Raw genomic sequence first — 72089 nt, 5'->3', positions numbered from 1 at the left:
TCGGATTGTGCTTGCGATAGCAGTATATTTAGATTATGAGATCTGGCAGATAGATGTAAAAACCGCATTTCTAAATGGAAATTTAGAAGAAGAGGTGTATATGATACAACCAGAAGGTTTTATATCTACAGATGAATCTAAAGTGTGCAAGCTTCAGAAATCCATTTATGGATTAAAGCAAGCTTCTTGGAGTTGGAACATACGTTTTGATAAGGTGATCAGAACGCATGGCTTCATTAAGAATGAAGAAGAACCTTGCATTTATAAATGGGCAAATAGTTCAGTGATTGTATTTCTTGTTTTGTATGTGGATGATATTCTCTTAATCGAGAATGACATCTCTACATTACAGGAAATAAAAGTTTGGCTTTCACCTCAATTTTTCATGAAGAATTTGGGAGAAGCATCTTACATCCTAGGGATGAAGATCTATAGAGATAGATCTAAAAGATTGCTTAGATTGTCTCGATCCATGTACATTGATACTATGCTGAAAAGGTTCAGCATGATTAATTCCAAGAAAGGATATCTTTCGATGGGCCATGGAATTAACCTCTCTAAAAAGGATTATTCGACAACTCCTTAAGAAAGAGAGAGTATGGATAGAATTTCATATGCTTGGGCAGTGGGATGTATAATGTACGCGATGACATGCACTAAACTAGACGTGGCATATTTACTAGGGGTAGTGAGTAGATACCAGTCTGATTCAGGTAGCAACCACTGGAAGGTTGTAAAAACCATCCTTAAGTATTTGAGAAATACTAAGAACCAGTAGCTTGTCTAGGTGATACTAACTTGAAACTAGTAGGATACACTGATTTCAGTTTTCAGTCAGATCGAGATGATAGCAAGAGCGTGTCGGGTTATATATTTACCCTGAAAGGTGGTGTTGTCTGCTGGAAGAGTTCCAAGCAGCATACAGTGGTAGATTCAACATGCGAAGCAGAATACATCGCAACATCTGATGCCGCTAAGAAAGCTGTACGGATGCGGAAGTTCATCACAGAGCTTGGAGTGGCACCCTCCATTGATGGTCCAGTTCCTATATTCTGTGATAGCACTGGAGTCATAGCTCAAGCGAAGGAACCTAAAGCACATCAATGGACGAAACATATTCTACGACGCTATCACCTGGTTTGTGAGATTGTTGAACGAGGTGACATTGATCTCCAGAAGATTAATACAAAAGAAAATCTGGTTGACCTATTTACTAAAGTCCTCGGCATCAAAGAGTTCAACGACTACAAGTCAAAGATGGGTATACGATACTGTACCGATTGGTTTTAGTCTAAGTGGGAGTTGTTGGAAATTGTATCATAAAAGTCAATCATCATCCTATTGATGATTGAATTTGTATATGAATTGATTAATTAATAAAATATTATTTGACATTATTCATCATTTTATTTATACATCTTCAAATGAACTCTTGTTATAAGATGAAGTCCTTAGGACTTCTTTATGATAAAGGAGGATTTCTCTACGAGTCCTTAAAATAATTCGTGACCGAATGATGTGTTGTTACTAGGACAACAACATTATCAAGATTAGGCCGTTGTGCGCCGTATACGTTGGTTGTCCTTGATGAGAGCACAAAAGTGCGACCTACATGTCACTAAAATTAGTGTTATTGCTAACCGATAATGATAAATTCACTGGATTAATATTATATTTGGGTTTGATACAGATTATCATAAATTAGAGATAAAATGTACATTGAGTACAAATTGACTTCAGAAGGATCTCTTCCCAAGCCGAGCCATCTATCTTCCACGAAGCACCCCTGATCCAGCATCCCGTGCGTCCATTTGAACGAGTTCATCACAACATTTTGGAGTCTTCCCACGTGCAGTCCATACACCCGTATATCCTACTTTCCATGGACCCGTATATCCACATCCTTTCATTTATGCGAAAACAGGGGAGAAGGAATGATCCCATGCGTCCGCCACATCGATCCCAAGCGCCCGTTCGAATGCATCCGCCCGTGATGCAGCAACAGCCCCTCTTCGGCTCTTCCGTGATCCCAGCGCCTCACAGCCGTCTCCCCCTTCCGGATTCAAGACCCCCCCTCCTCCGCCTCAGCCCGTGCCTCCTTCCTTCCGCCCGTCGATCCCGCGGCATCAACCTCCTTCTCGGAGTCACAGCAGCCTCCTCCGCCTCAGCCCGCGTCTCCTTCCGTCCGTGATCAAGGAACCGCAGCCAACGTCCTTCCCGAATCAGCATCCACCGCGTCCTCCTCCTCCGCGTTGTAGCTAGGGGTGGCAATCGGGTCGGGTCAGGCATAAACAGGTCGGGTCAAATACAGGTCGGGTCAGAAAACTATAAATCTGAACCCGACCTGTTTATTAAACGGGTCAGGAATTACAAACCTGAACCTGACCTGTTTATTAAACAGGTAACCCGACCCGACCCGTTTAACCTGTTTAATAAACAGGTAACCTGTTTACCCAATCCGACCCGACCTGTTTAACCTGTTTGCCCAACCTGACCCGTTTAACCTGTTTAGACCTGTTTAATCTGTCCAACCCAACCTGTTTAACCTGCCCAACCCGACCTGTTTAGACCTGTTTAGACCCGTTTAACCTATTTAGACCCGTTTAACCTGTTTAACCCGTTTAACCTGTTTAGACCTGTTTAACCTGCCCAACAGTTAAACGGGTTAAACGGTTTAAACGGGTCAGACATCTAAAACCCGTATCCGACCCAATTAATAAACAGGTTAAATGGGTCGACCTGTTTACGACCCGAACCTGTTTAGGCCAAACCCAAACCTGTTTATGGCGGGTCGAACACGGGTCGGGTTGGCGGGTCGGGTCATATTTTGCCACCCCTAGTTGTAGCAGCATCCCCTTCCGGCCACAGCAGCGAATTAGTAGGGGATTTTCTTCAGCTCATCTTCTTCCGCTCGACCCAACACATCCAGCCATCCGTTCGCGCGCCCAGTTCCTTCCATTTTCGCATCCAAGCAAAATCTCAGCCTCCACCGCATCCGTGGTCAATCTCCTCCACGATCCGCCCAGCCACGACATCCTCGCATCCGGATCAGCGCCTCCATCTCGTGATCCAAGCCCTTCCGTCGATCCCGCAGCACCCTCCCAGCATCCCGGATGACATGCATTCCTCCCCTAATTTCAGCACCCCGCGACCGTTTTGATCCATCCTCTTCCGGTCCAGGCGAAATGGTCGCTGTAGGTCGGGACGAGTCTCCGGCTTCAAGGCTCGGGCGATCTATAAGAAGGGGAGGACGAGAGGAGGGTGGTGAGCTCGGTTGGGGCCAAAGCTCTCGGCTGAAGGAGGTGGTTGGCAGGTCCAAGGAGGAAGAAGAAACAGGGGAAGGGTGTGTTCGGTTTGGGAGAGAAGAAAGAAAGAAAAAAAAGAAACAGAGCCATGCTCTGTTTCGTTTGAAAAGAAGTTTAAAAAATTAGGGAAAAAAAAGAAAGGAGAGATTTCTATTTGATTTTCTTTTAGTCCTTGTTTTCTTTTTTTATTTGTAGAAGAAAAGAAGCATTAGGCTTCATCTTCAATTTTTTTACTTCTGTAATCATTTCTTGTTATAAAATTTTTAATTATTATTTTATGAAATCCGTGTCTAAGTTTCAGTTCAATTTCTGCAATTTATTTTATGCATTTTGAAATTCTTAGTTTTGAGATAACTCTAAAATTTTTTTTTGCCATTCGATCTGCAGTTTTTATTTATATTATGTTTTCAGGAATCGATCCCTACTCTGCATTGGAATTCAATTGCAAGTTTTCTTTCTCTCCTTTGTTTATTTTCAAATAGAAAATATTCTCTGATAGACTAGAGAATCATTCCACATTCCCTAAGTAATGTTTTTTTTCTTTTATCATTCAAAAATCGATTTCAAATCCGAGTGAACGTTTTTATTTTTATGCAAGTCCAATCGCCTCCCTGTGGATCGACCTCTTACGACTACTATTCTTCGAGTAGAACAGGTAAGAGTAAAAATAATTTAAACTTTGTTTGTCGGTTCTAACAACGATCTGTTTAGCATATTTTTAAGTAAACAGAAAGTGGACAACAAAAATTTGGCGCCATTGCCGGGAAGGCAAATCGAGAAGCAAGAACGATCACGAAGATCAAATCGAATTTTGGATGTCCGGAGTGAACGCACTCTGGTAGTAAGTTTTTATTTTTATTTTTATTAATTTTTCTTATTTTAATAATTTCTAGTTAATAATTTCGTAGTTATTAAATTCTGAAATTTGAAATTCGAAATTTAAAATTCAAAAAAAATTAAAAATTAAAAATTGAAAAAAAAATAATTCCAAAATTCTAAAATTCAAACAAATTTTAAATTAAAAATTTGAATTCTGAAATTCGAAATTTGAAATTTAAAATGTTAAAGAAAAAAGAAAAGTTAAAAAAAATTAATTAAATTAAAAATTAAAAAAATATATTATTTTTGCTAGTAATTGATAAGGTGCAATCTTCCGAGGTTATCATACCTCTATTGGGACTCCTCACGGAGTAATCTCCAGAGCTTATTCAACGGGCATTCGGAGATTGACTGACGCATAAGGATTGTGTTTAGTTTACATTCAAGTTATTGCTATATAAAAATTTAAATAAAAAAATAATAAAAAATAGTAAATATAAAAAAAAATTTTGCTTGCTCTTTTAATCAGTACAACCTAATGACATTGCATAAACTTTAAAAAAAAATCATTGATTATTTGCTGCATTTAGTATTAAGCATTTGCATAAAATAATTTAAGGGCAAAATTCATTAAAAAGATAAGGTCGGAAAGTCATTACCTGTCCTTAATCCAAAAATCACCACCTTGCATATATATCCTAAGCCAATTTAAATTAAAATCAATTAGACGTTGGCCTTAGGGTTTTCGAACTTAATTAGGCTCTTGAAAAGAAGCGGCTGAAAGCCACTCTAGTGAGGATTTAGAAATTGGTGATGTCTGGGAAAGTTTTACAACAGTGAGAACTGTTACGGGTATTGTGGTATCGGTGTATCCCTTCTGGCACCACCACACATCCCAGGACTTTCCTGGTCACTGGTTACTGGATCGCTTAACTGGTAAGCTCAAGCTTAATCTGAAAGGGAGATTATGAGCTATCTAATCTAGGAGAGAATTTTGGAAACTTTTTAACCTGATAAATCTCTGTGCAACTAGATTTAAGAAGCTACTAAACCTCACTTAATTCTAAGACTAATAGAGTCAAATTGTTATGTGGTGTTGGTTGTGGTCATCTGTGTCTAGCCCTTCTCTTCTCTTAGGATTTCGTTCATTTTAGGAGTCAAATCTAATGAATTGTTGATAATGTATGCATGGTAGAAGGTCATTAAGGGATAAGTTAACCCCATTTGATCCTAAGATTGACAGAACTTTTCATCACAACTTGCGAACTGTAAACCAACCGTCAATCTCTACAATGGGTGAATATATTAGAACTTTGAATGAGTTGTTTGCACCCGCATTCGCTAGTCCCCCTACTTGCATAGTATTACCAATTAATAATGCAGCCCAATTCGAGATTCGGGCTGCAACAATAAACATGTTGCCCAAGTTTCATGGGTTCGAGAGCGAACAACCCTACATTCATCTAAACAAATTTTTGACAATCTATCAAACGTTTAGAAATCAAAACTTAGATGAAGAGGGTATTAAATTAAGGTTGTTTTCCATGACTTTAGAGGATCGTGCCGCTGCATAGCTGTATTCTCTTGCTTCTAATTCCATCACATCATGGGAACAACTATCTAGGAAGTTCATGGCTAAGTTCTATCTGTCACGACCCCTGCCCCGTTTCCGGCGGGCCGCCACGACGGTCCTAGGGTGCGGGTAGGCATAAGGCCACCAGCCACCACGTAAAACCCTACTACCTATCAATCATCAATAAATTCTGAAAATTTTGGCATGATGCATGCACAAAATGATCACCTTTCCTATGGTGACCTGTCAGGATTATCTCATTACATGCAACAACGCTACCTGTCAGAGCAGCAATCACATAATCTGTCACATAATGAACCTGGACAATATATATCAATACATCATCTCAGGCATATAACTCATCTGTATAAAAATCTGGTTCCCATTCCATCCATGGTCAAACCCATGTCCACAACAGGATCTATGACTGTAACTATACACTAAATACAACAGAAGGTTTATAATACACCAAAAGGGGATAAACCTCTATCTACATTATACTATACTATGGAGCGGCACAGCTAGCAGGCAACCACTAATCCTGCTCCTCTCTATACAATACCTGCCCTGCAATAAAAAATACCAGACTGGGGAGTGAGTATATAAATACTCAGTGAGTGGAGTAGAGAGTACTATGCATATGAGACCAGATATAATCATGGTTCGAGGTGAAATCTCAAGAGCATATGAGCAGTCATCAAGAACAGGATACGCATAACTCAACATAAGAAATATGGAGTAAATCATCACAATCCCAATCAACTCATCTGGAGCATATATAGAATAATCAAATAAGTATGTATGATAACATGAATATGCTCAACAGGTCATAGTACTGAATCATATAAATCAGGTGTCAATAGGTTGAATCATCAACAAGACAGCTATCGGAAGGTGGGTTTTACGCCCCAGGCGAACCAGCAACAACTCCCTACTGTCACATGCATATGCAGGATAAGATACCATACCGATAATGCAAATGCTAGACAGCTGTCGGGAGGTGGGTTTTACGCCCCAGGCGAACCAGCAACAACTCCCTACTGTCACATGCATATACAGGATAAGACACCAATGCATATACAGGATAAGACACCATACTGATCATGTAAATGCTGACCAGTATCCAAAACAGAAATCCATCTCACATCATATACTAAACGGTACCTCGCGGGAATTCTACATCCACGGAAAGTCGTACTGCACCTCGCGGGGTCTTACTATGCCCGGCGGCAAGCAGAATATAAGTCGTAGGATCGGCCGATCCTACGCCTAGGGCCGTGTCCCCCCTAGGAAGGGACTGGGCTCCGCCCACCCAGAAGGCTACTATGTGCACACAGGCCGATGTTCAACCCCATCGACTATAGGTGTCCTGTAGATACTGCCAAGCCATGCATAAATGCCATAATGCACCCTTCCAATACTCTACTAAAAAGGAGTATAATTAAGACTACCACTCACTCGATCATGACCCAATCATAAACTAACATCAGGGTTAGGAGTGAGGGTCAAGGAAGTGCAATACAACTCAATATACCACTAAAAAGGCTCTACAAATCTTTGAAATAGAGGAAATGAAATCAATTTACAAAAAAAATCATTTCACAATTCGGAATCAATTTGATTACTCATCAACCCCTCGTAATTCCTCTCAATGTTCCCTCAAATGCATGTACAGAATAATCAAGCATGGAGAATCAAGATTATAGAGAAATCTACTACAACAATTAATCAATAAGCTCAGGTGGAATCAAGTCACACTTGGCAACATTCATGAAAATGAATAAGGAATGTGCTCATGGTGCAAAGTACAAACTCCCACTCACCTGTCAATCCGGCACAGCCCTGATACGCCTCCAAAAGTCTACAGCAGGCAGTGGAAAACTTCCTCCTCTTGTTTCCTAGCTTCTTGCCCAACTGTGACATGCATTTACAATACATTTAGTCTTATATCAAGGGCTATAATCTATGTGTCAATTATAATATAGGAAATTTTAATTGATTCAACTCCTCCGTTCTCTAAATCTTTTCTTTTCTTTCTCTTTTTCTTTTTCTATTAATTAACTCATCATTTATGTGTATTAGGGACTCCCTTGCACGAGTACAAGGTTTCCCTTAGCCTAATCTTGGCTTAATACCCTATTATGGCATGAAATTTCTTTTTTTCCACCCGGATGAACAGTAACCTGGACCGACAGCGAGTTATTTCATCCTGATCTTGGTCCACTTTCTAAACTCCAAATCTTATGAAATTTATACCCAATGTTCTACACTCATAGGAATTTCCAGAATGTAACATGCATCTCCATCGGAGGCCGATTGACCCTCGAAATAATTCACCGAAGTTGGGACTTCGACACGGTTTTTCCGTAGTGCCAGAAAAATTTGTCGAAATCTGATTCTTCCTCTTTTAACACCCTTTTCAACTGTCATCAACCCTTTTTATAGCATAAATTCTTTAGAATACTAGGTAGGGACGGGTATTTACCTTTTTCTTCTTGTGAAACTTGGGTCCTTGCTAGAGGAGAAGAAGACCTACGTTTTTTCCTTCAGCTGGGAGCGCAACCGGGATCCCTCTCCTCCTCGAATCCCCTTCCTCTTCTTCTTTTTTCTTCTTCTTCTTCTTCTCTTTTTCCTTCTTTCTTTCCTCTCTGCGTCTCTGACTCTCCCTCTTTGTTACTCTCTCTCGGTTTCCATCCAAAAGCCACAGCAAACCCCCTTAATTAAGTCACATCAAAACACTATTCACCCTTTGTTTAATATTACTAAATTCCCATATTGCCCCTAACACTTCAACATATCTACTGTTATGCCATTAACTTTTGATTCCTTCTAATTTTATCCCTTATATCAATTTTAAAGGACTATTCTATCCCTTTTTATATAAAAAAAAATTATTTTGGGGTTATTACACTGTCCCATGGTAAAAACTGAAAAATTAAGGATGCCATCAGAACTTTTAGAGAAAAATCTGAGGAGAAATTTTTCCAACTTTGGAAAAGATTTCATGATTTTTTGGTCAAGTGCCCGCATCATGGGCTTGACAAGGCTGATCTAGTCTACTTCTTTTATAAAGGACTAACTCCGGCACATAGAAACATGATTGAGTCCATGCACAAGGGTAGGTTCATGAACCAAACCCCGGATCAAGCCTGTGAATTTCTTGTTGACTTAGCCGAGAACGCCCAAAATTGGAGTAGCTATGGTGAGGAAGTAAATAGAGATGAGTTCGGATCTAGAAAACCGGGTAATTATGAAATGAAAGCAGACCCAGATCTCAAAAATGTCAAGTCCAATCTGGTGATTGGAATGAACAACTTAAGTAAAAAGTTTGATGCTTTCACTGTTTCTACTAGCTCGAGTTCATATAAAGAGTTAAATCCCATCATGAAAGTGGAACACGAGTCACATAGTTTATGTGTCTTGTGTAACAGTCCGGAACATCTAGTGGAGTGCTACCCTAATCTGCCCACCATAAAGGCCGAGCAAGCAAATGCTCTAAATTCATATAGTGCCCTCAAGAAGCCCACTCCCAATTCATTCATTCCAGTCTACCATCCTGATAATAGGTTCCACCCAAATTTCTCATACAAGCAAAATGAACCTATTCAGCATCAAGGTGGTCCACCAGGTTTTTAGAGGAACTTCTCCAGGATAGGTCCATCACAAATCAACCAACCTTTGGTTCCATCTGTCCCTCCTTATAGTGCCCCTATCCCTTAACAAACTACATCATTGGAAGCCATGATGGCTAACATGATGAAGCAGCAACAAGACTTCATCCAACAGCAACAACAGACCAACATGGCTCAAACCCAGACTAACCAATTCCATGCGCAAGCGATTGCAAAACTTGAGGTTAGTCTGAGCCAAATAGCTAACTCTCTAGGGGATAGGAAGAGAGGTAAATTGCCCAGTCAGCCAGTGCCTAACCCTAGTAGACAACAAAATCAAGGTCAGAGAGATCATTATCAAATTGATTCTAATGGAAATCCGACCTATGAAGTCCAGGCAATTACCACTTTAAGGTCTGGTAAGCAAGTGGACAATAAAGTCCAACTTCCTGAACATGAAAAAGAAAATAAAAATGAATCCAATAAGAACCCTATTTAGAAGAGGGGTCAAGAACAGGATAAATCAGACAAAAAGGAAGAACCCATAGAAACATACAAACCTAAGGTTCCCTTTTACAGTAGACTTCAGGACTCCAAGAAACAATCTAACTTTGATGAAATAATGGAAGTCTTTAAAACTGTTCAAATAATTATACCTTTTCTCGACGTCATAAGACAAATTTTCTCTTATACAAAATTCTTGAAAGACCTCACCACGGTCAAAAGAAAAACCAGTATTCCTAGGCAAGCTGTTATGGCTGCACAAGCCTCATCTCTCATTCAACAACAGATTGCCCCAAAATTTAAAGACCCTGATTGCCCCACCATTGAAATAAAAATAGGAGGACGATCATCCAGAGAGCCCTATTAGATTTAGGAGCCAGTGTAAACCTATTTTCCTACAATATGTACCAAAAGTTAGGTTTCGGAGAATTAAAGCCCACAAATATTACCCTTTTCTTAGCAGATAGGACGGTGAAGTATCCCAAGGGGATTGTAGAGGATGTAATAGTGAAGGTAAACGAGTTTTACTATCCTGTGGACTTCGTTATCCTTGAGACCGAACCTATAATACATCCAGACAATCACACACCTATAATTTTAGGTAGACCCTTCTTAGCCACAGCAAATGTTGTGATCAATTATCGAAATGGGATGCTGAAGTTATCTTTTGGCAACATAAAAGTCGAGCTTAATGTCTTCAACATAAGTAAACAACCACCAGACGACAAAGAAATCAATGAAGTTGACATGATTGAAAGTCTGGTTCAGGAGACTTTCTTACAAACTTATAATAAAGACCCTTTAGAGGCTTACCTTGCCCATTCCGAGGAAGGGGTCGAGCATGCGCTCCCTAATTCTGTTTTCCTCGTGAGCATAGATCGTCATCAGCCAACTGTTCTTCCTCGGACTCTTCCAAAACCATTCTTAGATAATGGTTGAAAAAAATGAATCCATATTTTGTCTGGCTGAAGACATAAAACTTAGCGCTCTTGGAAGGCAACCCAACATGTAAATATTTAAAAATAATAATAATAATAATATATCAATAAATTACTAACATGTAGGTTTGGGAGATTTTGATCCAATTTTTAATTTACCCACCCATATCAGGTAACTTCTCCTCCGTCGTTTTACTGCTTTAAATTTTCTTTAACATTGAGGACAATGTTAGATTTAGGTATGGGGGTGAGAATATTTTTGATTTTTTATGCAATTAAAAAAAAATTAATTAAAATTTAAAAAAGAATTTCAAATTTTTAACTCAAACTCTAATCTTTTTGGTTGTACAAACTAGGAATTGCTTTGACAATAGCTTTGAGTTAAGAAATATGATAGCAGTTCTAGCTTGAGTTTTCATCCCACCTATCTTCTGCTAACATGATACAAGATGATTTAGCACCTATACGTAAGCACATGAATAGTGGGGTATGTATACTTGCAACTAATATGAATACTTTTAATCTTCGGGATAATTTAAAGTTATATGTGTGATGAACACCCTAATAAAAAAAAAGATAAAATAAAATAAAATAATGAGTTTATTTTAAGTCTTCTCACTGAGTAACTGGGCTTCTTGCCGGGCAAGCAGCGAGTGTTCGCGTAAAAAGGTGAGGATGATTGAGATTAAACTCTGAGTGACTAATTTGGCCTTGAAGCCTAGTTAACTTGAGTTATTAAGCCTGTTAGGGTGTCTCTACACCTAGTGCCCTGAGCTATCTGGATCGGGAGTCATTGGCCTAACACTCGCTATATGGGTTAGCTAGAAAGCTTAATAATGCTAGATATTGCACAAGTCATTCTTTTTAGCTAGACTTGGGCACTGGGCTGGGCCGCCCACGGTCCGGCACGGCCCGCTAGCTACAGTACCGGGCCATGCCTGGCACGGCCCATTCAAGGGGGCCGTGCTGGGTCACGGGTTTCTGGCCCGCGGGCCGAGCCCGGCACGGCCCGCTTCGGGCCTGGGCCGGCACGGCCTGCTCTTGGCCCGCGGGCCAAGCACGGCACGGCCCGTCTCCATTAAAATAAATGCTTCATAATTTTTTTTAATAAATTAATAAATATTGAAAACTAAGAATTTATTAATATAAAGCCACCTTAATGGTGGGGGGTTTGGCATAGACCCCTACCAGTTTATTAATTTAAATCAAAATGGTACATGAAGGAAGGTTTGGACCTTGGTCTGACCTCCCGAATACAATAAGAAAGGAGAAAAAATAGAGATGACTCACTTTAACAATTAAAAAAATAAAAATGTACAATTATAAAAAATTAAGAAATCTTACTAATCATCAGTGATTCAGTGAATCAGTATTCACTCTTCAGTAGTGTTTGTATCATCATCATCAGAGGATGTTGTATTATGTCCACCTTTATCTTGAAGTCTTGCCTCAGCATCCAACCAATCTTTGAAGCAGAGAAGCATCTCAACCATTTCGCCCGTCATCCTACTTCTCTTTTCGTCAAGAACACGCCGACCTGCACTAAAAGCGGATTCCGATGCTACCGTGGACATCGGCACAGCTAAAATATCACGTGCAATTGCAGACATAACAGGATATTGATTTTTAACACTCTTCCACCAAGATAATACATCTAGATTCTCTATTTGATTTTCATCATATGCAGACTGAAGATCATTTCGTAAATAAAATTCTAGTTCACTGCTTAAATATGAAGAAGATGAAGATAAACTTGAAGCATGTGTGTGTTTTCTCTGTGCAATGAATGAAAAAATAGATGACGAACGAGAACAACTAGAAGAAGAAATAGAGCTTTGTACGGAGAATCTAGATCCACGAATTTTTTCATCATATATAGCATAAATATCATAAAAAAGTTGTTTTACCTCATTTTTAGCACGTTCCGGATCTTGAATCATATTTTCACAGTATGCATCAAGTAAAATTAGCACGCCATTCAATTTAACTCTTGGATCAAATACAGCAGCTAAGTTATGCATAGGACATATCTTGTCCCAATACTCATTCCATTTAGATTCCATTTGGTCAATAATAGGCATTAAAACATCATCATATCTATGTTCTGCAAATTTTTGACTAATTATATATGCTTGTTGTAAAAATGAACATGAAGTTGGATAATAAATACCAGAAAGAACATTGGTAGCATTATAAAAACTAAGCAAAAAATCTTCCAAAATTTTTCCTTTATTCCAATCAGTTTCATTCAATGTAAAGCCTAATCCACGATCATTAATATATGCACTTAATAAGTTTTTATATAGGTATGCATCATGTATCATGCTATATGTTGAGTTCCAACGAGTAATTACATCAAGTTTAAATTTTTTAAAATGTTTACCATGATTTATACATAGTTCCTTAAATTCTTGAAGTCTTGATCTTGAAGCATGAATAAAAGAAACTGTATTTCTAATTTTTGAAATCACATCTTGAATCATGCCCATGCCAGCTTGAACAGAAAGATTTAAGATATGACATGCACATCTAATATGCAATAAATTTCCATCTAATATGGGATGCAATGAGTCTTTTAATAATGTAACAGTAGAATTATTATTAGATGCATTATCAAAAGTAATAGACATAATTTTATCATTAATATTATATGAACATGCAGTTTGATAAATGACATTTGAAATTTGTTGCCCAGAATGTGGAAAATCAAAAGCACGAAAAGCAAGAATACGTTTATTTAATTGCCAATCATTATCAATATAATGAGCAGTAATGGCAATAAAACAATTACTACCTACAGATGCTGACCAAATATCAGAAGTTAATAAAATTTTTACATTTAAAGTAGAAAGTGTTTCAATTAAACTTTGTCTCATTGCTAAAAAGTTAGTCATAGCTACTCTTCTATGTACGCCTACTAGTTCTTTTGTAAGCAGGTTGTAGGTTTAATTGAACATATTCTTCAAAATTAAAAGATTCACATAAACTAAAAGGTAATTCATCCTTAACTATCCATTTTACAAGTGCTTTTCTTTGATTTTCTTGATTATATGCAAAATTACCTACAAGTAATCCCCCTTGTATATTAAGGGTACTTTGAGTTTGAGCATGAGAATCATGCATCCTATGACTCTCTTGATGTCCTTTTAAATGCCATGTTCCCCCACTACTACTACAACTATTAAGTTTGGCACATTTTTTACATTTAGCTTTCCAGACTCCATCAACCATAACTCTATCAAATTCATTCCATACAGCACTAGTCCTCTTACAAGAAGAGGTTTGATCTTAACTCGGTTCACTAGTTCTAGAGGAACTAGGAACATGGGGTTGGGGATTAGTTTTTTCTCCCTCAGAAACAGGAGGAATGCCAAAATGACTTTCCTCAAAAGATGACATATCTAAATTGATGAATTCAAAAAATAAAAACTAACCACAAGGAGGAATTGAGTAGAGGGTCGGAGGGCAGAGGCAGAGCCGAGATTCTGAGCTTCCTCTTGTGCTCTCAACAGGAGTGACCTTCTCTTCTCAACAGGAACCTCCTCTTGTGTAGCACTTGAACACTTGCTAAATGCAAACTAAAAATTAAATTGCTAAAAGAGCACTTTAGAAGAGAGAAATAATAGTAGTAGAGAAGGAGAGAATAGTTGGTTTGGTGTGGTGAGAATGAGGGAGGAAAGGGGTATTTATAGAAGCCCAAATTTTTTTTCCCAAAATACCCCTCAATTTAGCTGTTTTTGGACTGTTGGGAGGGGCATTTTTGGAAAAATCCCAAAATAGCCGTTGGAAACGGCTATTTTTCTCCCCCTCTCTCCAGACGGGCCGTGCCAGGCACGACCCGTTTGCGCCCGAGAGCCACTCATTTATATGATACTATCAAGCACCTCACTACATTCTTGACTTGTTAGCAGATAGATGGAGAGTAATGAAACTTGAGTTAGAGTCTGCTTAAATATGATAGCAATAAGTTTCTATTGTCCTTGCAATTCTAGTTTCATACAGTAATACTTATTCAAATTTCAAGTTAAAAATTGAAAATCCCTGACTGATGAAGTTTGTAGTGAAAGTGAATCCTAGGTTCTTCGTTGTTAAGCATGCTGATTTTTTTTTTTAAAAAAACTATGGCTGAACCTGATCGGGTTGCCTACGTACCCCTTCATAAGGGAGATCAAGCCATACGTAGTTCTTTTTAAGTTTTAAAACGCAGTAAAAAAATCGAATCAAACAATTTAATTCATGCATGCTTACAAGATCAAATCTAGAAATCAGCACCTTAAGAACAAATAGGATTATGCCGGAATCGTTTAAACAATTATGCTAAAACTTTCATACATGATTAACTATCAGATCTGAAACTTAAGAACTCTATTCCGATTAATCTCCGAATATCCATCGAATGGATTCTGAAGATAACTCTGTGAGGAGCCCCAAAGGAGGGTAAAACCTTGGGAAATCAGACCTAGACCCTGACTCCAAAATAAAATATTGATGTGGGATTAATACCTTTTATGATGGAAGAAACTTATGGATCTGATCCTTGACTTCGCAGCCACGCACACGAATGGCCTCTATGAGAAGTACACGCAAAGCCCTAGGTAGATCGTCTTCCGCGGGAGTGCTAGCTCGCGCAGGAACGCAGCAATGGCTAAAGCTTTCTCCTTCTAAACACTCAACCTTTGATTGTTCTTCAAGGAGATGGAGGATGGACGTGAGAAAGAAGGAGAAGAAGAGATGGAGGCCCTCAGAGAATTTTTTTAGAATTTTTTGAAACCTCTAAATATGGTATATCTTGAACCCAAGGCATGGGGGTCTTTTATAGCCAAAAGACCACCCCACGCCTCACACCTATTTTAGCCAACTAATTTGGCTGATAAAATTTTCAAAAAATTCTGGTGGTTTGGCAGCTAAGAGGAGATAAACATATCCAAATTTCGTGCATTTTGAATCCCTAAAAGATAGGAATTCATGCGTCCAAAGTTCAGCCATAGACCACCCTATTTCATGCACCATGCAATCCCTACAAATTAGAAAATTCATCTAAATCTTTCTAGAAAGATTTAAGGTGCCATTTTTATAGAAAATGTAGCCCAACGCCTCCTCTCTTCTCATGCCAATTTTTGGCAAAAATAAAGAGGATAGGCGTAGAAAATATTGGGGATAAATTAAGGTGTCATTCTTCTCCAAGAAGATAAGGATGGGTTCCTAAAATTTAGGAATTCTTCTCTTTATCCAATTCTGATTATTTGGACTCATAATCCTCATCAAATAAGGTCTTCTAATTGATTTGGATCAAGCCCAATCCAATTGGGTCAAGTTCCATCAATTGGGTCAAGCTCAATCTACTTGGATTGAACCCAATCCAATTAGGTCAAACCCTGATGCAGCCCAAATTGAATCCTATTCAATTTGGCTCAACCTAAGCTTAATTACTCAATCAAATTGAGTTCATTAGCAATTTAATTGCTAATTAATCCTCAAATAATTCAATAATTATTTTAATGTAACTTTTGCTTAGGATAATTTGTCAATCGAATTGACCAAATTACCCCTGAATGATTCTTAATCATCAATTAGCCATTTGATCAACCTAGAAACTTCTATGCGTGTGACCTCATAGGTTCGAACCTAAGCCGGTAGTATAGGAACGTCTTCCTATACTAATCGATGTGACCATCTAGCAATGGTACCCGACGTCCGGATAGGCCGAATATATGCGAAGCAAATATTCTGGAACCCTGGACTATGGTTACTGTATAATTCAATCCCTTTGACTTCTAATGCCAATGACTTAGAGCTCACTGTCAACCCTATAATTAGTACATCCATTATGTGATTAACTTTAGATATCCCGTGACTTCTCACTGGGATTACCCTGGCCAAGATTTTGCTAAATTAATCACAAGACATTATCTTCTGTTTCCAGGAGGCGTCAATTCCATCTCAACTCACAACTGAGTACGCAAGTACTTGACTGCACCCAGTGACCTTCCGTCACTGAATTAGAAATTCAGGTAGTCCGGTACCAAAGTACAGTAAGTTGCTTGCTAGTCACAGGTTGCGAGCTCATGTCAGAGGGCCAAACTTATACCCATATCCACTCAGAACATCTCTCGACAGTAGAGCATTCCGGAATTGGTCACGTTCAGTGAAATGTACTCCTACACTTCACCTGTATGGCATACCAGTGTCTCCACACTCCTTGGTTAAGAGGACAACCAAAGTATATGTCACACAACGACCTAATCTCGATAATGTTGTCGTCCTAGTAACAACATATCATTTGGTCGCGAATAAGTTTAAAGACTCAAAGATAAATCCTCCTTTATCATAACATAAGTCCTAAGGACTTCATCATATAAGAGTTTATTTGAAGATGAAATGATGAATAATGTCAAATAATACTTTATTAATTTGTCAATTCATTTAATCATCAACATGCTGACGATTGATATTTAGGATACAATTCGCAACAACTCCCACTTAGCCTAAAGCCAATTGGCACAGTATCTAATACCCATCTTCGACTTGTGTTCGTTGAACTCTTTAATGCCAAGGACTTTGGTAAATGAGTCAGCCAGATTTTTTTTTGTGTCAATCTTCTGAAGATCAATATCACCTCGTTCTATAATCTCTCGAACCAGGTGATAGCGTCGCAGAATATGCTTGGTCAGCTGATGTGCTTTAGGTTCCTTTGTCTGAGCTATGGCTCCAGTGTTATCACAAAATATAGGAACTGGACCATCAATGGAAGGTGCCACTTCCAGCTCGGTGATGAACTTGCGCAACCATACGGCTTCCTCGGCTGCATCAGATGTTGCGATGTATTCTGCTTCACATGTAGAATCTGCCACTGTATGCTGCTTGGAACTCTTCCAGCAGATGGCTCCACCCTTAAGAGTGAAGATATATCCCGACACGCTCTTGCTATCATCTTGATCTGACTGAAAACTTGAATCGGTATATCCCTCAAGTTTTAAGTCAGAATCACCGTAGACAAGCCACTGATCTTTAGTATTTCTCAAATACTTAAGGATGGTTTTTACAACCTTCCAGTGGTTGCTATCTGGATCAGACTGGTATCTGCTCACTACTCCTAGTGAGTATGCCACGTCTGGTCTAGTACATGTCATGGCATACATTATAGATCCCACTACCGAAGCATATGGAATTCTATCCATACTCTCTCTTTCTTGAGAGGTTGTCGGACAATCCCTTTTAGAGAGGTTAATTCCATGGCCCATTGGAAGATAGCCTTTCTTGGAATTAATCATACTGAACCTCTTTAGTATAGTATCAATGTATGTGGATTGGGATAATCCAAGCAATCTTTTAGATCTATCTCTATAGATCTTCATCCCTAGGATGTAAGATGCTTCTTCCAAATCCTTCATGGCAAATTGAGATGATAGCCAAACCTTTATTCCTTGTAATGCAGGAATGTCATTCCCGATTAAAAGAATGTCATCCACATATAAAGCAAGAAATATGATAACTGAACCATTTGCCCATTTATAAATGCAAGGTTCCTCTTCATTCTTAATGAAGCCATATGATTTGATCACCTTATCAAATCGTATGTTTCAACTCCGTGAAGCTTGCTTTAATCCATAAATGGACCTTTGTAGCTTGCACACCTTAGACTCATCTGTAGATGTAAAACCTTCATGTTGTATCATATATACCTCCTCTTCTAAATCTCCATTTAGAAATGCGGTCTTTACATCCATTTGCCAGATTTCATAGTCTAAATGTGCTGCTATCGCAAGCACAATCCGAATGGACTTGAGCATTGCCACAGGAGAAAATGTCTCGTCATAGTCAATACCATAACGTTGACGATATCCCTTGGCAACCAGACGGGCTTTATAGGTCTCTACCTTTCCGTCTGCACCCCGTTTCCTTTTGAATATCCACTTACATCCCATGGGTTTAATCCCTTCGGGTGGGTCAACTAATGTCCATACATCATTGACCTTCATGGATTCCATTTCGGATTGCATGGCTCCAAGCCATTTATCAGAGTCATACCTCTGCATTGCATCCATATATGTGATCGGATCCTCATCGTTTTTATCAAGTTCGATAGGATCATTATTCCGGACCAAAAAACCGTAGTATCTATCCGGCTGACGTGGTACTCTACCCGATCGCCTTAATGGTGCATCTAATATGGATCTGGATCTGATCTAATCAAATCCGACTCAACTAGTTCAGTAGATGGTGTCGAATCTTCTACATGTTGAACTTCCCTAAGCTCAACATTAGAGCTTTTAGTTCCTTCACTAAGGAATTCTTTCTCTAAGAAAACAGCTCTATTGCTTACGAACAACTTTTATTCTTTAGCAAAGTAGAAGTAATATCCTTTAGTTTCTTTAGGATAACCAACAAAGAAACATTTGTCAGACTTGGGTTCAAGTTTGTCTGTCTTCAAACGTTTGACGTATGCTGGACAACCCCAAACCCTAAGGTGAGAGAGTATCGGCTTACGTCCAGTCCACATCTCATGTGGTGTTTTATTTACAGACTTACTTGGAACCTTATTTAGAATGTAGCAGGATGACTCAAGAGCATATCCCCAAAAGAATATGGGCAGATCAGCAAACCCCATCATGAATCGAACCATGTCTAATAGAGTTCGATTTCTTCTTTCTGATACACATTATACTGTGGTGTACCAGGAGGAGTCCATTGAGAGAGAATCCCATTTTCTTCTAGATATGTCAAAAACTCACTGGTGAGGTATTCACCTCCTCGATCTGATCGAAGAGTTTTAATACTCTTTCCAGTTTGTTTTTCTACTTCATTACGATATAATTTGAACATTTCAAATGATTCAGATTTATGTCTCATTAAATAGACATAACCATACCTAGAAAGGTCGTCTGTAAACGTAATGAAATATGAATACCCACCTCTAGCATTTGTGCTCATTGGCCCACATACATCAGAATGTGCAAGGGTCAATAAGTCACTGGCTCGTTCACCTTTTTCGGTAAAAGGTGATTTGGTCATTTTACCAAGAAGGCATGATTCACAGGTTGTCAATGATTCATAATCATTAACATCGAAGATTCCCTCTTTACTTAACCTGTTCATCCTGTTCTTGTTAATATGTCCTAGCCTATGATGCCAAAGGTAGACATCCGTGACATTATCTATTCTAGGGCGCTTATTGGACTTGTACATTACATGAACAGGCTGTGACAAAATGTAAATGCCATTACTCAGAGTTCCATTCATTACAGCAGCACCATTCCAAATGATATTGCAATAATCCTTTTTTATTGATATTTCATAACCATTTTTGGCCAAAAGGCCTACAAAAATGACATTCAATAAAAAACTTGGACAATAGTGACAATCACTAAGGACGTTTACATGAGAGCTAAATTCAAGTTTAAGAATTTCTAAAGCTAGAACTGGAACTGATCTTCCATCTCCAACATTCAGGAACCTTTCTCCTTCTTCAAACCTCTCACTAACTTGTAGCCCCTGCAACGAATTGCAAATATTAAAAGGACTACCGGTATCCAATACCCAGGTCGAATTATCACAAATAGAAAAATTGCAAGGTGCTATCATATAAGTACCTTGATTGGCAACTGATTGCCCACTTTTCTTAAGCCGGTTCGGATCGAGAGATGCAATATAAAGAGGACAGTTCCTCTTCTAATGTCCTTGCTTCTTGCAGAAGAAGCACTCTGCCTTGCTCTGATCAGCCTTTTTATTCTTTTTCTGACTAGGCTGAGCATGGTGCACTTGTTTCTTTTGGATTTTATTTTTCTTTTTCCCTTTCTTAAAGGGATGATCCTTGGATGAACCTCCCACAAAGTTCACCGTCTTCTTAAGAAGTTGGTGATCATTCTCAAACGTCTGTAGTAACCCCAATAATTGGTGATAATTCACTACAGGTTTCGTCATACGAAAATGAGTAAGAAAAGGACAGTATGATCCAGGCAATGAGTTTAGTATGGCATCCTTCCCCAATTGATCATGAAGGGGAAAACCAAGAGAGCTTAGATGCTCGATCAACTCAATCATGTACAGTACATGATCAGTTACCGAGGTCTCATCTTTCATTCGGGCACTGAAGATGGCACAACTAGTTTTGTGCCTCTCAACGTCGTCAGGAACACCGAATGATTCATTCAACACTTGAATAATATCTTCCGGCTGCGTATTCTCAAAATGCCTACTAAACTCATCACTCATTGCTGCCAACATGATGCATCGAACAGTGATCCGATCACTAAGCCACTTCTGATAAGTGTCTCTGGCCGATCTTGATGCATTAGCAGCGGGCTGCTCAGGTGCTGGATCCGTTATCACATAAAGGATCCTTTCATGCTCTAGCACTATTTTCAGTTTTCTATGCCAATTATTAAAATTTGGACCAGTCAACTTGTCATTGTCCAACAATGAGCGAAGTGACAAATTAGTGGCCATTTCTGCATAAAAAGAAAATTTGGCTATTAGTATATGAATTGACTAAACTCAATAGACTTGGACTTTAGTCTAAAAGTACTCTCACTATTTTATAAAAATTGGTAGCCCTACCTTCAATTCGAAAAATTACTCTTAATTTTTTAGTGAGCACTAGAACCCAATAGATCGCATATAGGCCTGAGTGTGGCTCGGCTAACCCATATGCACCTATTGGTAGGTTCTTAACCAATTGCTTTACCAAGCAACTTCTAGTGATAATTTTGCCCTAGGTTCTTCGGCAGGCGTGTGGCGCCTCCACCGAATACCCTAGTCAGGTCCAACCATTAAATGATAGGGTTAAGTCTAATCAACTAATAGACGACCAAGCCCGAGTGTGGCTCGGCTCACCTGACTGCCTATTGAAGGTACACTTAACTCATCATATGTTGAATGACAATTCCAATGCTTGATAAGTACCAGGCGTGTCGCGCCTCCAATAATTGTCAAAACATTGGACCCATTATCACCTAACTTAATGGGAGGCTATGACTTAGTTATCCCCATAACTATTTCATTTTAAGGACCTAATAATTTTAGAGAATTTTTTAATTAGGATAGATAAAAAGATCCGGTTAGTCTAATTTCTCCCACTGACTTCACCAAATCAGATTAGACTCAAACCGGTTAAGGAGGCACCTAAATCAGTCAAACTGATTTTTCTTATAGGCATGGGCTAACTCGAATCATTAAGTGATCCAATCAAAATGTGATTGACCATGTCGGCCAGGTAAGTGAGATCGGTGGAAGGGATATGCCATTAACTCGACAAAGACAAATCAGTGCGAGTAGCTCCCAATTAAAAACTACCGGTCAAAACTGTCAAACTTACCTTAGACACTGACTGGTTAATCAATTTCGATTTGATTACTCAAATGACTCGGGCTACACCTCTGAGCCTAAATCAAGTTCCATCTTGGTCTAATCAAAGACATGGACTTGATCCATCTACAACTATTGTAAATTGACCTAGAATTTTCTTGACCTAATCTAGTTACTACTTAATTAGATTTGATCAATTAATTCTATTTGTCCATGTATAATTCTAACCTTAGGTCTAACCCAATCCTAGGAACTTGATTCAAGCTAACCCATATGCCCAAATAATTATGCAATGTCAATTAATTGAGTTACAATTCTATTCCATAACACTTAATTCTCAATTAAGTTTAGACTTATGAAAGTTTTGATCATTGCATATTTCTTTTTAATTACATATTAATTATAATCTTTCAGTTCTTAAAACATATTTTTAGATCGGAGTTTTTGTAATTAATCACATGTAATCAGATTTAATTCATGTTTAAGTCATTATGTTTTATGTTCATGCATCACATATACACAATAACATGAATTAATTCAAACAACATACATCTTATGTATTTATTTTTTCACTTTTATTTTCAGATCTGATTTGTTCATTAAAATCAGAGATCATATAAATCATAAACTTTATTTAGATCTAATCTAAATAATATTATAATTTCAGATTTATTCATGTTACTAATCCTAATACAAACATGCATCATATGCATCCAAAATTTCAGATCTACTTAATCATGCATAATCAGCAATTAAATCAATCATAAAAAATACTTTAGATCTAATCTAAATATGTTAATGATTTCAGATTTAATTACAAGAATTAAAACATAAAAGTTTAAACATGAACCTGGCTCTGATACCACTGAAAGTGAATCCTAGGTTCTTCGTTGTTAAGCATGTTGATTTTTTTTTTTAAAAACCATGGCTGAACCTGATCGGGTTGCCTATGTACCCCTTCATAAGGGGGATCAAGCCATACGTAGTTTTTTTTAAGTTTTAAAATGCAGCGGATAAATCGAATCAAACAATTTAATTCATGCATGCTTACAAGATCAAATCTAGAAATCAGCACCTTAAGAATACATAGGATTATGCCGGAATCGTTTAAACAATTATGCTAAAACTTTCATGCATGATTAACTATCAGATCTGAAACTTAAGAACTCTATTCCGATTAATTTCCAAATATCCATCGAATGGATTCTGGAGATAACTCCGTGAGGAGCCCCAAAGGAGGGTAAAACCTCGGGGAATCAGACCTAGACCCTGACTCCAAAATAAAATATTGATGTGGGATTAATACCTTTTATGATGGAAGAAACTTGTGGATTTGATCCTTGACTTCGCAGCCACGCACACGAATGGCCTCTATAAGAAGTACACGCAAAGCCCTAGGTAGATCGTCTTCCGCGGAAGTGCTAGCTCGCACAGGAACGCAGCAATGGCTGAAGCTTTCTCTTTCTAAACACTCAACCTTTGATTGTTCTTCAAGGAGATGGAGGATGGACGTGAGGAAGAAGGAGAAGAAGGGATGGAGGCCCTCAGAGATTTTTTTCAGAATTTTTTGAAATCTCTAAATATGGTATATCTTGAACCCAAGGCATGGGGGTCTTTTATAGCCAAAAGACCACCCCACGCCTCACACCTATTTTAGCCAACTAATTTGGCTGATAAAATTCCCAAAAACTTCTGGTGGTTTGGCACCTAAGATGAGATAAACATATCCAAAATTCGTGCATTTTGAATTCCTAAAAGATAGGAATTCATGCGTCCAAAGTTCAGTCGCAGACCACCCTATTTCATGCACCATGCAATCCCTACAAATTAGGAAATTCATCTAAATTTTTTTAGAAAGATTTAAGGCTCCATTTTTATAGAAAATGTAGCCCCACGCCTCCTCTCTTCTCACGCCAATTTTTGGCCAAAAATAAAGAGGATAGGCATAGAAAATATTGAGGATAAATTAAGGTGTCATTCTTCTCCAAGAAGATAAGGATGGGTTCCTAAAATTTAGGAATTCTTCTCCTTATCCAATTCTGATTATTTGGACTCATAATCCTCATCAAATAAGGTCTTCTAATTGATTTGGATCAAGCCCAATCCAATTGGGTCAAGTCCCATCAATTGGGTCAAGCTCAATATACTTGGGTTGAACCCAATCCAATTAGGTCAAACCCTGATGCAGCCCAAATTGAATCCTATTCAATTTGGCTCAACCTAAGCTTAATTACTCAATCAAATTGAGTTCATTAGCAATCTAATTGCTAATTAATCCTCAAATAATTCAATAATTATTTTAATGCAACTTTTGCTTAGGATAATTTGTCAATCGAATTGACCAAATTACCCCTGAATGATTCTTAATCATCAATCAGCCATTTGATCAACCTAGAAACTTCTATGCGTGTGACCTCATAGGTTCGAACCTAAGCCGGTAGTATAGGAACGTCTTCCTATACTAATCGATGTGACCATCTAGCAATGGTACCCGACGTTCGGATAGGCCGAATATATGCGAAGCAAATATTCTGGAACCCTGGACTATGGTTACTGTATAATTCAATCCCTTTGACTCCTAATGCCAGGATGACTTAGAGCTCACTGTCAACCCTATAATTAGTACATCCATTATGTGATTAACTTTAGATATCCCGTAACTCCTCACTGGGATTACCCTGGCCAAGGTTTTGCTAAATTAATCACAAGACATTATCTTCTGTTTCCAGGAGGCGTCAATTTCATCTCGACTCACAACTGACTACGCAAGTACTTGACTGCACCCAGTGACCTTCCGTCACTGAATTAGAAATTCAGGTAGTCTGGTACCAAAGTACAGTGAGTTGCTTGCTAGTCACAGGTTGCGATCTCAGGTCAGAGGGCCAAACTTATACCCATATCCACTCGGAACATCTCTCGACAGTAGAGCATTCCGGAATTGGTCACGTTCAGTGAAATGTACTCCTACACTTCACCTGTATGGCATACCAGTGTCTCCACACTCCTTGGTTAAGAGGACAACCAACGTATATGTCAGACAACGACCTAATCTCGATAATGTTGTCGTCCTAGTAACAACATATCATTTGGTCGCGAACAAGTTTAAGGACTCAAAGATAAATCCTCCTTTATCATAACATAAGTCCTAAGGACTTCATATATAAGAGTTCATTTGAAGATGAAATGATGAATAATGCCAAATAATACTTTATTAATTTGTCAATTCATTTAATCATCAATATGCTGACGATTGACATTTAGGATACAATTCCCAACATGTGGGTAACTTTACTGTAAACCCTCATGAGACAACACTCGTCCACTAGGATAACCTAGGGGTTTAAAGACTTGTTGCACGTGCTAAGTGCAATCGTGACTCCCTACGAAAATGGGTACATATCATAGTTTTGTGTATTTAGCTTCAATTTTAAAAAAAAATGATGAAAAAGTCATAAGTTAGACTACATCTTTTTGTGCCCTCTTTTATCGTTTGCTTGTTAATTGCTAGAGACTAGCAATAAGCTAGTTGGGGGTTGTGATGAGAGCACAAAAGTACGACCTACATGTCACTAAAATTAGTGTTATTGCTAACCAATAATGATAAATTCACTGGATTAATATTATATTTGGATTTGACACAGATTATCATAAATTAGAGATAAAATGTACATTGAGTACAAATTGACTTCAGAAGGATCCCTTCCCAAGCCGAGCCATCTATCTTCCACGAAGCACCCCTGATCTAGCATCCCGTGCGTCCATTTGAACGAGTTCATCACAACATTTCGGAGTCTTCCCACGTGCAGTCCATACACCCGTATATCCTACTTTCCATGGATCAGTAATTCAGCATCCACATCCTTCCATATTAGCCTATCTCCCCCAACCGCAATCTCCAGCTTCATCCATGCGAAAATAGGGGAGAAGGAATGATCCCACGCATCCGCCACATCGATCCCAAGCACCCGTTCGAACGCATCCGCTCGTGATGCAGCAACAGCCCCTCTTTGGCTCTTCCGTGATCCCAGCACCTCACAGCCGTCTCCCCGTTTCGGATTCAAGACCCCCCTCCTCCGCCCCAGCCCGCGCCTCCTTCCTTCCGCCTGTCGATCCTGCGGCATCAGCCTCCTTCTCGGAATCACAGCAGCCTCCTCCGCCTCAGCCCGCGTCTCCTTCCGTCCGTGATCAAGGAACCGCAGCCAACGTCCTTCCCGAATCAGCATCCACCGCGTCCTCCTCCTCCGCGTTGTAGCAGCATCCCCTTCCGGCCACAGCAGCAGATCAGCAGGGGATTTTCTTCAGCTCATCTTCTTCCGCTCGACCCAACACATCCAGCCATCCGTCCGCGCGCCCAGCTCCTTCCATTTTTGCATCCAAGCAAAATCCCAGGCTCCACCGCGTCCGTGGTCAATCTCCTCCACGATCCGCCCAGCCACGGCATCCTCGCATCCAGATCAGCGCCTCCATCCCATGATCCAAGCCCTTCCGTCGATTCCGCAGCACCCTTCCAGCATCCCGGATGACATGCACTCCTCCCCTAATTTTAGCACCCCGCGACCGTTTTGATCCATCACCGGCTTCAAGGCTTGGGCGATCTATAAGAAGGGGAGGACGAGAGGAGGGCGGTGAGCTCGGTTGGGGCCAAAGCTCTCGGCTGAAGGAGGTGGCCGGCGGGTCCAAGGAGGAAGAAGAAACAGGGGAAGGGTGTGTTCGGTTTGGGAGAGAAGAAAGAAAGAAAAAAAAGAAACAGAGCCATGCTCTGTTACGTTTGAAAAGAAGATTAAAAAATTAGGGAAAAAAAGAAAGAAGAGATTTCTATTTGATTTTCTTTCAGTCCTTGTTTTCTTTTTTTTATTTGTAGAAGAAAAGAAGCATTAGGCTTCATCTTCAATTTTTTTACTTCTGTAATCATTTCTTGTTATGAAATTTTTAATTGTTATTTTATGAAATCCGTGTCTAAGTTTCAATTCAATTTCTGTAATTTATTTTATGCATTTTGGAATTCTTAGTTTTAAAATAACTCTAAAATTTTTGTTTGCCATTCGATCTGTAGTTTTTATTTATATTATGTTTTCAGGAATCGATCCCTACTCTGCATTAGAATTCAATTGCAAGTTTTCTTTCTCTTCTTTGTTTATTTTTAAATAGAAAACATTCTCTGATAGACTAGAGAATCATTCCACATCCCCTAAGTAATGTTTTTCTCTTTTATCATTCAAAAATCGATTTCAAATCCGAGTGAACATTTTTATTTTTATGCAACTCCAATCGCCTTCCTGTGGATAGACCTCTTACGACCACTATTCTTCGAGTAGAACAGGTAAGAGTAAAATTAATTTAAACTTTGTTTGTCGGTTCTAACAATGATCTGTTTAGCATATTTTTAAGTAAACAAGAAGTGGACAACAGTCCTCTTAACCAAGGAGTGTGGAGACACTGATATGTCACACAGATGAAGTATAGGAGTACACTTCACTAAACGTGATCATTCCGGAACGCTCTGCTGTCGAGAGATGTTCCGAGTGGATATGGGTATATATGTCCCTTGGACCTGCGATCACCACGGTGATTAGAAGCAACTCACTATACTTTGGTACCGAACCAGCTGAATTTCTAATTCAAGGACGGAAGGTTACTGGGTGCGTCAAGTACTTGCGAAGTCGGTGTGTGAGTCAAGATGGAATTGACCCCTCCTAATGACATGAGATAATGCCCTTGTGTTCAATTTAGCAAAACCTTGGCCAGGATAATTTTTGTGAGGAGTCACAGAATTTCTAAGGTTGAATCACATTTTTGGATGCACTGATTAAAGGGTTGACAGAAATCTGAAATCATCCTAGGTATTTGGTGTCATAGGGATGAATTATACGGTAACCATAGTCCAAGGGTCCCAGAATATTGCTTTGCAATTATTCGGCCTATCCGGACGTCAGGTACCATTGCTAGATGGTCACTTCGATTAGTACAGAAAGTCGTTCTTGTGCTCCGGCTTAGGTTTGAACCTATGTGGTCACACGTATAGAACTTTCTAGGTTGATCAAATGGCTGATCGACGATTAAGAATCGTCCAGGGGTACATCGATCAATTCGATTGATAAATTATCCTAAGTAAAAGTTACAGTAAAATAATTATTGAATTGTTGAAGAATTAATTAGCAATTAGATTGCTAATGAACTCAATTGATTGAATGATTGAACTTAGGTTAAGCCAAATTGAATAAAATTCAATTTGGGCTCCATCAGGATTTGACCTAATTGGATTAGGTTTGATCCGAGTTGATTAGGCTCGACCCAATTAATCGGACTTGATCCAATTGGATTGGGCTTGACCCGAGCCTACTAAAAGTCCTTATTTGATAAGGATTCTAAGTTTAAAAATTCAGAAATTGATAAGAAGAAGAATTCCTAAATTTTAGGACCCTAGCTTTCTTTCTTGGAGAAGAAAGACACCTCATCCTTATCCCTAAAAGCAGTGGTGCCTATCCTCTTTATTTTTGGCCAATTTTTAGTGTGAGGAAAGAGGAGGCGTGGGGCTATTTTTCAAAAAAATATGGCGCCTCAAATCTTCCTAAAAAGATAGGAATCAAATCCCTAATTTGTAGGGACTGCATGGCGCATCAAGCAAGGTGGCATGTAGCTGAAGTTTGGGGCGCAATAAACCCCTAATTTTAGGAATTCATGGCATAAGATTGAAAGAGAATTTGTTCATTTCTTAGCTTCTGATTCATCAAAATTTTTTGAAAATTTTATCAGCCAAATTCGTTGGTCAAAAGAGGTGTGAGGCGTGGGGGGTCTTTTAGATATAAAAAGACCCCATGCCTAGGGTTTGCAATGAGATGGTCTTTAGAAAGGATTCTAAATTCTGAAAAAATTCTGAGAGCCAGCCGCCCTCTCTCCTCCTTCTTCTGCTTCATCTCCATCCTTCATCCTCTTGAAGAAGAATCAAAAGTTGAGTGCTTCGAGGGAGAAAAGTTCAGCCACTACGGCACCTCTGCATGAGCTAGCACTCCTACAGTTGTGGATCTTCTTAGAGCTTCGCGTGGACTATCCGTAGAGGCCAGATGCATGTGCGGCTACACAAGGTGATCAAGGCATCATCAAAGTCCTCAAAGCAAAAAAGTATGAGATTTGATCTCATTAGAAATTAGGATTAGGAATCAATTAGGTTGCTGAAATTCTGCATGACTACATGTTAGACATAGAATCATGCATACTTGTTTAGGATAAATGTTTAAAGTTCTGGATCTATTTTTGTTGTAGAGATATGATCTCTAGCATGCATAGAAATTAAATAGTTTAATTCATGCTTCTGCTGTAAAATCTTTAAAAATACATGCATGCGACCACTAGGGTTCCCAACAAAGATGGGACCTAATAGGCAAAGGTTAGAGGCTTTTGAATTAGTACTTGAGGATTTATCGATTGTAGAACCCCAAAGCACTTTTAAATATTCCCGTTCTCACAGACAAGAGCATCAAGGAAGGTAATATCTTGGCTCATTTTATCGCAAAAGGTGAAAGAGCTTGAGGAAGGCAAAGGGAGCACGAAATGTTAGGAGCAGAGATGGAAGATAATCCCCTTTTTTAAAAAGACTCTAGCACTATACAATGTTGTGTCCTAAAAGGACTCTAATTCATTGTGGTGCTTTGGAAAGTGATTTAATCGGGGGGGGGTGAGTTATCTTGTTAAGCTATGTGGACAATCCTCAAAGGGAGTGAATACATATCGACCGCAGTTATGCTAAAAGCACAAAAATTCTGAAAGGTGTAAGTGTTTTGAACTCTTGAACACCATACTTATTGTAGCAGATTGATGTCTAGTACATCTTATCACCCACATGATTGACGGCTAACGGGACTGTAAGAGATATTATTTATACCACATCCTAACACTCGAGGATCACTGCACATGTGATGTCTTTGAAGTGGAGTTAGATGGGATTTCCAAGCTTTGAGCCAAGACCTAAAGCTAATGTGGTCTTCTAGATGGTTGATAAAAAGAGTGTGTAGTAGATCGAGGTGAATGAGTGTTGCATCCGAAGAGCTGAATGAGTCTATCCCAAAGATACTTCCAAGTGCAAAAGACCATGCTATAGGTTGATTAAAGGGAGATTACTAACATAAGCCATCTTGGGATAAGCCAAATAAAGGCTTATGATTATCAGCCTGACACTTGGCGTGGAGTGACCATTTTGGCGAACGTGCATAGTGGGAGGGCAACCAACATCAGTTATCGGAACTGATAGAGGTAGAGGCTAGACATGGACTTCCAAGTGCAAAAGACCATGCTATAGGTTGATTAAAGGGAGATTACTAACATAAGCCATCTTGGGATAAGCCAAATAAAGGCTTATGATTATCAGCCTGACACTTGGCGTGGAGTGACCATTTTGGCGAACGTGCATAGTGGGAGGGCAACCAACATCAGTTATCGGAACTGATAGAGGTAGAGGCTAGACATGGACTGTTATTAAGTGTGAGTAGTTACTATATTTCTGGTACAGCTAAGTGAAATTGTACTCTGTGAAAGGACCTTCGACCTTCGACATATCAAGCAATTCTATCTTATCTTTAGTTATCTTTACATTAGTTTTAATTTACCTTGTACTTCATTTACTAGTAGAAATCTATCTTTGAAGTAGTGTTAATTTAAATCTCTCCTACTGTAGCCCAGGCTATACCTTATTCCTTTCCAAATTCATCTTTTTCGAACGAAAGTGTGATGGTGATGAAAATTCTCGAAAGCCAAGGCATGTAGACCCATGCTACTTTCACATCCTCCCTTCTACATCTTCTTTCTAGCTGCTTTAATGCTGCTAGCACACCCGCGCATCTATCTGTGTCTTGCTGTTAGACTTGTCCTGCAACTTCTCTAGCTAGCAAGCCGAAAAATAAGTTTCTTCATCACATTCAGAGAGACAACAGGAAAACAATAATATAAAATGGTAAGAACCTTAATTGCTGTCTCTCTCATAAATAGGAGGAAAAGGTATAATTGAGTGTAGCGATGCATAGGACTAGCCATTAGTATGCGTTCATCAAAAAGTGATGCTATGATAGGCCATTGGTATGCGTTCATCAAAAAGCGATGCTATGATAGCATCATAAATGGGCTAAAAGAAGACTCAACTAGCTATGGTAACATAAAAATTTAGATAAGGTTGGCTTTGAATTGGAGCCGGGCCCAAAGAGATTCAAGTCAGACTCAGGCCTTGAATCCAAAGTCGGAAGAGTTTTAAGCTAGGTTCGGGTAGTCTTGATCTGCATTGAACTTGACTCAGAGAGAGAATCTAAAGCTTGCACCCAAAGCTAAAACCCAATGCCAAACTCAACCTATATTTAAGGCCGAATCCCTAACCCTATCTCCAACCCGTCAACAAGCAACACCCATGGAAGAATTTTATTACATGAATCATGATCTAATACCTAGCTTTTCTTCATATATACAAAATTATATATATTTTATTTTATACATAGGTATATATTTAATTGTTTAGTTACTGAATTTTTTTAAATTTCAAAATTTTTCTTTAAAATTGCTGAATTGCTTCTGAACGTCGTACTTTTAACTATGTTCAAATGAAAGATACACATCATATCTCCCTGTTTATGATGGTTGTAACAGGGATCTACTAACCTTTCTTTTTCATGTGGGGTTTAAAAACCCCATCTCGTACACCACGTGCGCCCCTATATGTGGGGATTAAAAATCCTTTTGTACTAACCTTCATATTCGTCAAGCATTCATCTCGGTGATTAGCCTATAGGAATGAGTGCCCGTGACTAGCATGGTGCATTATCACATGGTGCACATGGTATATACTTGAGAAATTATATCCTACACCACGTGCATCACATGATGGTGCACTAAACTAATTATATGTGCTTGTTGTTGTGGGCCAATCACCAAGGTGAGTGCTTGATGAATAGGAAGGTTTGTACGAGAGGAACAAAAAACATATGAGGTAGCACCAAAGAAGAAAATATTGGGCATGCTTTCTTTTTTGCCATGTTTCCCTAGTGTCCATCTCAAAGAAGAGACTCAAAAGTGAAAAACTCCTTCTACCAACAAAGTTGCCAGTCTCGTGATTAAAAAAAAAAAAATCACATGCGACATCCTCTTTCTTCCTCGTTTCTAGAACATCCTTTTTATTGATAGACACTATATAGCCAGGTAATACACATCAAGCAAATTAGTCATTTAATAAACTAATATATATCTTTATATAAATCAATATATAAATTTTAAAATATAATATTCATCAATATATAGTACACAGTTAGGTGATATATACTTAGCAAATTAGTTATTTAGCAACTCACTACACACCTCCAAGCAAATTTATATATAGTTTTTAAAACATTATATTCACTAGTACATACTATATAGCCAATTTATATACACTCATCGACTTCTTGATATATACTACAAGATTTTTGATACACACCCAACAGTGATCCAGTACACACCTCCATATAAATTAATATACATTTTTTAAAATATGTTTACAATATAGACTTCATGGCTAGGTGCTATGAACCACACAAATTAGTCATCTAGAAAGCCAATGCCCACTTCTAGGCAAATCAAAATATAATTTTTAAGATATGATGTTCACCAATACACAATATATGGCTAAATGAAACATACTTAGCAAATTAGTTATTTAGCAACTCAATACACATCTCCACACAAATTGATATATAGTTTTCAGAATATCATGCTTATTAGTATACACTATATGGCCAAATAATATACACTCATCGACTTTCTGATACATATTATAAGTTCCTTTGATACACACCTAATAGTAATCTAGTAGACATATCTAGTTAAATCGATGCACAATTTTCAAAATATACTTTTTATAAAACATATTATGGCTAAATAATATACACCAAGTAAATTAGTCTTCTAGACAATACACAGTTCTAGATAAATCGATATAAAATTTTTAGGATATGATGTTCACCAGTACACAGTATACGACTAGGTTATATATACTTAGCAAATTAGTCATTTAGCAACCTGATACCGAGAGAGAGCCCGCTATAAGCCCGTGATCGGACCTTCTTACCAAGAGGGAGAGCCCACCTTTTCGCTTACTGCCACAATTCTTCAAATAAATTGATATATAATTTTCAAAACACCATGGTCACCAATACACAGTATATGGCCAAGTAATACACACTCATCAATTTCGTAATACATACTATAAGCTTCTTTAGTATACACCCAGTAATGATCTAGTACATATCTCTAAATAAATCGATCCATAGTTTTTAAATCATAATATTCATTAGTACCAGTACACAGTGCACAGTGTGAGGTCTAACATAAAAAAATTATATACATATCATTCCATGGATTCTATAAATTCTTAGGTGAAAGATCCTTGGAAGAAAAGAGAGATTTGGAGGAAAAAAAGAAACTTGGCAAAGAGAAGGAAGATCTCACGAATGGGAGAGATGGCTTGATAGGAAAGAGGATGGCTGGAGAGGCTTGATGAGAAAAAAAGAGGATGCCGCGCATGATTTCGTTCTTTAATTTGTTTAATCACGGAAGTGATGATTCTATTAGTAGGAAGTGTTCCTGGCTTTTGATTTTTTTCTTTAAGACAGTAGATCATGCTCAACAAATTGAAATAGTAGATCATGCTTAATAATTGCAAATGTTACCAATTCACAAAATTTCTTCGGATCAAATTTAGTAGAAAGCATTGATATAGACCCTTGAGATTGTGATAAGATCATATGTCCTCTACCATGATTCTTTGTATAACTCTCTAAATGACATTTCAGATTTCTGGTCCCAATCTTATCACCATATGGATATTCTGCACCCCACTTTATGCACTTGCATCTTTGGGATATTTCATTTATATGAAAAAATTGATAAACAAGTGAAGTTAGCTTTCTTTTACGTTTGCTGTGTGTGGAGTCACCTATTACAACTTTATTTGAACCTAAAGGCGTCGGTTCATTTTCCATATCACCATCACTCTCCTACTCTACATTCATAGTGAATTGTTTATCAATCTTTATCATACAATTTAAAATTATATTAGAAAACTAATCTAGAAAGAAAATGATGGGCTTTGAAATGGAAAATTATATAAGTAACTCTTCTATTAGAATCACAAAATGTTAGATCTAAAAAAAAAAAATAAATCATGCTAAAGAAATTAAAGAAACAATTAAGAAACCAACATATATAATCATCAAATATTTAAAAAGCAACGAAGGTAAGAGGACGAGGAGGCTTAGATCCATCATTTAATTTGCAGCTAAATTAAAATGGCTATAATCGGTTTCCTGCAGAAGCAGGCCATCCAAGATTGGTTGCCATCAAAAATAGATGATTTTTGCTTCACAAATCAGCAAAATCTCATCCAAGAATCATTCCCACCTATTCATACAAACCTCAAAGCAATTTCATTTATGGCCGAAGGCTAGCCCCATTATAACAAGCTCTAATAACTTAATATAACAACAAACTATCCCATGGAGTTGTCCTAGATCTAGTAGAAAACAACACCAAATATAATAGACAATCAGAACTCCAGAATAATCTTACAACAATAATTTATACAAAGATTAGAATTTTACAACAGTAAAATGAAGAAGCTGCAGACCTGTAGTTACATATAAGGGCCTAAAATATTAGTGCAACTACTACATTTCTCTTCTAGCCTGATACAAAATTCAGAAGCTATATATGAATGGATAAATGAGATTACAATGATAAACATAATTGACTCTTATGATACCATTGACATGGATACTATGGCATGAATAAGGAAATGTTATAGGGGTAAGTAAAAGGACATCTAACGAATACTTCAATAATAAGGTAAGTAAAAGGGCATCTAACAAATACTTCAATAATAAATTGAATATATCATAAAACTGAAAATTTCGGTGCACTTCAATGCAAATTTTATGGTTATGTTATCTCTAGAGACTTGAAACTAAAAGGATAATGCACCTCAAATGGTAGGCCATTCTGACTGCACTGCATCAATTTTTATTATTCATGTTTTTGAGTCAAAAAAATGATATCCAAGAACCATGATCCAAGCTGCATGTGACACAGCTGCATATCATCTATATACCGCTACTTGGCATGTTTTGGTGCTACTGCATGCTAAACACTAGCATGTCATGTTATGTAAAGTGCGAATGCCAGGCTACCAAATAGCAATGTATGAATGCTTCAATACTTAATTTAAGATTTAGGAATCATATTTAAAATAGAATATTGATTCAGAAAGCTGAAATATATCACTCTTGACATTTGTGCAAAACAAGAACCTTTCTTATGTTTAGATTATTACTAGTCTAGATTATTATTAGTTAAGATTGGTTAAGAGCCTTTCTTATTTGTTCAAAATAACAACCTTTTTTGAAAATGGTGTATGAAATCAAATGCTAGAAATCAACATAGATCTAACAGAAGACAATGTATTAAAACTGTTCTTTTGCACAACCAACAGTCCAACATAGATCTAAGAGAACAAAATTTTAAGAACAAAATAAAAACATAAAAAGAAGAGTAAATTATAAAAACCTCTTTGAGATTAGGGGTAAATTATATTTACACCCAATAGTATAAAAAAACTATATTTACCTTTTTGAGGTTTATTTTTATCCAATACTTTAACCCATAAGTTAATAGAATGTTAATCAAATCGTTAACTTTTTAATGGGACCCAAATGTCACATCAAAAAAAGTTTTTAAAATAACCAAAATAATTTTACAAAAAAAACTCCTTAAGATTTATATTTATTACATTACATCCAATATTTTGTAAAACCTATAGTTATACCTAGTTAAATTGACAACGTCAGTAAAACTATTTATCTATTATAAAAGTCAAAATTATCTCTATAAGAAAATAAAGCTCCTTTTTTACTTTTCTGACTTCCTGATCTCTTCGAAGTCTTCCATCTTTAAGAGTTTTTTTTCTCTTAGAGATTAAGTGGCCAAGGTTTCTTTCTGACTTCGCCACCCCCCCACTATGAGCGTCCCTTCCCAACGAGCGACCGACGATAAGCTTCCTTCCTAACCAGCATTCGGCGGTGAAGATTCTTAATTTTCGACTAGCATTCGACAACGAGTATCCTTCTTATTTAGTTTTTGTTCTCGCTTCCTCACCCACCATATCACAAAGATTGGAGATGCCGATGTATCATTTGCTGATTCTGAGTTTTACTTGTCTACTATCGTAGATATGATTTCTTAATATTATCATCATAGATGAGGATTTCTATGTCTGCATACAGAATTATGATAGCTCTGGCAGCCTGTAATTAAAAAGATCTAAATCAGTGCATGCGTGAGAACTCTTTTTTTTGGAGGATGCATTAGTTGCAGTTCATAGTATGACTTGGGCCATGAACAGGGTGGCTCAAATGACAAAACTTCTGATACTAGTTCCATATAGTAGAAAATTTTAGAAACAACCACTTGTTTGAAAAATCTAGATTACTTTTTTCTTGGCACATAGCTCTTTTCTACTGATTTATCAAGATCAAGCTTTCGATAAATGGTGCCTCGCGACTGTTCTTCTTCTTGAGTGGATGTTATATCACATAAAACTAATTTTGTCATTTTCTAAATTTTTTCTGATGTGGTATTTAGGTTCCATTTAAGTTAACAATTTAGCTAATATTCTATTAAGTTATGGGTTAAAGAATTGGATCAAAATAAACCTCAAGAGGATAAATGTAGATTTTTCAAGTTATTGGATGCAAGCATAATTTAGACCTAATCTCAGAGAGTTTTTATAATTCACTCATCACTGAAGAGCAATTTTAACTTTTCACATTAGGTAAACAGATTTACTAATACCGTTAATTTAACTGAGTGTAAGTGTAATAAATGCAAACCTCAAAGAGATTTTTGTAATTTACTCAAAAAAATAACAAAAATAGGAAAGCTGGCCTCATGCTGAAGATAAGCAATGATCCAGACTGTCCAGTGTTTCTCACATTGAAGATTGAGGGTACTTTGATCTCGTAGTTGTACAAGTACTACTTCACAAATGGATGACACTATAATAGATTAAGCAAACTCTAAGTACATAACTAAGCGATGAAAGAGGAAAATAAGAAGGGAGTTGAGATTTGAGGAATATGATGGAGGTTTTGAAAGTGTTAGATTTTGAGATGGAAGATTAGATCTAGATTCTAGAGGAAGAATAGTTCTAATCCTCTAGAAGCAAGATCGTAGGAGGAAAGGGGTCGCTCGCTGGCCAAATAGGGGAGAGAAAACCTAAACCCTAAATAAGATTACGACAAACATTAAACAGCTAGATGTAAGGTGGGAGGGGGCTTTGGCACTCCGCTTAGGAATTAGCCCAATTGGGAATCGGGATAGACTGAGAGGCGAGAGAAATCGCCGGCTCGCCACCCAATCGATGAGGGAAGGGGGTTGTGCAACTGCGCAAGGCACTCAGTTGGCCAAAAGCAAGAGAATGGAAGAGAACTAGGAACTGAAAGTCTGAAACGCTAAGTCCGTAAGTCCCTAAGTCCCTAAGTCCTCACTCTCAATTCATCAATCGCGATGGGTGGGTAGTAAAAGGGTGACGTGGCATCAGTCATGAGTGGGATAGGGGAGTGGAGGAGTGCCATGCGCCCATGCTGGACTTTGGAATTCGAAACTCGGCCATTCGGGATCGACGAATAGCTGAGAGCATCAGAGCATCCATGGCTTAGGTGCCCAGGCCATTTAAAGTTCATATGGTTTACTAGTAAACGGGTTATCCGGCTCAAACCGATCGGATATTAAACGGATTAAATGAGTCAGAAGTTTGAAATTTGAATGCAATCAGAATATTAAACAAGTTAAATAGGTTGATCCGTTTATGATCTGAATCCATTTAGCCCAAATCTAAATTTGCTTATGACGGATCGAATGTGAGTTAGATCGGTGGATCGAGTCATACTGCCCGTCCTATATAGAAAGGAGCGCATGACGTCGTAGACCACTGTGTGGTAGTGTATTTTGTCTTTTGCGCGGAAGAATAATTAACCCTTGCATAAACTCTCCCAAAGGATCATCCATTGCACGGCTCGCAAAGCACTTGGATGTCCGTCATTCACCCCTCGATACAGCTCTCAAAGCGGACAGCTGATGATCCAACGGTGATTTCGCGCGAAAGATTGCACTCCTATCCCATAATTTCTCCTCGTACTTAGGGCTGTTAATGAGCCGAGCTGCTCGGGCTCGGCTCGGTAAAAGCCCGGCTCGGGCTTGGCTCGTTAGTCAAACGAGCCCGAGCCCGAGCCCAATATGAGGCTCGTTTACACCCGAGCCCGAGCCCGAGCCCGAGCTCGAGCCCGAGCAGCTCACGAGCCCAAACGAGCTCTAGTCTCCCACTGAAAAATTTTATTTCAGCACTATAATTCATAAAAATCTGATCACATAGAGAAAAATAGCCTATTATCGAGCCCGAGCCCGAGCTCGAGCCCGATTACGAGCCCGAGCTCGAGCTCGTTCTGGAGCTTGTAATGGAAACGAGCTTTACGAGCTCAAGTCCGAGCCTTTGCTTTGCCAAGCGAGCCCGAGCTCGAGCCCAATATAGAGCTCGTTACCGAGCTCGAGTCTGAGCCCGAGCCCGAGCTTCTATGAAACGAGCCGAGCCGAGCTCTCCCAGGCTCGGGCTCGGCTCGGCTCGTTAACAGCCCTACTCGTACTTGGCTTCCGAGTATAACTAACCTACCGTCCGTAAATTCGCACTGCTATCCTCTTTCCCAAAGCCAGAGAGCCGAAGACGGAAGAGCACCCCGAGCCCCTCCGCCCCTCCCAGGTTCGTCTCCTCCTTTTCCTTCTCCTCCCTACCTTTCTCTCCTCTCTCCCTCGTTATCCGCTGCGAAACCCTAATTCCCGGAATTTCGATTCAGTCGATCTCAATTTCTTCTTGTATACCCAGAGTTTCCCCTCGAATACCCGATCGAAATCGTATTGGGGGCGAAAGGAGCCTTCTTTTGATCGATTTCTCGCTGAATTGCACCTAAAATTGGTTTTGTTTCCTAGGATTTTGATAGGAAGGTCCGATTTATGGCGGATCGGGGCACTGCGGTCACGAAACCCTTATGGATGAAGCAGGCGGAGGAGGTCAAGCTCAAGAGCGAGGCCGAGAAGGCTGCCGCCGCGAAGGCCGCCTTCGAGGCCACCTTCAAGAGCGTGGAGAAGCCCAAGGAGAAGGACGACTCCTCCGACAGTGACGGGGACGAGCGCGAGGACCTCGCCAGCAAGCCCCTCGGCCCTGTCGACCCCGCCAAGTGCTCCGCCGCAGGCGCCGGGATCGCCGGAGGTACCGCCTGCGCCCCCTCCACCTTCACTGTGGTCACCAAGGACTCTGACGGCCGGAAGATCCCCACGGGGGGCGCCCAGCTCAAGGTGAAGATCTCCCCTGGCGTGGGGGTCGGCGGATCCGATCAGGAGGGGATCGTTAAGGATCAGGGGGATGGGGCGTACACCGTGACCTACGCCGTGCCCAAGCGCGGGAACTACATGGTCTATGTGGACTGCAACGGGAAGCCAATCATGGGAAGCCCGTTCCCGGTGTTCTTCAGCTCTGGAACGACCATGGGGACCACGAGCTTGCCGGCTGCTGTGAGCTCGTTCTCCAATATGGTCAACCAAACAATGCCCAATATGCCCAATTACTCAGGTGCAGTATCCGGGGCGTTCCCGGGGCTTTTCGGGATGATCCCTGGTGTCGCCCCGGGTGCTTCTGGTGGAGTGGTGTTGCAGGGAAGTGGGGCATCGCTGGGAGAGGTTTGTCGGGAGTACTTATACGGGCGGTGCGCTAAGACTGATTGCAGGTTCAACCACCCACCTCAAAATTTGTTGATGTCCATGCTGGCTGCGACGACCACGATGGGGACCTTAAGTCAGGCACCGATGGCCCCTTCAGCAGCTGCAATGGCTGCTGCTCAGGCAATTGTTGCTGCCAAGGCCCTTCAGGCGCATGCTGCCCAGATGCAAGCGCAGTCATCTGCAGATGCACCTGGTTTGCCTTCTGTCCCAGCATCCCATGATCTATTTAGAAAATTTTATAATAAATTTGTTTATCTGGTGCCAAATTACTGTTAGTTCCAATTCATAATAAAAGAAATAGTGATTGTATCTGCACTATTTTTCATTTCTTGATTCCTGTTTAGATATTAGAAGAACGCAAGTGCCTTACCAAGTTGTTCAATTAAATTTTTTATAGTACCTTCTCTGTTAGGTTTGGCGAATGGTATGATATATTTCTCGTCGATATGGCTTTTATCTGGCCAAATCTGCATATGTATTTCATGTATGAGAGAGTAAATATTTTTGCCATTGGATATATCAACTTAGTAGAGTTCATTAGCTTACTCGCTTGATATATAGTATTAATTGGGCCAATCGGTTAAAGAAAGTCATGTTATAATTTTTGTTATTACAATGTCAGAATATCCTATTTGGTCTATCATTATTATGTGGCATCAATATGTATCTGCAACTAGGTGGTGGCATCAGTGCATTGTTTGAAAACTGGGAAATTTACAATACTTATTAGTTGGTTTGGTTTTATTATTTAAAATTTATCTTGCTTCAATTAATGCATTATTCCACTTGGCTGAAATCATGAATAAGGGACAAATCACTAGATATAATCATATTATCAGTCTGTACAACTTGAGAAGGGATCATCTTTAATATTTCTAACAAGAAGGTCACCAGCATGGATAAGAAGATTGAGTTAAAAAAGCCTTTTTTCCTGAAAATACAGGGCTGAGTTGATTTTCTAAAGCTAGCTGACTGATTTCATTCATAAACATAGTTCTTGAATTCTTGTTAATTTTTGATTACTTGATGTACAAGCATCACATTCAATTATCATATTGACCAATCCAGCACTTTGCTCATGATTATTCTTATTCATGCAAGCTTGATACTTTAGTTTGTCAAAGAATACTTGCAAACTAGTCTATGCTAGCATTTTGAACAAATTCTTAGACATGTTATTAGCATGGTAGTGATTCAGCCAAGAGATTGTAGCATTAGTGTTGGAAAGCAAGCCTTGTTTGAGCTTCAAGAAGGCACTAAAGAAGATTTATGACTTTTTCTTAGATCTCATAAGAATTCGATCAGTCAGGTTCTAAATGTATATATGTATATATACAAACCTATGCATATAGATACATATATAAATCAGTGTCTTGTTTGCTGATCTTGTTTATCTTCTCTTGTAAGGTATAAGATCCTTAAAAGCAAGGTCCGGCGTACCGGTCCGGCTCGGCGTACCGGTGGCCGGCCGGACCGGTACGGTACCGGCCGGGCTCCGCGAGCCAGACTTTTTTTTTTTTTAATGCTGTCTCTGTTGGATCTTAAATTAAGTGAAAATTGATGTTTTTTTATTACTTTTTTCATGATTTTTGATATTTTCATATTTAAATTTAGGGTTGAAATTTGAAACATATATGATGCATTATTGCATGTTATGTTTTCCTCCCGTTTCAAATGATAAAATCATACACATAAAATATCTTCAAATTAAGATACAATCATTTACATACATTTAAAGTACTCTAGGATATCTAAAATCGGGACGAGTGCCGATGGCTCTCGTAGATATCTGGATTATAAGTATAATCAGGAGGAGGCAAATCAACCCAATCAGAAGGAACGCGCGCCAGGTTATAAGAACTGTCGGATCTCTCGCTCACGCTCTGGCTCTGAGAGGTGTCCTCTGATTGTGTAGGGGCCCATCCAAATATGGCGGAAGCAAAATTCAATGCACCATATCCGTATTCGTCAGGCTGAGGCTGTGGATAATAGAATCCGTATCCGTATGTTGTCGGATCTGCAGTCGTATCCTGTCTTCCTGAACGACCTCGAGGAGCCCGTCTTCTATATCCAATAATATCCTCACGATCTCTATCAGGTGGTCGACCGTGGTCCGTATCCTGTGTAGCACCCATAAATTGGGACTCACCGGTGAAATAAAGACCACCCTCCGGCTGTGTCTCATGAGTACCATACTGTCCTCCGCTCCCTCCATGGCTAGAAGATCCATCACCACCAGAACCTTCATCGCTGCTAGTCCAAGTCTCTTCCTCGACACTTTCCATTGGGATTCTTTGTTTTCCTTTCCTGGCCCTCTCTGTCTGGCTCCCCTGTGCCTGCGGCTGATCAGCTCTGGGAGTGCGTGGAATATTGCGCTCAGCCCATTGCTCTGGATCGACCCCAGCTTCGGTGGCTATGAAGGTAGCTGGTCGTGGAGGCGATCCTGGCTCGTCGAGCTCGGGCTCCTGCTGCTGGCCTACAAGCCAGCCGAGTAGTGGATCATCGTCATCAGCGGTGAAGGACCCGTAAATCGGATCTGTATACTTGAGCTCCACTTCCTCCTGGATGCACTTTAGCCTCAACCGCAAATTGTAATGCACATAAACAAGGTCGTTGAGGCGCTTTTGCGTCAAACGGTTTCTTTGTTTGCTGTGGATAAGGGCGAAGGTGGACCAATTGCGCTCACATCCACTAGAGGAGACTGTTTGGGAGAGGATCTGGATAGCTATCCGCTTTAGATTTCTCGCGGATCCGCCAAAATGCACCCACCATTCAGCTGCAAAAATATTTATGAAAATTACATATATGATAGTTCCATAATAGTAACTAAGTAACACCAGGTGAATGTTTTTCTGATGTGTCACGTACCTGGATTCATATTGTGTTTGCTGACGACAGCCGCTCGTTGGCCAAAACTGTAGCTGCCCTCTCTAAATAATTTGCTCTGTGAAAAATAAGCATAAGAAAACCATGTTAATAATTGAAGATGCTGATATACTTACACATGCTGGTAATTACTAAATCATAATTACCTCTTCAAGACATAGGGCCGCTTTTTCTGGATCTGCCTCCATCTTGTAAATCACATTACGCAAAGCATCCAGAAGTGTTTCATCCATACCAATTCCATCTATGCTGTACTGAAACCGGGGGTTTAGGTAGTATGCTGCACATATACGAGACTATCTTAGCATAATTATATAATTATATCCATCACTATAATTGTCACTATAATTATATCTTAGTTTACCTGCTAGATGTAATTCCGTACCCATTTGCGCTCCCCACCGTTGCTCAATGATGTTGATGTATGACCGGCCATGTGCTGGATCTGCCTCCATAATCTGATCCTTTGCCTTAACCATCATGTGATACAAAAACCCCATCTGGGGGTAGATCTCGCTATCTACGGCCCGCAGCACTTCATATAATAGTTTGATAGCCTTGACTATTGTAGTAGCCCGCTGCCAGAATGGCTGTCTCGTCACCAAGTCTTCTATCTTGCTCCCTTCAGTGCCGGCATAAGAATATCTACTATCATACCACTCGGGACTGGCAAACATCTAACGTAGGGCTCCTCTCTTCTCGAGTATGCTATCAAGTGCGATGAAGTTGGTAGCAAACCGTGTGACTCCTGGTCTCAGAATCTCTCCCCCTGCATACTTTCTCATCAATGAAAGAACCCAGTTATGGTTATAAATATACCTCGTAATGCGTTGGGCTGTCTCCACCGTTTGTTGCACCCTACGGATCTTTCCAATGTCCATCAATATAAGATCGATACAATGTGCAGCACATGGGGTCCAGAAAATATGTGGCCGCCGCTCCATCAAGACCTGCCCGGCAGCCTTATATTGCGGCCCATTATCAGTGACGACCTGCACGACATTCTCCTCTCCTACCAGATCAATCACATCCTCCATAAGTTTCAGCATGTACGAGGTGTTGTGCACATAAGCCGAAGCATCAATCGACTTGTGGAAGAAGGTCTTAGCATCACAGTATGTCAGAAAGTTGATGATGCTCCGCCTGGTCGGACCGGTCCAACCATCGCACATGATGGTTAGTCCATATATGGGCCACTTGCTCTTGTAGGAGTCAATCCAATTCTCCAGCTCCTCCTTATTGTTGTCAAGAAGCTCACCGTATATATCCTTCGGGCCTGGAGGAGCTACACCGGGACCGGCAGCTTGTATGGCGGCAATGGCAGACCTGTAGTATGTATTGTCTGCCACATTCGCTGGGATGTGGCTGAAGTGAAACCAGGATCCAATAGCTCGCCACATAGTTTTCTTCTTATCCTTCATCCACATTGTGTCTACCCTCTGCTGTCTTGAATCTCTACTGGGGAGAGCATGCGGATCTACATCATGAATTGTCGCTCCTTCTGGAACTCCTCTAGATGACTTCTTTCGGCTACCAAAACTACCCAGCATAGATGCAATCCGGCCACGTTCTTTGCCGACGCCCTCCCTTACTGAAGTTGTCCTCAAGAACTATGGATCTTGTCTAGTGCTTCGAGAACCGCCGCCCGACTCGTATGCAGAGGGCCCAAATCGAGCCCTATGCCTGGCCACCTCCTCCTGCTGCCACTGATCATCCAGGCTTGCATGCATGGCCGCCTGAATATCTGCCTCCTCCTCATCTAGATCCTCGACCTCCTCTGGCTCCCTAGAGTGATAGGAAGGTGGCTCTGCCGCTTGGCGATCGACCTCCGCCCTCTTCTTGGAAGCCATCTCCTTCGCTTCTTTGGCCTCAGCAAGATTCTGCCTCATCAGCACACGAATCTCGTTAGGACAATTTCGGCACGTAGCAACCTCACCGGAATTTCCGGCTAAGTGTTGCTTCAACCTGGTTACCCCTCCTCCCTTGAAAACCTTGTCGCAAAACTTGCATTGAAACTGGTGTCGTTGCCCCTCACTTCTAAGTCTTCGCCCATAAGACCAGCCAATATCACGCTTTGCAGGGTTCGTTTTTCTTGATGGCTCCATTTCTATCATAAAAGGACAACTTATCAAAAAATTAAGCTAATAAAGTAAATTTTTGCATTATCTTATTATTTAAGTAATTTATAAACTATTTTTTTTAAGTAAATTATTAACAAAATTAATGAAATAATATAGGATAAAAAAACCGCACCTTAAATAGTCTCCGCTGGATTTTTTGGGCAGGACCTCCTCCTCGCTATCTCTTAAATCTTTCCGTCTCCGCACCTTAAATAGTCTCCGCTGGATTTTTTGGGCAGGACCTCCTCCTCGCTATCTCTCAAATCTTTCCGTCTCCGCACCTTAAATAGAACCTCTCAACCTCAAATTGTTTGGGAAAGAAGTGAGCCTCGTTCGGTTTTTATAACCGAACGAGAGGCTTAAGATCGTACTGTTAATCCCAGATTAACAGAAAAGAAGTGGCCTTTCGGCCACTTCTTTCGTTGATTTGATGGGAAAGAAGTGGCCGGAGGCCACTTCCTTGTTTTTTAATGGGAAGGAGTGGCCGGAGGCCACTTCCTTTCCCATTAAAAAAGAAAAAGAAGCTGTGGCCTGTCGGCCACAGCAATTTTTTTTTTTTTTGAAAGAAGTGGCCCGTTGGCCACTTCCTTCTTAAAACCACGCGCGGCGCGTGGTTTTTGAAACCACGCGCCACGCGGTGGTTTTAGGAACCACGCGCCACGCGGTGGTTTTAGGAACCACAGCGCCTCGCTGTGGTTCCCAAAAAAAAAAAAAAAAACTTTTTTTTTTGGAAAGAAGTGGCCCGTGGGCCACTTCTCCCTTAAAACCACGCGCCGCGCGTGGTTTTTGAAACCACAGCGCGAAGCGCTGTGGTTTCTTAAAAAAAAAAAAAACCCGTACCGGCCGGTACGGGGTCCGTACCGGCCGGTTCGCAGATGAAAACCGGATATACCGGTTTTCATCTGTCTCCGGTACCGGTCAAGCACCGGACCGGTTTGTACCGGCCGGTACGGGCCGGTACGGCATTCCTTGCTTAAAAGGGCACAAATTCTTAATTTAGCAAGACAAATCCCCTTTAATAGCGGAACCGGCTGCTTACGGTATATGGTTTGTTTCTCCCTTTTTTTTTAAGATTTTAAATATAAAGTTCTTAGAGGGTTCCTCAGCCCACTAATTCGGATTGGGAAGCTTACTACTCTTCCATCCCCTATGTTCGGCAACAACTTCTGCTTGTTACACCAATTCTGGTGCCATCTGGCATAGCGAACTTCTTGTGGCACAAAAAGGGCTCCCCATTGCATTACTTGAATAGAAATTAGACTTCAACATGGTTATTTCTATATGAGATCACATCTGAAAGTCCATCTAGTCTTCTTTATTCAGTGTATTTGTGTCTCGATTAGACAATTGAGCTATTTGATATCTTCAGGACCGAAGATAGATTAGTAAACAACTGCAGTTGTGATCCTTTCTTGGATTACACCAGTCGCCAAAATTGACCTCTCTTTCTCTTGATCAGATATATTGAATGATATTGGTGCCTATTGATTGTCTTAGTGAACATTTGCATTGACCTTTGATAGAGTGTATGATCATAAATATCCAGTAATATTAAAATGGTCACAAAATATGTGTGTGTTTGTGCAGTTGTGGATGCTCTGAATTTATGTATGTATGTCCTAATGTGTCTATTTGTGTATGCAACTTTATTGTTTCACCATTGCCATCTTTTTTTACTAAGGGTTGCATCTTTTGATACTGTCTATGTTTCTAGTTATTTATAAAAATGTTATTATTCTTGTTATCTTAGGTCCTCCTCACCATTTGCTTTAACCTTTTTAACCAATCTAGGTTGCTCTCCTTAGTGGGCCACTTTGGATCATCTCTGCACATGTCTTACAATTTCAGTTAGCTTTATACAATTTTGCAACTCCAGTTGATGTAGATCTGCTCAGGAGGGAACTTGTTGTAAAGATCTTGATTTTCAGTTCTTTAAGACAAGCTCCCTAAGACCTGAATGACACAACTTTCAGATCTGCAGAAGAAGTTTTGCTAGAAACTAAATCCTCAATTCAAAAGAGGTGATCTCTTAGTCTGCGATGAAGTAATTTAGACATATGAAGAAAAGATGGAGTGAATAAACTCTAAAATCAATTTTCAAGTCAAAGCTGAAATTACATCAGTAATGTCATCCTTAAAAGATCCAAAGATAGCCCACACCTACGATAGTTGGAGTGCTAATATGTGGATTTTCTGAGACTTTTTCCTAAGAAAAGAGAGGAGGAAGATTTTGAGGCCCCAATTTCATGAAGATGGGTGGGAAACGATACTGCTTCAGTTCCGTATCCTTATTGAACTTTTCATAAAGAAAGGAGGCCCTTCCTAGAGAGAGTGGAGGGCCCTTAAAGTTTGAAGTAGGAAAATATCATTGCAAGAAGGGGTAAGAGCTCATGTTATGTTAAAAAGGCCTTTTTCAATCTTTCATCTTTTTTAGTATATTTTTTAGAAACTTCCTTCTTTGGTAACCTTTTATGAGCTTCATTACTTTAGGAGCAAAGATTGGTAAAATGTCCATCTGTACTTGACATATGTATGATATATATCTTGATGGAAGGTCATAGGCATGTTACAGGGATGGCATGCCTCAATACTTGTATTTTGGTTCATGTCAATATGCCTTGACATGAAGTGATGTTTTGTCACTTGATATGCATTGATCTTAGCTATTATAAAGTGATACAATCTTGTACCCTGCTTTCCCATTTTTAAACTTGCACCTGACCATCCTAAGCAGGCTTTAATCCTACAGTAAATGGTTCACTACTTGTCCCAGTGATTTTTTTTTTTTTTTAATGTGGAGGGAAGGTCTAATCTACTTGTTGGACACAAGGTTTTAAAAAGCAGTGATGGTGTGCGAGCAGTCAAGGTACCACTCACATGCATTTATGTAATGCGTGTGCATTTGTGGGCACTTACGTGTTTGGTATTTTTATAAATACTACCAACCACATGCAATGCATGTTTGAAAAAAGAGAGGAGAGTTTATGTGAATGGTCTTAATTTTTTTTTTTTAAACTAATAAATTTTATTTACCAAAAAAGAACTAGTAGGATTTGCTTTTAGAAACAACTTTTTATATTTATTAGCATAGAATTGGGCATGATTGTTTATTGGTATGGTTTGATTTGGAAAAAACTATCCATATCTACTAGCATTTGATTGGGCAGGTCTGTTTATTAGGAAGCCTTTCCTAGTTACTAGCATCTGATTAAATTGAACCGTTTATTGTCAGGGTTGGATTTCGAAAAGTCTTTTCATATTTTTGCGCACCTAATCAGTTGAGACTTTTTTTCTTTCTTTTTCTTTTACGAATGAGTTTTAGGTGGGTGAAATTGTTTTTCAGGAAGGAGTTTGAGAGGACAATTTTCCCCTTTTGCTTCTTTATTAGCTAGAATCAAATCAGGGATGGATGGGGATAGAAGTATTGAGGGGTGGGTCTTTTTCCTTTTTCTAACAGCTGGAATCATCTCATTTGATTTGGGAAAACACTTCCCAACAACATATCTAAAATCACTCAAAATTGTTTAGGTGGGATAATTTACACATTCTAGGAAAAGTGGGAGGTTCAGCATAAAAAATGACAGATGAAATCTAGATGATATTCCTTTATTTCGAATCTGTCATTTTCTTTGCATGTAGTTGTGATAATGAAAACCCACTGGGTGGCTGTTTTGTTCACCACTGGCCCGCTTTTTTACTAAAACTTGAGATTGTCTATCAAATAAAATTGGTAAATCTTAATTTGGTCACAATTTTGATTTCCCAACGTTACCCTTAAAGTCCTGTCGTCTCATTTTTGATGTATCCATTCCACCCATTTCTCTCGTGTACACTCAACAGACCAATTTTGCTAACCTGGTATGCCCTCTGCCTCACATGCAGGGCATCACATGCCATGCAGGCCCACCCGCAATATCTTTCACCACTCATGAACCACTAGGTCCCACCCACTAACCCTACTTGGACGTCCTCTCGCTCTCTCTCACATATGGAGGCAACATGGGCTCTACCATGCCACACTACTCTCTCTCTCTCAAAACACAAGAGAGAGGGTGGGTGAGTGGTTTTAGGTAACGGGGCCCATGTAGAAAAAGGGTGCTGCTCATGCCACGTGCAAGCTAGAAGGGAAGGGGATGTAGGAGTGGGGTCCTTGTCATGAGCTTTGATTGGGTTTGGGTTGCTGCCATGTCATGGCTTTGATTGGGTTTGTGCTGCATGAGACGTGAGAAAGGGAGAACATGTGAGGAAGAGTGAAAACTAGGCAAGAATTGCAAGGCGGGATCTGCCGAATACACATGAGTGAGATACCAAGCATGGATTTATTATTTTGTTAAATAGAGACCAAGGAGAGGACATGGCCGAGAGGAGTTTTTAGGAGGGATGGGTAGACTGTAGAGTGGGAAAGAAAAAGATTGACTTCAAATCTTATAAAAACTCAATTGTTTTTTAACACAATTAGTGGAGTTCGAATTTGAATTTAGTAAAATGGTGGACGATATGCAATCATTATCATGACATTTTCTTAATAATGCATGGATATAGACATTTTAAAGTAAATAAAATTCATAAATTTAGATAAAAGCAAGTTTAAAGTCTGAAATAAACAAAGTTAATTTTTGAGCAAAACGAAAATTCATACACACACTTAAACACTCATGTGAGAACCTATTTTACTAGTGAGTACATGTTAATCTTTAAAAATGACAATAGTTCCTATGTTTTGTGCTAAAATTTCAGGCACACTATTTTTAAAAAAGGTACTCAAAAATCAGTCTTCTTCTTTGAGGTGATTTATAGTAATGAAGACATCTGTGTTCCATTGGTTCTCGACTTCTCGGTCTTGTAGTTCTCCACTTGATATCAAGATATATGTTAGAATTAGATGTTGAATGATGAGAAAGAATTGAGCGAGTGGATCTAGTAATTGTGATGCCTATCTTTTTATTGGAAGACCATTTGAAAACATGGATGAGAATTGGCATGTAAGCATTTATGTGTTAAGTTTGTTAGAGATACTAGCATTGTCCTCATCATATCACTTAAAGAAATGGCTTCTGTAGAGAAACCGCTTTTTGTGTTTCTGTGTAATATATTGATACATATTCTGCTGGATGTTCAACATGGGTACATTATAGGATCCGGATTGTCTTGGAATTGCATCAGATCCAATTACACCTGATGCTGCTTATTTCACGTACTTATTGTAGGAAGCCCTAAATTTTGTGTTGAGACCTTTTCAGCTGATTTATTATTGGCATGAAATGGTTAACATGAAGGGTGAGCCTTGCGCAATGGTAACGTTGCTCTACCGTGACCTGGATGTCTCAAGTTTGAAACAAGGAAACACCCTCTCCACAAGCAGGGTAAGGCTGCATTTGATGCCCAGACCCTGCAGTGGCAGGAGCGTTGTGCAGTTGGCTGCCTGCCCATGAAATGATTAACATGTCCTGTCATGGGAGAGAGAAAAAGTGCAAAAGGAAATCTGAGTTGCTTGTTCATTGCTAGATAGTTTGCATTGGAAATTCATATCATCCTCCTTCATCACTAATTTTTATATATGATACAGGTTCACCTGACAAGGCTGCCAAGGCTGATACTCTGAAGAAAACTCTACAAGTTAGCAATCTTAGCCCCCTTCTTACCATGGATCAACTTAAACAGCTGTTTGGTTACTGTGGTACTGTTGTTGATTGTTTCATCACAGATTCCAAACATTTTGCTTATATAGAATACTCTAAGCCAGAAGAAGCAACTGTGGCTTTGGCACTGAACAACATGGATGTTGGTGGCCATCGATTGAATGTTGAAATGGCAAAGTCCCTACCTTCCAAAACTGCTCTTGTCAACCCTTCGTTACCATTGACGATGCAGCAAGCAGTTGCTATGCAACAGATGCAATTTCAACATGCCTTGATGATGCAACAAGCAATAGCCTCTCAGCAGGCTGCTGCGCGAGCAGCAACAATGAAATCTGCAACAGAGATGGCAGCAGCCAGAGCTGCTGAAATAAGCAAAAAATTGAAAGCAGAGGGCTTTGGTAGTGAGGATAAGGAAGTTAACAGAAAATCCAGGTAACTTAATTGCTCCTTATTTTGCTATGTCATACCTAATGATGAGATTGTAGGGGATGGCTTTCATGTTGGAATGAGAACATACTACTTTTTGCTTGGTCATGCGACTGAAACATTGATTTATGATGATTTATCTAGTCTCATTTGTGTACTTGTCAAGAAAATAGGAGCCTGTGATTTCATTTGATAGTCAGGATCAGAGTCACCATTATGATTATTGACCAATTGTCTACTTTGTTTATCTTATGAGTTCTGGCCTCTGATTTTTATTTAATTTTTTAAGTTGGAAGTCTTGTTGGCTTGGTGTAGGATCCATGTTGGTGTTTCCATTTACCCTAATCATTGTTTTTTGATGTTTGATCTTTGCTTGGGATTTTAAGCAGGTCACCATCTTCCTCTTGCCAGAGATCCCAGTCTCGGTCAAGGTCACCTATCAAGTATCGTAGAAGCAGGCGGTCTCGCTCTTTTTCACCAAGAAGATGCTCCCGAGATCGAAGGTCAAGATCACCAATAAGATCACATCATTCAAATCATGGCACTGAAAGATCATACAGAGTTGATCGGGACAACTATGGCAGGAGTGGAAGGCAAGAAAGAGAAAGATCTCATGATCGTTATTCCTCTCATTCAAGAAGACACCAAAGGAGGAGCTCAAGTCCTCAATTGAGAAAACCATATCGAGCTACTCCGACATCACCAAAGCGTCGTAGAGAAATTCCAAGTCCCAGAACAAAGAGATCATCTCGAGCTGGTTCAAGGTCACCAAGGCATCACAGAGGAAGCAGATCATCTCCTGTACGTGACCATCGGTCCTCTCACTCTAGTAGGCACTCCAGATCAAGATCTGCTGAGAAGAGGCATCATTATGAAAAAGGAGATACAAAGAAATCTGAAAGGCGGAAGGAGAATATTAAAAGATCTGATGGAAGTAATGCAACTAATAAAAATGCAAAAGGTACAAGCGAACCAAAGGAAGATAATACTACTGATTCTTCTGTAGTCAGTCATAAGAGGGTGTCCTTATTAAATGAGGAAACCTTGAAAAATGAGAGCGGCATTAGGGAACATAAAAAGTCTAAACTGGATGACCAAGGTTCTGAGAGAATTGATTCTATGGCAAAGGATGAAAATCTCATTGTGGAAGACTTGGAGACCAGTGAAGTTAAGAGGTTTTGTTCTACGACATCAAAATCACATAGAAGTTCTGCCAGTAATGATGATGATAATCATGCTGAAAATCTGGATTTGAGCAGGCATAGGAAATCAAGAACAAATTAAGAAACATGGCAGAAGAGAATGTGCTTCTAGGGAAAGGGAATCTGCAACTGGAGAATCTAAACACTCGAGGGATGATAGGGCTTCACCTCATTCAAGTTTGAGATCTCACAGAAGTTCATGCCATTTGGGAGAAAAGTCCTCCAGGGATAAAGTAGATCAGCACAAACTGAAGAAACCAAAATACAAGTATGAAAAGCCTCAAGAAAAATATGATGTCATCAAAGAGTCTAGAACTTCAGATAGAAGGCCAGAAAACGTTGAGGGTTCTCAAGAGCTGAAGCCTGATATGTCAGGTTCAAATTCAACTGAAGGTGGAGTGCAGAAGGAATCAGGGATCAAATGGGAGATAAAATGTTAGAACGGGATAATAGGCATTTGGAGAGCAGTGACCCTATGGCCAACAAACAAGATCATGTTGATGGTAATTTTGATGGACTGAAGGAAGATTTTAGTGTCCATAATTTGAAGACCCACAAGCAAAGCCCAGCATCAGAGGGCCATGGGAAAATTATAATAGGCAGAACAGATAATAGCGAAGGGAAAAACTTAGAGCTGGAGCCAGGGAAGGTGGAAAATTATGAGTCCATTGAGAATAAAAAACACCGTCAAGCAGAAGCAGCTGATCTGATCAACAGGTATCAGGATGGTAATGGTAATGGATCAACATCCCTTGAAGTATTACTTTTTGAGGTGCATCACTTTTTGACATAGTCTATAGTGTTATTTGTTGAATTTGCAGGGAATATTTACACTGTTTTTATTGAGTGTGTTGGCTTCCATTTGTGGTGATTCCAGTTTCTCCTTTTTTTTTTTCCCCTTTCTTTTCTTTTGCTTCCCCCCTTTTTATTTCTGAGTAACAGGCTGCTGTATTAAGAGTCAGTATAAGTGATCAGCATGAAATAACTGTTGGTTGTCTGAGCAATCACATCCTTGAGGGTCAGCATGGCATCTGCTTGGACTGCTTGATTTGTATTTCAAGATAAGCAGTGTAACTTCATATATAAGCCTCCTTTCTAACCCTTTCATTTTTTGCCACATTTTATCAGTTGGCTGGATAAAAGGTTGGCTTCGTTGTAAGCCATTCTAAAGTTTGTACTAATCTCTCATATAGCTTCACCAGTGTAATGGTTGTTGTCATACCCAAAACATGTGCAGGTGTTAAAAGTGGATTATCAATGGAGCATTTCTCAGAGCAAGTTGTCTAGGTTTTGCCTCTAATGCAGGAAAGGTATGCAGATAAAGCTTGATAATTGTCAACTTGAATGATTTTCCAGAACATTTTTGGAAAGCTTGTGAACTCAAATGAGTTTCAGGAATGTGTTTCAACCATACTAGAATGATTATAAAATCATGATCTATTTTGTCTCCTTTACACCTGGTCTTTTTTCTTTTGGTGTTTTTCGGTTCTGGTTAGATAAGCTGCATATATAGTGGAATATATGAACAACATTGCTGGGTCAAACTTAAAAACTGTGGGCTCACCATGCGACCCTGATCAGACCGGTTGAATCCAATTTCTTTTCCCTTGTTAGCCTCTGTTATTTCAAGAGATTATCGAAATATATTTGATATATCAGTTAACTGCTCATTTGATCAAATAAAGTTTTACTTTGCTATCAAAAATTTTGAAAAATAGGGTTTTCTACATTTGTGTTTCCTTACATTGTTTGCTAGCTATGATTTTACATATTTTTTCTCTGTTCAACCGCAATGAGTTCAATACTTATGAAAATAGTAGAACTAATAGTAAATCATAGTATTAATAATGGTAACTATAATAATGAAGATTTCTGTTTAGCAATGGAGTGAATGTTCTGTTTCAAATTTCAATGAAGATGAACATCTGTGAAACAGAACAAAGCTTTTTAACAATAGAGTGAATTTTGCTGCTCTTAGCCGTTTGTTTGATCACATAGAAATGTGTGTTATGAAATATATTGTTAACAAGTTCTGTTTTTTTCTTGTCTTTTTCCCCTTTTTATTTTTTGTCCTTTTAAACTAGGATCTGCTTCACTTGTATAGAGAGGGTAAGATGCAGAGTTGACAATTCTTCTCCAGATAGTGCCTAAAAATTGCTCGACAGTCAGCATCCCTTGATATGTGCTGCATTGGCCCAAAAGCAATGCCTATTTTTCTGGCTATTTTTTCATTTGCTTTCATAGGGTAATATCATGGATTGGTTGGATTAAGCACGCACTGTTATGCAAGCTACGATTTTTGTCCTAGCGTTTAGCAACAATCAGTGTTTGAATGATGGCGCAAGTTGCTTTCTTATATCTTTTTTCTGTCAATTGTCATTTTCGGCTCAAAATTGTCTATTCTTTTAGGTGCTTTATCATATCAGATTTAAACATGAACTGATTTCGTGGAAAAAGAAGCCATGTAAGAATGTGAATCACTTCCATCTTTGACCATCTTATGTTAGAACATTTAGTCAAACCATGATCTAGAACCTTTGTTTCGATGTTATTTAATGATCTATCCGAGAATATGCTGTCGTTGACTAATTTAACATATGCATCCTAGTGCATGCCAAATTTACTTTGGTTCGGACATATCCTCTGAGAAACAATGGATCCATTTCCATTTACAATATCTGGTTCTGCATGATCTGTAATTACCCGTGGACATCTATGTATTTTAGAAGCTGTTTGACTTTATGGTGTACCTATTGGTTGGCCTCTTAGATGCATAATCCTGAGAAGTCAAAATAATTTCAGTTGTAGAGAATTCAATAATTATGCATGAATTTTTTACTCAGTAAATGAATCTTGTGCAACCAAAAATTGAATTCTCCAGGTATAACGGAACAGCCAAAGTGGTAAACAATTATAAATTTAATCCTAATGTTTGATGTTCATTTTGATGATTTTGAGTTTCTACATTACTACTGCCTCTCCCTGATTGCTGCTTTTCTGTGCACTGTCATAGCGACTTATTCTCCTTTTTTTTTCTGATTATTTTACTGATTTTTAATTTTGTTGAGGTCACAATTCTCTCGAATCTTCCAAATTTCTTTTGTGAGCTTAGCAATTTCTTGAATAATTGCTGAGCACAAACTCTGTTACTGGTCTTCAATTGCATTATATTTATCCCTGAAGCAGTAAAGCGTGTGTGTGTGTGTGTATATATATATATATATATATATTTGCTGAATGACCAAATGGCCCAACTATCATAGCTGTTTGTTTCCATTCTTCGGCCCTCCCTGATTTTTTATTTTTTTTCATATACTGAGTTGTTGATTGCGGTTTGAAACTGTTATCCGTTAGGCTATTTATACAAGATTATTTGTTCTGCATGGACTGATAAGCTGGTAATGTTTTGCTAGTCTTTCTGCCTTAGGCTTATCTAATTATATATGATTTCACGTTCGGATGTGATAACCCTTTAACTACTCTTGTGGAGCTGTGGGTTTGCAACTCGTCAGAGGTGGTATGATTTGATTCCTCCTAGCAACTCGAGTGCGATGAAGGGGAAGATACGGGCTTGGGGCTTATGAGTAATACTGAGGCAAGGAGTAAAGAGGACTGTGACATCACAATAACTCATAGTGTAATTGGATTGCTTGGTGCGTTTCTTGGTGAAAAAAAGAAGGATGTAAAAATAATAATTAATGTAATTAATATGATAGAATAAAATTCTACTAATTAGTCATGTTGCATTCTGACATTGTTTGTGATGTTATAGGTGATTTGGTTTCGCAGTCTGCCTAATCTTTGGATTCATGGAGATTTTAACCAAAATCTAAATGTTGGATGGGATTTAAGAAGTTAAGACTAAAATAGATGAGAGCAAGTGTGAGAAATATATGTAACCCAACTATGAAGAAAACAAATTAATACAAATATTTCTATGTTTAAATATACTGTATGTATATAGTTTCTTTCTCAAAATTCAGATTACTGGGGTTTTAGATTCTAAATCTGAGTTCGATGCGATACCATTATTGAAAAATTGATTTCGATCAATGCTAGATTTTGATAAAATAATCAGAAGATGCGTTATTGAGTTTTCGGGTACCATTTATGTATTTAAGGATGAATTTGGTTTGCGACGGGAATCGAAACTGAAATGGATTGGAATGGGAATTGGAGCAGTCATATTTTTGGTTTGTGTTTAGAATTGGAATTGGAATGGGATTTGAACATAGGGGAGAGTTGGGTTAAGGTTTTGGAGAATTAGGCATTTTTATTCGTCCCTAAAATTGGAATGTGAATAAGTCTTTCCAACCAAACGGTTAGAATGAGAGTTATTCATATTCTCAAACTAGAGCCTAACTCGCTCTAGCTAAACATGCCTTAAATGAATACATCAGCATGCCCTAGATGTATACATCTGCCGGGTTTTCTCCATTTGATTTCTGTGTAAAAGAGAATTTATATGGTTGGGGATGGTGTGTGGAACAAACCCTGCTTAATTTTGCTTATTCAAACAATTAATCATGTTTGCTCCAGGATACAAGAGAAGGGGGAATTTAGGTACACTTACAATGGTAAACATGAACGTTGTGCTTGATTTCAACACTTCTAGTTTTAGACATACATGTGTCTGTAAATAGGAATTTTTTGCTGGTTTCCACATCTCTCTGTTTTATTATTCCGTTTACCTGTCAAATACTAACTTCACCCAATTGGCATACCTCCCGGGAAAGCATCACCTCGTGTACGTTGATGTTTCATGCAGAACCATAGCATCCTTGTGCTCATTGTAAAATGCTTGTAAAGCCTACTCCGAGCCTGGGCTTTTAATATTCTCGTCAGCATTGAAAATGAACCTGCGATCTTTGGTGAAGGAGCATGAGCCTTGGGTGATCATGCAAAGAGCCCTATGCTCTATTGATTATGAGTCTTGATCAGGGACCACCAGGTCATGTCTCCTGATAAAAGATGGTTTCTACAATAGATGTCAGGCTTTGGCTTCTGGAAATTAGATTTGCTCCGCACTATAGGATAAGAATACAGATAGGCTGATTAAGAAGATCTCAAAAATAGCCAAATCTAAAAAGAAGAATGGATCAAAGGAATATCTGAATCAAAAAATAAAAATATGACACAACTTGGTGCTAGAATAGTAGTTGATGGAAGTTCTAGTTAATTCATATTCAGGTTATAACTATTGCTTAACTGAATTAGATTGTATAAGATAAGCAAACAGATTCAGATTGTTAGTGAAGTATGAGTAGCAAAAGCAGGTTGACATAGGAGGCTATATTTTATATAAACATACGGCCTTGCTTATTTCCCATCAAGGAATGGAGATTGGGCTGATGTTGGAAGACGTGTATGTAAGGTATGCCATACCATACCGAATTAGATAGTGCAAGATATATCATATCGTATCAGTTCGGCAACAGTACACGGTATGGGATACAGAACCAGAAGCAGATCAAGATTTGGTATTTCAAACTGGCTCTAGTATCAGGCGTACAGACAAAGTAATTGGGCGGCACTGGTACAGGATCCGATGCAGAGATGGTGTACCTTGCATGAAGGTTTCTCTCTTCCTTGGCCATCAATCAAAAGCATGGTGACAGTATACCCAAATGACGATGGAAAGATGAAAGGCCCCAGATAGAGACAGATCCGGTGATTGGTGCTAATGAACACGGCTACTTTTATTTCAAGCTTTGGACCGAGCTACTTTATAAGCCTAGATGGGCCCTCAGCACGCCTACAAATGAATGCTTGTTGCAAATGAACTTGGACTATATATCCAGCACATCCACAAAATATTATGACCAGGGCTTCGGAAAATTAGGTCCAGATTGGCGTGTTCATATGTCGGCCAATAAAGAAAGTTAGGTTTCCGGTGCCTAATAAGACACGGATTGCCAATGAAAGGTTAGGTTGGAAAGCTACATGTCATCTAACGTAGCTACACGCCATCTAACATCTTTATGTGAAATTTCAGTGTTACTGTAGCATTTCTCTGTCAAAGTGTACAAGCCTATCTTGATCGCACATTGGTCTTTCAGGAACAGTTGATCTAATCAACTCCATTTTGAATTCCATTGTAGCAGTGTTATCCATGCTGTGTCATGTGTTTGAAGATGCCATAAATGCTTATTAGTCATTGATGCCTGCTATAATGTTACTTTCATTATATTAGAACCATTAAGCATATCTTGTATCTCAAGATATCATTTTCTTGCAGTTAAGTAACACTGGACATCTATTTTGAAGAGCATAATGATATCAAGTTATGCGAACGGGCTTAGTGTTAAATATGAATAGCATAGAACTAATATAATTTCAGTATGGGCTTGAAGATCAGTCCTTGCTTGGTGCAATAATAAAAGTTTAGGCCAATAAACGCAGTTGTGCAGGCTCAAATCTTAAAAAAATAAAAAAAAATAAAAAATAAAAAATAAGTCTATCGCCAGTTTGCCTCTCCCAAGATCTCACCAACGGATAATTAGGTATTGGTCCCTTTTGGTGTTTCATGGACATAAAAATGACTAAATATATTTGTACCACAACCATTATTTCTTGATCCTTAAATAAGTTCATCATGCATGCAACAAATTTGTCCAAGGTTTTTTGGCGGAGGACAAGATTTTATTATCATATCTTAAAACCATAAAACATGATATTATAGCAATAATGGCTGGTATATGGTGCTGTATTGATTTTTCTACAAAGTATTTAGATTAAATTTTTTATGTTCATGTTCTCAAAATGGATCAACAAAAACAAATATTATATATAGAAATAAAATTATTAATTAAAATAACATATCCATGGAACTTGTATCATTTTGTTGAAGAGTGCTATATTCATGGAGATGCAAACCATTAATTCATCGGCATTCGCATTTCATTTGCATGAACCCTAGGTCAGGCCTTAATCTAGATGCATGTTCAATACAGCACCGTCATTTTCATATGCTTTTCTACATTGTAATATATTAACCATGACTCAAATGGCCACTGCAGCAAAGCTACTACATGGGGATGAGAACCAAGTTAAAGAATCATTTACCTAGGAAAAAAGTTCGAAGATACTTCAAGAATTTTAGTTGTTGGTGGACTATGCCTTTTGGTTGCCTCAAATGGTTTTTTTTTTTTTTTTAATGCAATGCCCTGCAAGAGCAAATGAGTATGTATTACGAGCATAAATTACAGGGTGGCAAGTGTGGGGCTTGTGATTTGACAAAAGTGGAGGTGGGGGAAGCGTGGAAAGTCTTCTCACGGGTAGCCGTACGTAGGGCTGGTCTTATATCATAGAATAAATATGAAGTGTCATTAATTGTCACACCTTGAATAAAATTCTACTTGTGGGGGGCCCTCAACTTAGCACATATGAACTTTCTCCACAAATCTAGGGTACTGCCAATATATTAAATTTTTACAATCATATTAAAAACCTGTTTGAATATTCCTACGGAGTGGATTTGAAATATTCTTAGAACCATATTCATTAGCCCATCTAACTTGCATCTTTAAAGAACATGCTCAAATCCTAATCTTTGGACTGTAGAAAGGAAATCTTTCTACAGAGTTTGAGTTGGAAAGTGTGTTGTTGATAAAGACGTACGTGAATGGATAGTACAATTCATGAATTCTCCACCATTATCAATTTAATTTTTAAAAAATATTTAAAAAAATTTTAAATTTAATATATGTGATCTTGTGGTATTGAACATAGCCAGATACCCAATCTTGAATTTTAATTGTTGGTGGACTATCAGATTAAATTTTTACAATCATATAAAAAATCTATTTGAATATTTCTATCTTGAAATTTTTGTAGGACAGATTCATTGGTCCATCTAACTTGCATTTTTAAAGAACCAGCTCAAATCCTAATCTTTGGACTATAGAAAGAAAATCTTTCTATAGGGTTAGAGTTGGAAAGTGTGTTTGGTGCGGACACCAGTGCCAGGTCAGCCGGTCGCCACAGGATCCAACCAGCTCAGCGGGTTCCAGCCGATTCAGCCAGCCTGATTTTATTTTAGATTGATTTATTTTATGTTGATTGGGTTTATTTGCATATTGTCATTTGGGTTTATTTGCATATTGTCATTTTAGGAGCTTTTTGGAATTATTTTATTTGTAGGGGTTTATTTGTTATTTTGTGACCCTATATATATGGGTCCATCCTCATGTTTAGGTTTTTAATGAATTAATGAATGAAAAATTGGTCTTCTTCTTCCTCCTCCTCTTTTCCTCTTTCCCTTCTTCTTCCCCTCTTCCTCTCCTCTTTCTCTCTGTATTTCAATCCGTACTTCCGTCCTGCATCACCTTTGGTATCAGAGCAGGGCTGACTTTGCCTCTGTTGCTGAAGTCGAAGGATCCGGTTTATGGACGGACCCCCGCCGATTCCTTTTCGGCCTTTTCCTCACCTGTATTTTGCTAGATCATTTGCACCGCAAACGCCGGAACGCACGGAAGGTCGTCGCACGGCACGCACCCCGAAGAAGAAGGGTCACTCCATTTCTTCCTTATTCTCTTCCCTATTCATCACCTCACCCGCTGTGAAGAAAAAAAGAAGTGAAACCCTCCCGTCGGTCGGCTGCTACCCGGCGTCGATCCACAGAGCTCCTTCGCAAGACGCCGTCGCCGCCTTCATTTCCCTCCGCCGCTGCCTCCGACGCTCTCACCCTTTCTTGGCCGTCCTCCTCTGTCGGATCTCACGCAGAGAAGGAAGGCTCGGTCGCCGGAAACCCCCAAGGCAGCCCGGGAGGCAAATAAGCCGGCCTCCTATCACTGTGAAAGCATCATCCACCGCCACCGTTTCGCCGCGCCGCCGATTTACCTTTGATCGCCGCCGATTCGCCTTCGGTCGCCGCCGTGCTTCCCGGAGGTCTCGAAAGCATTTTGCTGCCACCGACCGTGGCCGGATCCAAGTGAAGGACGTCGCCGCCCCGATCACTGCTGCACCAGCACCCTCTTCCGCCGGCGCAACACCTCCCCGCAACCACCGCCGCAAAATCAGGCGAGATCCGGCGGAAGCGAGCGGACGGTTGAAGGTTGAAGATGATCTACAATACGGGTAAGGTCTGCACCCGTTAGCCCGTTAACCCATTATCCATTAACCCGAGTCATTTCAAAAAAAAAAAAAAAATTGCGGGTCGGACTGTCCTAGTGGGTTGGGTCTGTTAACCCGATAACCCGACAACCCGACTTGAGGTAAAAAAAAAAAAAAACTGGTTGACGCACGTGACGCGTAAGTCGCGCACGTGCGGGAGGTTTCCTCCTTCCTTTTTTATTTTCCCGATTCCCTGGTTTCGTTTTCTTCTTCTCTTCCGACCACCGTCCCCCGTCAACCCCACACTGTTTCCTCTCCGCCGTCAACACCTCCGCCCACCGCCACCGCTGCCGCCGTCAATTCTTCCGCGTCACCACATCTCCCGTCTCTTTCCTCTACCATAGTTGTGTCACTCCGCCGGCATTCATCGGCCCGGCCGAGTCCACCACCACCACCGTTTTCCGCCCTCCCACCACCGTCAACTTCGGCCTTCCACTGCTGTCAGCGCTCCCCGCTCGCTCCCCACCGCCGTTGCCACGCCTGCTGCTGCACCCCTGCGCTGCGCGCTGCCCCTGCACCTCTTTACTGCCGCTCGCCGCTGCTAAGTTGCTGCCGCACCGCCGCGCCGCCGGGTTGCTCTCACCGCCGCGCCGCCGCGTTGCCGTCGCCGCCGTCGACTGCTGCACCACCACTGTCGGCTCTGACAGTCATCACCGCAGACCGCTCCAACCGTCCTGCATCAGCTCCTCCCTGCCAACAGTTGCTCCGACCACCACCACCGGACCCTGCAACGCCGTGACCTTCTTCCCAGCATCACCTCAGCTGGAACATCTTCGGCAAGCACAGGCCTCAATCAGCTCTGGCCCCCAAGTTGCTGATATCAAGTCCACCGAGTTGCTGTGCTCAGACCCGATTCGCGCTATTTGCATCTGATCGTCGCCCCAACCCAGGTCAGGTTTCTTCCTTACTGCAAATTTTATTTGCTTGTCTAAATTTAGAATTAATTAACTCTTAAGTGCTCTATTGATATTGCTTCCTGAAAATTCAACACATCCACTCCAAACAACACCAAAATCCTAGTAGTAGCCTATCTTTGTTATTAATTGTAGGGCTACCTAATCTTTGGGAGTTCTTTGAGGCTCTGTGCAACCCTGCAACACACTGAATACTAGTACTATTTGACTGCAACTACTTATCTGAATTTGTTACGTAATTCAAAGCCAATTTCAATTGCTTGAGTTAGCTTCCGATTATATTGAGTATCTACTTTGCAATTTTGAATTCATTTCATGCATTAGGTCTACTTAGGAACATTTATAGTTGGTCGGATCATACATTTTGACATTCATTTTATGCATCTACGTAGTGGTCGTGACGCATCTCATCCCGAGTCCCAATTAGGCATGGATTCCAAAATCGAAGCCCTATTAAAAGCTATCCAAGACACTAATGCTCAAGTCCAAAACACTAATGCCCAAGTCCAAAAAACTAATGCTCAAGTCCAAAATACCAATGCCCAAGTCCAAGCAAACAACTTTGTTAATAGGCATGTTCCAGGTCACCATTATGCCTACCCTCGCCCTAGAGGACCTGGTCCCATTCCTCATATTGATAGAGGTCACCGACCTCGTGACCCTGATGAAGATGTAATGCGAGGCATTAGGGTTGAAGCCCCCACTTTTGACGGTCGTCTTGACCCGAAAGTCTTCTCCGATTGATTACACGAAATGGACCACTTCTTTGAGTGGTACAATTTGTCTGAGGATAAAAAAGTTCGATTCGCCAGAATGAAGCTCATTGGTCGAGCTAAACTTTTCTGGCAAAGTACCGAACATCTGTTAGCTAGGAGACATCAACATGAAGTAACTGATTGGGTAGAGATGAAAGAGAGACTTAAAGAAAAATACCTGCCCCTTAACTACCAAGACGATCTCCTAAACCGATGGAACACTAAGTCCACATTTGTAAGGCGCCCTGACACACAGAGCACTCCCACCGGCCTTACTTCCTTAGGGTCCAAACCTTCTGTAGGGTCCACTACTCATAGGCCCCCTCCTAATGCCCATGTCACAGGCCGAGACACTAATGGCAAGGGAATGCTTGGTGAGCCTCCCAAACCACATTCCAAAATTCGGTGTTACAAATGCCAAGGTTTTGGTCACGTTACCTCCCAATGTGCGAACAAATTTTTCGTTATTGCTCAGCAAGAGCAGGGAGGTGACATAGATGACTTAGAGGAGCAAATCTATGAACCAAACCTCGATGACATTCAGGACATTGAGGACGAGTGTGATGACAAACCTGAAACCCTAGGATGCACCCACACTCCACCTAGCTCGCTTGCACAGTCAGATAACGAGTTTGACCAGTCTACCATGAGTGTAGTTGGTTATGCCCCCGCACAACCCATCGAAACTGATGTTAGGATTTCTGAGCCTGCATATGCATTTACACAACACATTCATAAGTTGTATCAGGAAATCCATAAGGGCATTCATGCATGTACTGCTCAGTATACGATGCAAGCTGATTTCCGTGCTAAAGAATTTCAAACTTGGGGTTACGTAATGATCCATCTTAAGGAATTGCAGTCTCTTAGTATTGGACCATTCAGGGTATTGCACAAGGATGGCACTGACGCCTATGCCATTGACTTTCCATTTGACTTCGGTCATAGCCTTACTATTAATATTAAAGATTTGGTTGCAATCCCTGATGACTCTTTTGCTGCACACTCTCCTGCGCCTGATGTTTATCCTATTATTGATTCCATGCCATCTTCGTTTCCTTTTACCCTCCATCGAGCACAAAAAGAGTATATTGATTCTATTTTAGCCGAGCAAATAGTTTTTACCAGTGATGGAGGCATCCAACATTTTCTGGTTCGTTGGCGAGGACGACCAAGGTCCGGCTACACTTGGATCCAGCGCGAGGAGATACCGCCGATTGACCCGGACTTGTTGGAGTACTACCGGGGCTTTACCGAGCCGCTTTCGTCGAGGTCGACTTCTTTCCACCCGAGGAGAGTTGGTGCGGACACCAGTGCCAGGTCAGCCGGTCGCCACAGGATCCAACCAGCTCAGCGGGTTCCAGCCGATTCAGCCAGCCTGATTTTATTTTAGATTGATTTATTTTATGTTGATTGGGTTTATTTGCATATTGTCATTTGGGTTTATTTGCATATTGTCATTTTAGGAGCTTTTTGGAATTATTTTATTTGTAGGGGTTTATTTGTTATTTTGTGACCCTATATATATGGGTCCATCCTCATGTTTAGGTTTTTAATGAATTAATGAATGAAAAATTGGTCTTCTTCTTCCTCCTCCTCTTTTTTTCTTTCCCTTCTTCTTCCCCTCTTCCTCTCCTCTTTCTCTCTGTATTTCAATCCGTACTTCCGTCCTGCATCAGTGTTGTTGATAGAGACGTACTTGAATGGATAGTACAGTTCATGAATTCTCCACCATTTTCAATTTAATTTTTTAAAATATTTAAATAAATTTTAAATTTAATATATGCGATCTTGTGGTATTGAGCATAGCCAGGTACATAATCTTGAATTTTAATTGTTGGTGGGCTATCAGTTTAATTTTTACAATCACATAAAAAATCTGTTTGAATATTTCTACCATAGTGGATTTGAAATTTTTATAGAATCAGATTCATTGGTCTATCTAACTTGCATCTTTAAAGAACCTGCCCAAATCCTAATCTTTGGACTGTAGAAAGAAAATCTTCCTACAGAGTTTGAGTGGGAAAGCGTGTGGTTGATAGAGATTATCTTGAATGGATAGTACAATTCATGAATTCTCCACCATTTTCAATTTAATTTTTAAAAAATATTTAAATAAATTTTAAATTTAATATATGCGATCTTGTGGTATTGAACATAGCCAGATACCCAATCTTGAATTTTAATTGTTGGTGGACTATCAGATTAAATTTTTACAATCACATAAAAAATCTGTTTGAATATTTCTACCAGGGTGGATTTGAAATTTTTGTAGGATCAGATTTATTGGTCCATCTAACTTGCATATTTAAAGAACCAGCTCAAATCCTAATCTTTGGACTGTAGAAAGAAAATCCTCCTACAGAGTTTGAGTGGGAAAGCGTGCTGCTGATAAAAATTATCTTGAATGGATAGTACAATTCATGAATTCTCACCATTTTCAATTTAATTTTTTAAAAATATTTAAATAAATTTTAAATTTAATATATGCGATCTTGTGGTATTGAACATAGCCAGGTACCCAATCTTGAATTTTAATTGTTGGTGGACTATCAGATTAAATTTTTAGAATCACATAAAAAATCTGTTTGAATATTTCTACCTTATAGAATCAGATTCGTTGGTCCATCTAACTTGCATCTTTAAAGGACCTAACCCAAATCCTAATCTTTGGACTTTAGAAAGAAAATCTTCCTATAGAGTTTGAGTGGGAAAGCTTGTTGTTGATAGAGATTATCTTGAATGGATAATACAATTCATGAATTCTCCACCATTTTCAATTTAATTTTTTAAAAATATTTAAATAAATTTTAAATTTAATAAATGCGATCATGTGGTATTGAACACAGCCAGATGCCCAATCTTGAATTTAATTGTTGGTGGACTATCAGATTAAATTTTTACAATTATATAAAAGATTTGTTTGAATGTTTCCACCAGAGTGGATTTGAAAGTTTTGTAGAATCAGATTCATTGGTCCATCTAATTTACATCTTTAAAGAACTTTCCAATGTTTCTTATGGAAAAGGCTTCTTCATGAAACGTGGAAATCATATTTCCATGGGAATACAACTTTTTCTTCTCTCTTCTTTGAAAACTTCAATCAAACAAGAGACATCTCATTACTTTCCCGTTGACCACACTTTCCTTTCTTTTTTTTTCTGCAAACCAAATGAGCCCTTAATCTTTGGACTGTAGAAAGGAAATCTTCCTATAGAGTTTGAGTGGGAAAACGTGTCGTGGATAGAGATGTACTTGAATGAATAGTCCAATTCACGAATTCTATATGATTTTCAGTTTAATTTTCTAGAAATATTTAAATAAAGCCTACATTTAATATATGCCATCTTGTGGTATTGAACATAGCCAGATATCCAATCTTGAAAGCTAGAAGTCGAGAACTCCCTATAATTCTTTGGTAGTCGTAATCTTGAAAGCTGGAAGTCGAGAGCTCCCTATAATTCTTTGGTAGTCGTTGTAAGAAGCGACTGTAGATCCTGGAGCAGAGCTCCGCTTTTCTTAATGGTTATAAGAAAGGACGCAATTGGAAGACCAATGGTTGATGTCCTTGTTAATGGAAAATCTATTAAAAAAAAGACCGATGGAGGGAGAAGGTGCTTCCGTATCCGACACCAATCAGGGGTCATTCTCTTCTAGAGGGAATGAAATTTTATAAAATATTGAAACCTGATTTACACCTTGGAAATTCCCTCTCAAGGTTTGGCCATTTTCTAGCAAAAGAAAAGAAAAAAAAGGGGAGGCCATGAAAGTTGCAATGATTTACACGCTTTTCATTACAAAATGTGAAAATGGAAGATGAATCGTCCAATATAAAGTTCTTTGGCACAAACGGAGAAAGAAAACAAGAAGAAGAAGAAGATCATTCTCTTCTCCATTATTTTCAAAATTAAGAAACTAAAAAAAGACTCATAAGGCCGCCGACCGCATTGTACTTGTAGAATAGATAAAATAAAATGGATGTTTGGGTATTCCTATGCAATCCAGTGGAATTTATAATGACAGACCGGGCCATAGTTATATTTATAGAATTCAGATGAATATTTTTGGAGTGGGCTGGCTCGAATCCCATAAAAAGAAGAAAAAAATTCACAATATAATAGGCTAGGAGAGGTCCGATAAATAACTAAGAATATACTTTATAGCAAATAAAGTATATAGATAACTAAGAATATACTTTATGAATTACCACATAAAGTATAACTAAGAATATACTGGATATAGCAAATAAAAATATAAAATAATATAGATAAAATTAAATAAAGAATAAGTATTTAAATAAATAAAGGTGGAGGGTGTAGCACTTAAGAGGGGAGCTAGGGGGAGTTTTCCGTGGGGCGACGGGGGGCGGGGGAGGGAGGTGGAGGATGGATAGGAGAGTGGAAATGTGAGGAAGAGCGAGAGGGTGGGGAGGGTAAGGGTGGCAAAATATGACCCGACCCGCCAACCCGACCCGTGTTCGACCCGCCATAAACAGGTTTGGGTTTGGCCTAAACAGGTTCGGGTCATAAACAGGTTGACCCGTTTAACCTGTTTATTAATTGGGTCGGATACAGGTTTAAAATATCTGACCCGTTTAACCTGCATAACACGTTTAATAACCTGTTTAATATATGGGTCGGATTGGATAGGGCCCTTATCCACAGTCACAGCCCACAGCCCACAGCCCACAGCCCACAAGGAGTCAGGATCCGTTTAAAATAATCTCCCCACGGGTCATTAGGGTACCGGTGCCCTTTTTTTTTTTCTTGGTGCGACGCTTCGACCTCTCCGACTCTCCCTCTAGTCCACCTCCTCCCCCACCCTCGAGCCCGCCGCCTCCGACCCCTCCGACAGCGCCGACGACGCCGACGACCTCTCCTGCCTCCCCGACCGCCTCTCCGCCCCCGCAAGCCGGCCCCCTCCCTCCCCTCCCGCCGATTCATCGCCGAGCCGGTCGCTGCCCGGTCCTGCTCCTTTGTCGGCACCCACAAGTACGTCGCCCACGAGGTCGCCGTCGACCGCTCCCACAGTCCCATGGCAGCGCCGCGTCCTCCTCTACGAGCTTCTCGACGGCCGGATCCGAAGACTGAGAGGTATGAAGCTTCTCTACGACCGGTGAAGCTCCGGCGGCGACGCGGCAAGGAAGAGGCCACGGGCGGTGCGGGGTGGCGGCTCGGGCGCAGCCGTGGCGTGGGAGGCCGATCGGGGAAGAAGATGAGCAGGAAATTTTTTTTTTTTTTTGTCCTTTGCAGCTTTACCCTCCGGTCCCTCCCGCTTCTCTCTCTCTCTCTCTCTCTCTCTCTCTCTCGTCTTTTCCCCTCCCATCTCCCTAGCCGGCTAGCCCCCACCCTTTCCTTTCCTTAAACAGGTCGGGTCAGGTGACCTGTTTATTAAACAGGTCGGGTTCAGGTTGTAATTCCGGACCTGTTTAATAAACAGGTCGGGTTCAGATTTATAATTTTCTGACCCGACTTGTATCTGACCCGACCTGTTTATGCTTGACCCGACCCGATTGCCACCCCTAGGGGAGGGGTAGGGAGGTAAGCGAGAGTTTCTTTGGGCTTCTTATATGCAATTTTTTTTGGAAGGCCGCGAGCTATGGAGCTATGCTGATGGCTCTATTGGAATATCAACTCGAAAGTGGGTAGCTAATATTGGAAAAGATAAGACATGGATCATGAAATCTGTTAACAGCTGCATCGCTGTTAGTTTGAGTACCTTAAAAGGGTGCATCAACAGTCTAATGAGGCAAGACTGCATCAACTTAAGCAAGATGGGAGCTCTTAGGTCAAAGAGGATTCAAAAATTTATTCTGCAATTATGTTGATGTGGAATGAAATAGATCTTATAGGTGCTAATAATATAGGTCAAGCTGCTCTCTTTATTTCTTGAGAACTCAGGTTGTCCCATTTGTTGGGGTTCAAAATGATGCGGTTGGAGTGATGCGGTTGGATCCACTAGACCGCCTCGGACTTAATCATTTGGTTATTTTTGCTTTTGAGTCCTTGATGTTAATTTTATTTCAGCATAGCCTTGCTCGGGTTAGCCGACTTGGCCTTTATTAGAGTCGCTTTGGGTTTAGTTGTTTCTTGAATTCAATTAGATCAAGTCAAGTTAAGGGGTCAGGTAGCCACCTATAAATAGATGTGGTGAGCACCTATTTCAGTATGCAAAAATTGATTGAAAGGCTTTTGCCCTAACTCTCTTCCCTTCTCTCTTCTCTTCTTGCGACGCCTTCCTCCTCTCCCTAGGCCGCCGTCCAAGGCCGCCGCCCCCTCCTTCATCCGGCTGCACCACCTCTGTCCCGAGAGGCCAGCCACCTCCTCCCTCTTCTTCCTCCCCTCCTTGATCCCTTCCACCTTCTACAAACAACTCCTTCCCGTTGGATTTTCAGCCCGTCCTTCCCTGTGCAGTCATCAGTCGGAGGCTGATATCTTAAGATCCTGACGTCATCTCTAGACCCACGACCTACCGCTGGAAAGCTAACGCGGAGATCTACAACATATCCAAAATTAAGATCAATCTGACGAACGGATCTTTAGAAATCGTGTCTGCAACCAGGTCGGAACTACCCTTTCAGAAATCAAGAAGAGTCAAGAATCTTGGGATACGGATCAAATTCTATCGGATCGCATCAATTTGGTATCAGAGCAGTTCAATCCTTGGCCTTGGAAGATGGTGAACACCCGCTCTACAACCTCGAAGCAGCAAGAAGCGGCATCTTCAAAGGGCATCGACCCACATCAAGAAGGCTCGCGATCACCCGCGGCCTCGGCGGACCTGAGACCCGATCTTGATTCCACCGACCGTCTCTTGGAGTTCTTGCGTGGGAATCAAACAACTATGCAGCAGAGCCAACAACAATTGATGGAGAAGATGGATACCACGCAACGCCATATGGAGATGATGTTGCAACTATTGCTAAATCAGCGGCAAGAAACTCCACCGGGGGAGCTCCGCGTCGGACCCGGGTGGAATCTCCGGTCCCTACCCGTGGACGACCAGGACGGAGGGGACCCCCTCCTCGTGAGCCTCTCCTTCCCAACCCACCAGAGGAGATGCGGCTGGACCAAGGAGAAGATCGACCTAGACCTCGACCCGAGCTCATACCGATTGGCGCACGCGCTAGGGCTCGGGGGATGAGCCCGATTGGCATCGACGACGGGTCGGATATAGAGGATAATCCCATTCAGAATTTTCAGATGAGGAACCAGCGTGTGGGAGAGTACCCACACCGAGGATATGAACGAGATCGGGACCGTAATGGAGATCGAGAGGGAGGAAATCGCGGACTGACTCTTAGGCTGAAATTTCCCAAGTTTAAAGACGGCGATCCTCTCAATTGGGTGTATCGAGCTGAGCGGTTCTTTCACTACCATGGCACAGCGGAGGACCAAAAGGTATTGATCTCATCTTTTCACCTAGAAGAGACCGCCCTGCGATGGTTTCAAACCGCCGACCGAGCCCGACCTTTCAACGGTTGGGAGGATTTTTTTGCAGCAATTTGTCGGCGTTTCGGCCCTACCGAGTACAATGACTTCCAGTCTATGCTATCAAGGGTCACCCAAAAGACTACTGTTAGAGCCTTTCAAGAGGAGTTTGAGAGGATCAGCAACCGAGTGGTGGGGTGGAGCGACTCCGCGCTGAAAAGCGTATACCTCGGAGGACTTCGTGTCGACATTCAAGCCGAGGTGAGGACTTTGCAGCCACAATCTCTGGAGGATGCCTTTGCCTTGGCCCTAATGGTGGAAGAGAAGATCAAGACCACTCGATCAGCAGCACGGGGCAGCTGGACCAACCTCCGGGCCGGCCAAACCGCAGGGGGCTCCATCGGCCAGCCGAGAGCGCCGACGGTTGCAGCAGCCAACACAGGGCCGAGGACCCCTCTTCGCTTGTCAGGTGACGTCAAGAGGGTTGAGCGTCCATCCGGGAGGACCTTGACACCAGCACAAGTGGAGGAACGTCGAGCAAAAGGCCTATGTTTTCGCTGCGACGAGAAATTTACACCGGGACACCGGTGTGCGCGGCCCGTCGGAGCGGTGATGTTGATCGACGGATTGGAGGACGAGGCCGTGGCTGAAGATGGTGATGAGGTTGCTGAGGATGAGCCGCAAGATTTAGAGGCCAAGGAAGAGGACGTGCCACCTCAGATTTCATTGCATGCCTACTCTGGATCGGCGACACCGAAAACGCTACGCGTGGACGGCATGATCAAAAGACGTGTGGTGCGTATCCTCATAGATACGGGCAGCACCCACAATTTTTTGGATGAGAGGCTCGTCAAACAGATCGGTCTCATAGTAGAGCCGACATTGGGCTTCGACGTGGCATTGGGTGATGGAGCCACGTTGAGGGCGGAGGGCATATGCCGAGGCATCACTTTGACGATCCAGGGCAGCCAATTCAAGCTCGATCTCTATCCGTTGGCATTACGAGGAGCTGATTTGGTCCTTGGTATGCAGTGGCTGCAGAGTCTTGGCCCGGTTACATTCGACTTCGCCGAGATGTGGGTGACTTTCAAACGGAGCGGACGGCGAGTTAGATTGGATGGCATTCGGCCTAGCCCAAGGGCTGCACTTCAGCCCCTAGTCGGCTTGCCCGGACCCGACGCGCACAGCTACTTGATGCAGCTCTTACCTCTGTCGACGGAGACCATGACCGAGGCAGGTATACCTACTGATTTGGCTGCTCTCTTACAGGGGTTCGCAGATTTATTTGAGGAGCCTCATGGTCTTCCACCCGAGAGGGAGCACGATCATCACATAGAGATTGTACTGGGAGCAGAACCGGCGAATGTGAGGCCTTACCGCTACCCGCACGTTCAAAAGGAGGAGATCTCAAAGATGGTACGAGAGATGTTGGAGAGCGGCATCATTCAGCCCAGTAGAAGCTCATATTCATCGCCGGTGCTGCTGGTACATAAGAAGGACGGGACGTGGCGATTCTGCGTTGACTACCGGGCACTTAACGCGATCACCGTTAAGGACCGGTATCCGATTCCAGTCATCGAGGAGCTGTTGGATGAGCTTGCTGGTGCGGAATACTTCAGCAAACTTGATCTCCGTGCCGGATACCACCAGATCCGTGTCAGGCCCGAAGATGTGCACAAGACGGCGTTTCGGACACACGATGGCCATTATGAGTTCCGGG

General features: G+C 40.3%; 1 protein-coding gene and 1 pseudogene across 3 annotated transcripts; one reads left to right on the top strand and one right to left on the bottom strand.

The window, feature by feature from the left end:
- The first annotated feature begins 38750 nt into the window (after nt 1-38750).
- On the top strand, nt 38751-55902 carry LOC103723181 (uncharacterized; annotated as a pseudogene). The gene is made up of 4 exons (XR_015972527.2): nt 38751-38867; nt 39095-40076; nt 50456-50960; nt 51344-55902. The product of XR_015972527.2 is annotated as an uncharacterized LOC103723181 (transcript).
- On the bottom strand, nt 41556-44801 carry LOC148703178 (uncharacterized). Of its 2 annotated transcripts, XM_089927083.1 has the most exons (4): nt 43134-44801; nt 42916-43049; nt 42752-42827; nt 41556-42659 (listed from the first exon to the last, which is right to left on the bottom strand). In XM_089927083.1, the coding sequence occupies exons 1-4, from the start codon at nt 43444-43446 to the stop codon at nt 41635-41637; spliced, it is 1548 nt and encodes a 515-aa protein (XP_089783209.1). In that variant the 5' UTR covers nt 43447-44801; the 3' UTR covers nt 41556-41634. The 2 variants fall into 2 exon arrangements, 1 of the variants encoding a protein (XP_089783209.1); XR_016398264.1 differs by lacking the exon at nt 41556-42659 and having other exon boundaries at nt 42666-42825; nt 42916-43271.
- Nucleotides 55903-72089: the final 16187 nt, after the last annotated feature.

Source organism: Phoenix dactylifera, chromosome 13 (assembly GCF_051530095.1).
Source record: "Phoenix dactylifera cultivar Ajwa chromosome 13, Ajwa_hap1_PhDact_Kaust_v1.1, whole genome shotgun sequence".
Taxonomy (NCBI): domain Eukaryota; kingdom Viridiplantae; phylum Streptophyta; class Magnoliopsida; order Arecales; family Arecaceae; genus Phoenix; species Phoenix dactylifera.
Note: the sequence above shows the minus strand (reverse complement) of the source record. Positions and strands in the feature narration are given on the sequence as shown.

Excerpts from the sequence above, each read along its gene's own strand:
- LOC148703178 (XM_089927083.1), bottom strand. The coding sequence starts at position 43,446 with ATGTTTGCCAGTCCCGAGTGGTATGATAGTAGATATTCTTATGCCGGC. Across the intron at positions 43,050-43,133 it reads TACGGAATTACATCTAGCAG|CATACTACCTAAACCCCCGG; the intron begins GTAAACTAAGAT and ends GTATATGTGCAG. Across the intron at positions 42,660-42,751 it reads CAAACACAATATGAATCCAG|CTGAATGGTGGGTGCATTTT; the intron begins GTACGTGACACA and ends ATATTTTTGCAG.